The following is a 72,089-nucleotide window of genomic DNA, read 5'->3' on the forward strand; positions in this document are numbered from 1 at the left end:
CATAACACCATGTTCACATCATGAAAATACATCAAATAAAATTCACAGCTTCTATTAGTGGAGAGTGGGCAGTGGAAGGACTTCCTGTCAGGCGTCGTGCTGAGGGTTTTATGTACATTCTCTCACATAATCCTCAGACCAAATCTATGAATTATTATTCTTATTTTTCAGATTCATAAACTAAAGCTTTGAGAGTCTAAGTCGCAGACTCCGAAATGGCTGAGCCAGGATTCAAACCCAGATGTGTCTGACTGCAAAGGTCATTTATTCAAACTGCTATGCTACAACTATGTTGTCTATATAAAATGCAACTTATTCTAAAGAAGGAAGCATTGCCAACACATGGAGAGTAGTTGGAGACCCCAGGAGACAGTGAGATCCCAGGAAACATCCAGGGTAGGGATCATCCCTTATTAGTAATAATAATAATAATAATAATAATAATAGTGAGAGCTACCTTTAACTGAGTGCCTACTAAAGGCCAGGCACTTTGTATTTGTTATTTAATTTAATTACCACAACCATCCTGTGAGGCAGGGATAATTATATACCCATTTTTCAGATGAGGAAACTGAGAATTAGAGAAATTAAATAGCTTTCCCAACTCACACTGTTGGCAAGTGGTAAGATGAGCCTTCTAGGTGAATCTCAGTGATTTGAAACGTCATTCTCCTACTTATTTTAAAATGAGTGCCTGGCCATGGAATCTGTTTAATAGATATCGAATGCATGGCATGCGTAAATGAGCGAAAAGAAAAAATGAATGAATGGGGACTGGAATGGAATATGAACCTGTTATGTAATGCCCAAGTAGGCCTTGGTAAGAATCTCTTAAAAACAAATTAGTAACAAACACATAATGCTTTGTTTTGCTCCAAAAGGTAGAATTGGGACAGATCAGTGGAAATTGCAGACTTCCTGTGGCTTCCCATACAGGAATCTGGCTTCAACATGTTCATTGCCTGGATGATCTTCAATTCTATGACTGAAAGATTCTGGGAGAGTCAGTGTCTTTACAGAGGCATGATAATGAACTTTCCAACACAGAGCTGCGTTGTAAAACAGTGATCTGCCCATCTTTCAAGGTGTTCCATCTATAGGACTACCTGCTGGAAAAGCTGTAGAGGAAATTATTAAATTGGGTGAGGTAGAAGATAGTTTGCAAAGGTAGCTACACTTACTCCCTTCCCTTTACCCATTCCCCCGTAGCAAGATGATGTTGCAGCTCCTCCCACAGAGAGGTAGCATTCCTCCTGACCCCTTGAATCTGGGCTCGCCTTGCGACTCGCTTTACCATAGGGAATGCCACAGAAGCAATATTCTGCCAGTTCTGAGTCTAGGTCTCAAAAGGTCTTGCATAATTTCACTCTCCTAGAAATCTGAGAACCCTACGAGCAAACCCTAGCTAGGCAAGCCTCCTGGAGAACTCAGGGCGATGTGCCAAAGAGAGGTGGTACAGCCAATAGCCAGCCAACCTCTGGAAGCATAACCACCTTGCTGACCACAGATGCATGAAGAAGCTTAGTGGAGGCCAGACAGAAGACCCACCTAGCTAACCTGTAAATTCACGGGCGATGGTAAATGGCTGCTGTGTGGTTCTCAAAAGCAGCTCCTGAGATGGGAAGAGATAGGGGATGCCTGATGTCCTGATCAGAATAGGTCACGCCGCCATCACCTGCCTGTATTCCAGAGGCCTGCAGGTACTCTTGTCAATAGATTTAGTAGCCAATGTTAATTGGATATCTTACTATTGGCCAGGAAATAGTTTTAATGACTTACGTAAATTAATTGTTAAGTCTCACAACCACCAACGAGAAATATATTATTATTGTTGAACTGATTTGACAGATATAGAAGCCATGACAGAGAACTGAAGAAACTTATCCAGGAGACAGAGTTAGTAAGTTTCCAACCCAGGAAGTCTAAAGCTAAAGTGCAAGGGCTTGCTATCCAATGTAGAGCGGGGACTATACTTACCTTCAAGAAACCTGGTGGTTATAAGCTTTCCCCCAAGGCCTTTCACCAGGCTCTCTTTACAAAGCACTGGATGTCACTTAATACCTCATTCACTTCCCAGGTTTCTCCCACCTCAAAGTCTTTTTTTCTTACTTCCTGTTCCTAAGGAATTTCACTGTTACACTTGACGCTTAGAACTGTGATCAGGGGGGCGCCTGCGTGGCTCAGTCGGTTGAGTGTCCGACTTCAGCTCAGGTCACGATCTCACGGTCCGTGAGTTCGAGCCCCGCGTCGGGCTCTGGGCTGATGACTCAGAGCCTGGAGCCTGCTTCCGATTCTGTCTCTCTCTCTCTCTCTCTGCCCCTCCCCCGTTCATGCTCTGTCTCTCTCTGTCTCAAAAATAAATAAACGTTAAAAAAAAAAATTAAAAAAAAAAAGAACTGTGATCAGGAGAAACGGTTAAAAGGGCTCATTACCAAAAGTATGGGAGCAATTAGAAAAAACACTCCTTTCCCCAAACAGAATCAGTTTTCCAGCAGGAGACTTTCCATCCTGCCCAGAAATGGAAATGTGCATAAATTCGGTTTAGAAGAGTATATAAGATGGGCTTATGCAAAAGGTTTCAGCAGGGAATCAAATGCTAAATAAAATGGTAAAAGCAGGTCTAATAATCATGCCTGATGTCCAAGATGTGTCCAGTTTTTTTTCCGCCCTGATATAGTTGCCCTGCAGCTCATGTCAGTTACAAAATGTCTCAACTCACTCTTTTTCTTGTTGACTGCAACCGACTGCCAACACTTCAACCATAGTTAAACTAGTTCAGCAGGAAAAAAGCCAAGGAATGTATCCATTCCAACATTTTCTGCAGTTTGGTAGTATATAGCTCTCTGCTGTAAGGTCTCTTAAATGAGAATTCCAGGTGCCAAACTGGATGAAACAGGACCAAGACCTATATCCTTTTCTAGAAATTTCCTTTACTGTATCTAATTTCTCCCTTAGAGCAGGCAGTATCACGCATTTCCCTACCAGTATTTTTTTTTTTTTTCTGACACCTTTTAGACCTTGGTGCAACACTCTCCCCACCCCCATTCCACAGATACACACAGGTAATTCTTGACTTGATGTGAGACAGTGGGAACCCCCTATCACCCCTCCCCCCTATCCCACTGCTAGGGATTTGACTGCTGCCTCTAGCAGGGTAGTATAAATGCCTGTCTACTACTTATAGACCTTCTTTTTAATTCACCCGCTTGTCTAATTATTTTTTTAAAAATTTTTTAATGTTTATTTTTGGGACAGAGAGAGACAGAACATGAACGGGGGAGGGTCAGAGAGAGAGGGAGACACACAATCTGAAACAGGCTCCAGGCCCTGAGCTGTCAGCACAGAGCCCGACGCGGGGCTCGAACCCACAAACTCTGAGATCATGACCTGAGCCGAAGTTGGACGCTTAACCAACTGAGCCACCCAGGCGCCCCCGCTTGTCTAATTATTTTAAAGCATTCCTGTCATTTCATCTCCTTCTTGCTTGGAGCTTTCCAAAAAATATTTATTTATATATTTTGAGGGTGGGGGGAGGGCCAGAGAGAGAGAGAGAGAGAGAGAGAGAAAGAGAGAATTCCAAGAGGCTCTGTGCTGACACGGGGTTCAATTCCATGAACCATGAGATCATGACCAGAGCCAAAATCAAAAGTCAGACTCTTCATTGACTGAGCCACCCAGGTGCCCCTATACTGTAGCTTTTTAAGGCCCTTAAAGGGACCCCTAACTTCTCCCATCTCTTGAAATTAGCCACCAGGCTCTCAAACCCAAGATGCCAGTCTTGTTCTGGGAAGTTTTCATGGACTCCTTTCTTTTTCTTTTTTAATGAACTTTGTATTTCAGAACAGTTTTAGGTTCACAGCAAAATTGAGTGGGAGGTACAGAGAGCTCCCATATACCCCAGGTTCCTCACAGGCACACAGCCTCCCTCATTATCAGCATCCCACATCAGAGTGGTGCATTTGTTCCAACTGATGAATCTACATTGACACATCATTTTCACCCAGAGTTGATACTTGTTTTTAGGGTTCACTCTTGGAGTTGTATATTCTGTGCGTTTTGACTGATGCAAAATGGCATGGGTCCACAATTATAGTATCATACAAAACAGTTTCACTGTTCTAAACATCCTCTATGCTCTGCCTATTCATCCCCCTCTCCCCTCAATCCCTGGAAACCACTAATCTTTTTTATTGTCTCCACAGTTTTGCCTTTTCCTAAGTATCATATAGTAAGACTCATACTATAATACTCAGCTTCTTCCCACTGGCTTCTTTAGTTAGTAGAATGCTTTTCGGGTTTCTTCATGTCTTTTCATGGCTTGATAGCTCATTTCTTTTTAGTGCTGAATAATAAATATTCCATTGTCTAGATGTACCATAGTTTATTTATCCATTCACCTACTGTCTCGGTCAGCTTGTGGTGCTACAACAAAATACCATAGATTGGGGGCCTTAAGCAAAAAACGTTTATCGCTCACAGGCTGGAGGCTGAGAAGTCTAAAATTAAGCCGTCAGCAGATCTGGTTCTTTGAACTTTGTGAGGGCCTCCTTCTTGGCTTGCAGATGCCCATTTTCTGGCTGTGTCCTCACATGATGGAAAAAGAAAGCTCTGGTGTCTCTTCCCCTTCTAAGGATACTACTTCCATTATCGGGACTCAAACCTCATGACCTCATCAAAACCTAATTACCTCTCAAAGACCCCCAACTCCTAAAACCAACATATGAGTGGTTGGGGTTTCAACATACTAATTTGGGAGCATAAACATTCAGTCCGTAACACCTACTGAAGGATATCTTGGTTGCTTCTAAGTTTTGACCATTATATAAAGTTGCCATAAACATCAGTGAGCGAGTTTCTTCACGGACATAGGTTTTCAACTCATTTGAATAAATACCAAGGAGTATGATCACTAGATCATATGGTAATATGGTAAAAGTATGTTTCGTTTTGTAAGAAATTGTCACATTGCCTTCCACAGTCATTGTACCATTTTGCATTCCCACCAGCAATGAATGAATGTTCCCATTATTCCATGTCCTTGCTAGAGTTCGGTGTTGCCAGTGTGAGACAGGGACCATGGGAACAAGCACCAAGTGAAAAACATTATGTAACTGGGGCACTTTCTGTTGGCTGTTATTTTTAAGCCCCTTCTCTTACAGAGCAGATCCAGGATGTGGCCCAAAACAGAAGACCCAGGATCCAAAAACTACCAATGAGCTGCCTGAATTCCCTGCCAACACTGGCCAATCAGGACAAGGCGCTTCCAGCCAATCAGAATGAGGCATTTTTTCCCTTCCTCTTATTAGCCTATTGGACCTCAGTAAGAGCCTGAGAGGCAACTCTCTCTATATAGGCAGGTCCTCCCCAGTGTTGGTGGAAGCCAGCCTAACTAGTCTTCATTAGTGCTGTGTCTCCCTTCATCTTAAACTGTAGCCCTGATAAAGCCTTGCCTGTGCCTTTGATTTTTGGGTACAGCGTCATCTCTATCCTTGTCCAGCCTATGAACCCAACTTTGGTAGCAAGTATTGTGGATTTTGGCCTTTCTAATAGGTGTCTGGTGGTAAATCGTGGTTTTTACCATTGTGCTTTTATTTAATTTTTGTCTTTTGCTGTTGTACGTAGTTTTGTGAATTTTCCCTTTAATATGTTTTTGTAAGAGTACTGTATACTCAATAAGAGCGCCCTTTGTGCATCAGTCTCTGCCTTAGACTGCTTATCCCAACCAGTCACATGGACCTGATGCTAATAGTTTCTGATACCTCCTTGGAAATCTATCTTTTATATCTCTCCGCTCCATCCTTGACCCCCCACCTCTACCCCGTATGTTGGTTTCACCCAACTCAAGTGTAGACCTGCCAACTGGGTCTTTGTTTTTAGCTAATTGAAATTTATTTAGGAAAACATTCTATACCTTTCATATTTGTCTTATAACTATAATAAGCCCAGAGAACTGCTTTTATAATCGCAGGTGTCTCTGGTTGTTCAACCGCCCATATGGCGTCATTTAGGGTATAAGGGATTTGCTAATCAAATTAAAATGCAAGATTTATTTTACCTGGAGTTTTTACTAAAATGAAAATGTTCTATTCACGAAGTTCCTGTGTAAATCATCCTCTCTTTTTAATAAAATAGTATCCTTAAGGTTATAATCCATTCAATTTGAGCAAAAGTAGAGCCATTTAAATAAAAGATATGTCTTGAAATTAAAATGCAAGTGACCATCCAAAATTATGTTTACAGCCTCTTCCTCTTCCCCTAAGCAGCCTGAGGTGATCTCTGAAAATGGTTCGCTTTTCCCTTGATCCAGAAAACCCGACAAAATCACGCAAATCAAGAGGTTCAAATCGTTGTGTTCACTTTAAGAACACACGTGAAACTGCCCAGGCCACCAAGCGTCTGCATATCTGAAAAGCGAGCAAGTGTCTGAAAGATGTCACGTTGCAGAAGCCATGTGTGCCTTTCTGTTGCTACAATGTTAGAGTTGGTAGGTGTGCGCAGGCCAAAGAGTAGGGCTGGACACAAGGTCGGTGGCCCAAAAAGAGTGCTGAATTTTTACTGCACATGCTTAAAAATGCAGAGACTAATATTGAACTTAAGGGTTTAGATGTAGATTCTCCTGTCATCAAGCACATTCAGGTGAACAAAGCCCCCAAGATACAGCATAGAACTTCCAGGGCTCGGGCACCTGCGTGGCTCAGTCAGTTAGGTGTCTCCGCCTCTTGGTTTCAGCTCAGGTCATGATCTCACGGTTTTGTGGGTTCGAGCCTCAAGTCGGGCTCTGCGCTGACAGTGCAGATCCTGCTTGAGATGCTCTGTCTCCCTCCCTCTCTGCCTCCCCCCCAACTTGTGCTGTCTCTCTCTCAAAATAAATAAATAAACTTAAACAACAACAACAACAACTTACAGGGCTTATGGTCAAATTAACCCACACACGAGCTCTCCCTGCCACACTGAGATGATCCTTAATGAACAAGAACAGATTATTCCTAAACCAGAAGAGGAGGTTGCACAGAAGGAAAAGACAACAAAAGAAGAAGAAAAAGAAACAAAAACTTCTGGTCTGGGAGTAAATTCTGCATAACGTAAATGCGAATAAAGGTCAAAAAAATTATATTTACAAAAAGACCAAAATTGACCCAAATTTGTTTGTTTTGAGGTAAAAGTGGTATATAACATTATATGAATTTGGGGTGTACGATGTTATAATTGTGGCTTTAGTTGTCCATTAGCAGCTTCATTTGGAGGTTGAATCCATCTTCAATGTAGATTCTGCTTTGTAGATACAGCAGAGGGAGAAAAAAATCCAGCACAGGGGAGAAGATAATGAGGAAAACTCCCTGATGAAAGAAATTCCTCATCGTTGATGGAGAAGGTAAAGGACCAGGCCAAGCAATGTGGGAGAAGCATTTCCTCTTCCCAGGAACTCCCTACTCCCATTTCCCCTCTGTCTTTGGCAGGAAGAGCCTCCAGGTGGGAGAAGGGTGGAGGCACAAAGAGTGGAAGGGCTTACTTTGGCTTAAAGATGTCTGCCTGCATACATACTGCCCAGAGTTCAATTTTCCCTTAAATACACACCTACACGCATGCACACATACCTACATACACGTATTAAGTTTTGTTAAAGTTATGCAAACCAAAATTAACTAGTTCTACAAATGTATTATCGGTAAGAACGTAAGTCAGCAGCGTCCCCTTTCACCGTCGCCCCCCTTTCTTAGTGGAAATCAAGTCTCGTAATTGTTAGTAACTGCCTCAAACTCTACCTGAGTCATTCCATTTCCCTGGTCTCCATGGTACTATTTTCCTCCTTTCAGGAGGAATAAAGTCTGATTGTGAGGTTCTTGAAGCTTACACAATTTTAGGGACTCTTTTTTTTCAAAAAGAACATAAGATTTCAAGTACAGAATGAGAGCTTTAGAAAGGTCCCTAAAGCGTAAGCTTCGTTGGCTTCATGGCACATCTCTGCCTCTGCCTTCAAACGAAAACACACATCTATTGTATTAAATGATCCTGTTGCCACTGTCTCCCCAGCCACGTGCTGTGTTTGGAACGCAAAATCTCTTCATAATTTTACAGTCAGGTTGTTCCTCAAAGCCCACTTCCTCTACGGAAGTTTTCTATTGAACTGCAAAAATAGTAATATTTCTTTAATTCCCCTTTCTCTAAAATTTAATTCTGTATCTTCCCTCATCTGTCACCCTGTACCACACACTTATCCCATTGGTTTTTAAGGCAATTAAACAAATACGTATAATCATTAGCGGCCCGTGATGCACAATTGGGTGTGAAGTTGTTTTTGCGTATCAAAGGAAATGAATTTAGTTATTATCTGTATCACTAAGTTTGAGGCAGAGGCCCTTTCCTATATGCTAAAAGCTTTAGAGGAAAGTAAGCATTTCTAATATTTGACTTAATACGACTGCTTTGCTAGAAAAAAAGTAAGATATTAAATATTAAAGATGACCGGATGGAAGCCACCAAAATCAACCGAACGGTAAACTCACAGGCTCAAAGTGTAACCCAAAGCATTAGTGGAGGTGAAGCTGTTTTGCTTGAGCATTATGACTCTTTTTATTTGTAAATGACAATGCCAGAGCTCCAAAGACACAATCTTATACATCAAACTGTCATTTGAATATGCGGCTCTTTCCTGCAGCATCATGTTACTGCTGAAAGTTTTTATTTCCCGGTAATACTGGAGGTGGTAATTAGAAGGTGTATTATTTCTGGCCAACCATAATGGATACAACCACCGCAGAAGGTTAATGGCGATGCTGCAAACACTGCGGCCATTAGCTGTTGGAGCAGGGAGCTCCGTGCGCTCCAAGCGAAAGTTTTTAAATAAAGGCTCTCCTCTACTTGGTGTTCATAGACCCCCCCCCCCCCAAATGAAGTCAGTAAGCCGTCAGATTCACACATGTCACTTGGAGGGATTGCAGCCGTGGGCAGAGCTTTCCAGGGTTGGGCAAACAAGACTTTAGGAGGCAACTTCTGGAGGGAAGGAGCCTTTGGAGCCCAAATTCCTCTTTCCCTGTGTTGCCTTCTCTGTCTGCCTCTGCTCACCCAGACTCCTCCAGCTGGGGTCCTCCTCCTGCTGTTTGCTCCCTCAGCTCCTAAGGCCAGGGCATCAGGTCAAAGGTCATGAGCAGGTCTACCCAAATTACCTGGCCTGCTCCAGGCAAAAGTACCAAGGAGGACACCCTATTATATGTCTACATACTTAAAAGCCATAAATCAAGCTAATAAACTGTTAAATAAAATATATTCTGCCCCCTATCTTTATCATAAAATAATTTTTTTTAATGCATACAGCTATATTTTAATGAGTATAGGCAAATTACTAGAATGAAAAAATTTAACTGTGTGCCTATGCTTAGCCTGGTGATGGGCCAAAGATGTTTAGGTAAGCAATAAAATAAAAACTTAACACAGTTTACAAATGATATATTTACTCCATAAAATTTATTTTCTTCTTTTCATCTTAGCAGAATCACTTAATTTTGTTATTATAATCAAGATTGTATTGTATTGTATTGTATTGTATTTACAATCAGTGTTTTGTTAACAATAATGCTGAATTACATAACTTTCTTGAGTTACTGTAGCTCTTGGAACTTTTTAACACTTATTTATTTTTGAGAGACAGAGAGAGAGACAGGGCACAAGCAGGAGAGGGGCAGAGAGAAAGAGGGAAACAGAATCCGAAGCAGGCTCCAGGCTCTGAGAGCCTGACATGGGACTCGAACCCATGAACCACAAGATCATGACCTAAGTTGAAGTCAGATGCTTAACCGACTGAGCCACCCAGGCACATAGCTCTTGGAACTTTTGAACTTAATTTTACTTCAGAGAAATTTTGTTCTGCTAAAGCAGTAGCAACTGAAATAGTGATCAAATTCTTAAAGCAATACTTATTTCAGAAAATGAAGAATTGGGAGTTTCTGGTCTGGCATGTAAATAACTTAGAAACCATCACTCCATCCTAACAAATAAAAAGCTGAATAAACTGAAAATCAACAACTCTTCTTAGATCTGTCCGAGAATTGAGGACATAAAGCAAACAGCTGCTCCCCAAATTAGAAGACAGGCAGATACAGAGAATAACTTGCCAGAGTAGAAACCCGTGAGCAAAAACCTCCCAGGGTTTTTGTACCTTTCCAGGGTAACGGGTAGGGGATAGGAAAACCTGAACTATAATTGATGAATTGCTGGAGACTGAGTGTGGACAAGTCTGAGAGTTAAACGCGCCACTGGGGCCCAGTCTTTGGGGGACCCCACACTTGTCAGTTTTACTTCCTGAAGCTCTACCAGGTTCTGACAATGACTATTGGGGAAAAATCCCCTTGTGTCTGGCAGGGGAAGGAGGAAAGAAACCATATTGAAATTTGCCTGAACATCCTGTTCATCTTAATAGGATCTAACCTCTTGAGAAATTATTTTGCCAACACCTAACTTATTGAGATTTTATCAGAGCCTAACTGACCTGGGGGAAGAAAAACACCCAACCACACTCAGCCCACTCTGGCAATGTTGTCCCACCTGAGGGGAGTATATATAATCTGATAAGCAACTGTAAAGTTCACAGGCCCCCTAAAAGACTGAGACGTGATCATAGGTCTATACAATGCTTCCCCACTTCACCTCTACCTTATAGCACATCACTAAAGCCTTATTTACTGCAGTTCCTTTTTTCTAGTACATCATGTCTGGCTTTCCACAAAAAGTTACAGGGCATACTATAATGCAAAAAAAACTTAGTCTGAAGAAACAGCAAGCCCCAGAACCAGACTCAGATATACAGAAATGATGGAATTGTCAGACTAGGAATTTAAAATAAGTATGATTAATATGCTAAGGGCTCTAAAGGAATTAGTAGATAGCATGCAAAACCAGATTGGTAATGTAAGCAGATACCAGCATACCTCAGAGATATTATGGGTTTGGTTTCAGACCACTGCAATTAGGCATACGTTGATCTAATGCAAGTCAAATCAATTTTTTTGGCTTCCTCGTGCATATAAAAGTCACATTTATACTATGCTTTAGTCTAGTAAGTGTGCAATAGCATGGTCTGAGGAAACAATGTACATACCCTGATTAAAAAATACTGCTAAAAAATGCTAACCATGGTCTGAACTTTCAGTGAATCATAATCACTGATCACATTTCACTGTAACAAATATTATAATAATAATGAAAAACTTTGAAAGAGTTCAAGAATTACCGAACTATGACACAGAGACATGAAGTGAGCAAATGCTGTTGGAAGAATGGTACCAATAGACATGCTCAACACAAGGACAGGTGCTGGGGTGTGGGGTGAGTTGCCCTGCCCAGTGCTGGAAGCCTGGATAGAGTGTGTGTGTGTGTGTGTGTGTGTGTGTTGGAGGGTACAGTTATTTGTGATTCAGGGCCCACAGCCTTTCTCCTCTAGACATTCTGTTACCCTCCTGGTCCAGCTTTGTTCGTTACGAACAGAAATAGAGAGTCCAGAAATAGCAACTCATTTTTGACAAAGGAGCAAAGACAACACCTGGAGCAAAGATCATCTTTTATTTTTTTATGTTTTATTTATTTATTTTGAGAGAGAGAGAAAGAGAGCATGAGCAGGGGAGGGGCAGAGAGAGATGGGGAGAGACAATCACAAGCAGGCTCCAAGCTGTCAGTGTGAAGCCTGATGCAGGGCTCAATCTTATGAACTGTGAGATCATGACCTGAACCAAAACCAAAAGTTGGATGCTTAACCAGCTGAGCCACCCAGGTGCCCGCAAAGATCACCTTTTCTTTCTTCTTTTTTTTTCAGTATATGAAGTTTATGGTCAGATTGGTTTCCATACAACACCCAGTGCTCATCCCAAAAGGTGCCCTCCTCAATACCCATCACCCACCCTCCCCTCCCTCCCACCCCCCATCAACCCCGGTTTGTTCTCAGTTTTTAAGAGTCAAAGATCACCTTTTCAATGAACAGTGCGGGGGCAACTGGACATCCACCTGGGAAACAATGAATCTGGTCACAAATCTTACACAAAATCTTCACAAAAATTAACACCAAGTGGATATAGACCTAAACGTAAAACACAAAGCTATAAAGCTCCTAGAAGATAACATAGGAGAAAATCTGGAAGCCCTTGGGTTTGGTGATGACTTTTTCTGTACACCAAAGGCACGATCCATGAAAGAAATAATTGATAAGCTGGACTTCATTAAAATCAAAACCTTCTGCTCTGCAAAAGGCGGTGTCTACAGAATTAGAAGATAAGCCACAGACTGGGAGAAAATATTTGCAGAAGATGTATCTGATGAAGGATTGTTATCCAAAATATACAAAGGACTCTTAAAAGCCAACCATAAGAAAACAGACAACTCAATTAAAAAAAAAAACAGGACAAAGACCTGAACAGAAACCTCATCAAAGAAGATACACAGATGACAAACAAGTGCATGAAGAGATGTTCACATCATATGTCATCAGGGAAGTGCAGATCAAGACAACAATGAGATACCACTCTGATCCTATTAGAATGGCCAAGATCTGCAACACTGACAACACCAAATGCTGTGGAGGATATGGAGCAACAGGAACTGTCAAACTTCGCTAGGGGTGATGCAAGATGGAATAGACACTCCGGAAGACAGTTTGGCAGTTTCTTATAAAACTCAACATACTCTTACCTTATGATTCAGCAGTTGGGCTCCTTGGTATTTTCCCACAAGAGTTAAAAACTTAACATTGACACAAAAACCTGAATACAATTGGGGTTTATAGCATCTTTATTCACAATTGCCAAAACTTGGAATCCACCAAGACCTCCTTCCAGTAGGTGAATCGTGGTACGTCCAGACAATGGCAAATTTACTCAGCACTAGTAAGAAATGAGCTATCAAGCCGTGAGAAGAGTTGAAGAATCTTACTAAGTGAAAGAGGCCAATTTGAAAAGGCTACATATTATACAATTCCAACTACATGCCACTCTAGAAAAGGCACAACTATGGAGATGGTAAAAAAACAAAACAAAACAAAACAAAATGACAAACAAACAAAAAACCAAAAACCCAGCTTGTTAGGTCTTCGGAAGAAAGGAGAGATGAAGAAGTGAAGCACATGAGAGTGTGGCATAGTTGGTACTAAAAACTAGGCTGACTTTTTTTTTTTTAATTTTTAACATTTATTTATTTTTGGGACAGAGAGAGACAGAGCATGAACAGGGGAGGGGCAGAGAGAGAGGGAGACACAGAATCCGAAGCAGGCTCCAGGCTCTGAGCTGTCAGCACAGAGCCTGACGCGGGGCTTGAACTCACGGACCGTGAGATCATGACCTGAGCCCAAGTCGGCCGCTCAACCGACTGAGCCACCCAGGTACCCCTAGGCTGACTTTTAAAGTGGTTCAACTTTCTATTACCGTTTTGCGTCAATACAACGGTGGCACCTGCCAAGGCTGAAATCCCATTGCCACCTGTACCTCAGAATGAATAAAAGATTTTTTTTTTTTTAAAGGACAGTTATCCAGGAAGTTACCCACTTTCCAGCTAAGGTCCCTTGGACAATTGACCTTACAGAGCACATCAGTATACTCTGGTTTCTCTTCAGATCGTATACATCTTTCGCCTTTTACAGAGCACATCAGCCCCCTTTGAGAAATCTTGTGTCCTGAAATCCTTAATGCAGTGGGTTCTCGTAAAGGAAGCTTTATTTAGGGGATCACCAAGAGCTACAAAAAACCCTTCTAGGCTGAACCCCTCTGGACCCGAGGAATAGTCGTGTGCTGCGGGTACCGGAACAGGGGGCAAGGTGGAGGGGACTTGCCGGCCGCACAGCGGGACCCGCAGCCCGACACCGGTCACTGGGGCGCCTCCCGGGCCCGCAGGGCAGGCGGGGTCGGGCGGAGGGCCAGGTCCGCCGCCGCCGCCGCCGCCGCCACCACCACCGCGAGCCCAGACCTGCCCGCCCGACCTGACCGCGCAGTCTCGCGGGATCGCTCAGCTCTCGCTCCCGGTGCCGCTCCGGAGGCAGCTGGAGTTCCGGACGCTTCCCGGAGCCGTCTCAGGTCGCGGTGCGCGGACGGTAGGCTGGACGAGGACTGGAGGGAGGGCTGCCTCCGACCGCCGGCCGAGCTGAGGCTCCTCGGGCCGGCCGGACGGGGGGCCGGGGCCGAGTGGGTCCCGGGGAGAGCGAGGCGGGCCTCGGGGGCGCGCGCGGCGGGCTGGGAGCCACAGGTGCGGGGCAGGCGGCGGCGGGACAGGCCGCTCGGGCCAGAGTTTCCGCACGAGTTGGGGCCAGTTCCTGAAGGGCGCCGCCGGGTCCCCGCGCTACCGAGCGGGGCCGGGACGCTGCTGCCCGGCTCTAGGCCTGGGGCAGGTGCAGGGGTGTGGGGCGAGTTAGTCTGCCCGGCGCTGGAAGCCTGGGCACCCGGGGAGGGGGCGGACGGGGGTGTTGGGCTGGGCGTGCGGTTATTCGCGATTCAGGGCCCAGACACTCCGTGGCCCTCCCGGTCCGGCTTGGCTCCTTTTCCCTTTCGCTCGCCCCTGCCCGGGAGAACGAATTTCGCTCCTCCGGGAGGAATCCTAGACGTCTCCCCCTCGTTGGCCTTTTGAAAAACAGAAAAGCATATTCCCCCAGAGACCGCCACAAAAACTGGCTCTTTGGAGTCCTTAAAGAAGTTTAAGAATTCATCAGATCTTAAGAAATTACCCTGGGACAGAATTTTCCTGTGCGTAGTAAGATATCCAACAGGGGCCTTAGATTTCACGATTTTATTAATACGTTTAACTTATTCCCAACCCCAGCATGACTTTTTTTTTCCCTCCATCTCACTCATCCTCTGCCCCCCCCCCCTTTCCCGGGTGTTCTAGACAGCGTAAATGTTCTATCATCAGTTCCCTAGAGATGAGACTTGCTCAACAAATTACATATTCTGTGCCAAAGCAGGTGGAAGGTGTCTCCAAAGGACCGAATTTTCCATCATTTTTCCAGTGTTAGTTATCCAGGGTCAAAATCTTAACTCTGCACTTTAATGTCCCTTTTTGAGTTTATGACAAATGTTGCAGATACACTCCCTCGGTTGTTTTTACAGTAATTGACCCAGAACTCATTTTCAGGAAAAGAACTTCCTTCAAAATGGTAAAATAACGAAAGAGGAATTTGAACATTTTATTTTCGGATGGAAATCAGAGAATGAAAAGAAAGATTAATCCGAGCCATGTGGTAAAACCAGGAATTTGAAGAAAATGGAAATGTTTCCATTTTTGTGGACGTGTATTTTTCTACCCTTCATACGAGGACACAGTCTTTTCACCTGTGAACCAATTACTGTTCCCAGATGTATGAAAATGGCCTACAACATGACATTTTTCCCTAATTTAATGGGTCATTATGACCAGAGTACAGCTGCTGTGAAAATGGAGGTGCGTATTTCTTCGTATGTTTATAGAGAAATAGTTTATGCTCTGCTCTGGAATAAACTATAAATGTTGACTTTTTTTTTTTTTTTTTAAACACCGTAAGGGATTTCTTCAAATTGTGCACAAGTCATATTTTGAATACATCCTTTTGAAAGTTAATTCCTCCTACTAACTTAAATTTTGTGTAGATTTGTGGCCTTTGATAGTGGATTTGCTTAAGATAGGGTTTCTTTTACATGAAATGTAGTTATGATTTTGAAGTACCTTGCACCTGGCAAATATTTTGCTTTCCTGAGTCAATTATGGTAGTTCCTCTAGAAATGTGAATTCTGAATTTTTCCTAATTAATTGAACATATAATCTATATTGCCTGGACTAAAAGTGCCTGAACTACATACATACCTTGTCGTAAGTAGTTGTTAATGTTCACTTGGCACAGTTTTTCTGTGGTAAATCAGTTGCTGGAAGATTTGGGGGCTGTAGATAGTGTTTTGCTGAAAAGTGACCTTTTTTTTTTTTTTTTTTTTTTTTTTCCCAGCAGAACACTTAAGTATTCTTTGTAAGATACCAGTTAAAAGAAACCACAAGTCTGGGGAGAGGCATGTGACACTTACGATTGCCTTAGGTGCCTTAGTTACCTGCCCCTGGTTTAGAGATATGCAGATTGCTAGGGAAGTGTGGGAAGAGAGTTACCTGTAGAGACAGGAACCTGCCCTCCCATACAGATCTGTTAGGTTGATAAGTCTCCTGAAAGAACATCCCTTTAGAGTGTTGCTAAGAAATGAAACCCTTACAGTTTTAATATAGACACTATAAAATCGATTAGTTTTGTTTTTGCACATTCAAGTCTTCCATTGTTGTTTCGTTGAATAGGGTTTCGACTACCTCATTGTAGATTCAGATCTAAAATAACAGAGCTTTTAAAGCTAAGTAGATGTGGGGCGCCTGGGTGGCGCAGTCGGTTAAGCGTCCGACTTCAGCCAGGTCACGATCTCGCGGTCCGTGAGTTCGAGCCCCGCATCGGGCTCTGGGCTGATGGCTCGGAGCCTGGAGCCTGTTTCCGATTCTGTGTCTCCCTCTCTCTCTGCCCCTCCCCTGTTCATGCTCTGTCTCTCTCTGTCCCAAAAATAAATAAAAAAAAAAAAAACGTTGAAAAAAAAAAAATTAAAAAAAAAAAAATAAAGCTAAGTAGATGTACTTTAAAAGGATTTACAAATTACCTTATGGTAATCTTTCAGTGGTTTTTCAAACCAACGCAGAATATCCTTTTGAACACTGAACAGATGATGCAGTGATCGTTTCATTGATTAATCAGAACCATTTTGATAGTTTAATCTGATTAAAATAAAGTATGTAGTAGGAGTACGTTCAAAGAGTAATTATATAATTCATTCATGTTTTCTCTGATGTGTTTTATAGCTCATGCCTTACCAAGTTCTTAAATATTTTTAAAATATTTATTTATTTTTGAGAGAGAGCATAAGCGGGGGAGGGGCAGAGAGAGAGACAGACAGACAGACACACAATCCCAATCAGGCTCCAGGCTCTGAGCTGTTAGCTCAGAGCCCAATGCTGGGCTCCAGCTCAGGAACCACAAGATCATGACCTGAGCCAAAGTCGTTGGCTGCTCAACTGACTAAGCCACCCAGGTGCCCCCACAAAAAATTAAGAAATATATGTAAATAAAATGAGTAACATTACAAAAGAAACCAATTATGGTTAAGAACCCCTGAACCCTGCATCATATAGGTTGAAGAAACTGAAGCTCAGAGAAGTTAGGATTTGTCCAAAGTCTAAGCCTGTAATCTGACAGTCTTCTCTGTCAACATGGACCATAATGTCATCTTTTTTTTTTAATGTTTATTTCATTTTGAGAGATTGACAGAGTGTGAGCCGGGGAAGGGCAGAGAGAGAGGGAGACACAGAATCTGAAGCAGTCTCCAGGCTCGGAGCTGTCAGCACAGAGCCCAACGTGGGGCTCGAACCCACCAACTCTGAGATCATAACCTGAGCTGAAGTTGGATGCTCAACAGACTGAGCCACCCAGCCGCTCCCGTAATGTCATCTTTAATGTTTATTTATTTTTGACAGAAAGAGAGAGAGCGCGAGCGAGCATGAGTGGGGGAGGGGCAGAGAGAGAGGGAGACCCAGAATTGGAAGCAGTCTCCAGGCTCTGAGCCATAATGTCATCTTTAGATGTTTTTTTAGCCTTTGACCTTATTGGATAAAAAAAGACAATATGCCCTAACATTCAGAATGTGATGTATTAATATTAGTCTTTGCTGCTGCTTCGCAAACTTAATTTCTATAAAAATTAAACTGGGAATTTTGGTGTTTTTCTTAAACTGCTATTCAGACCAGACCTACCTCCCTTTCTCCTCCCTATCTGTGCCATGAATACAGAGTCTCAGTTTTCACCAGTCTCTCCCCCTGGTGTCGTCAAAGTGATTTTATTATAAAACACATATCCAGGTGGCTCAGTCAAGTTGAACGTTGGACTTTGGCTCTGGTCGTGATCTCACAGTTTGTGAGTTTGAGCCCTGCCTGGGGCTCTGTGCTGACAGTGTGGAGCCTGTTTGGGATTCTCTCTGTCTCCTTCTCTCTCTGCCTCTGTCCTGCTCACTCTCTGTCTCTCAAAATAAATAAATAAACTTAAACATAAAATAAAACGTATATCCATAGTCCACTTTGGGGTTAAAATTCTTCACCATTTCCTTAAAGCTGGAAGAATAAAGACCTGACTCTAGCGTAGTATGCAAGGCTCTTCATATGTGACCCTGCTCTCCTGTCCAGCTTCCTGTCTTGTCTCTTCTCATATTACATGATCTCCATCAGCCAAACTGACCTGTTTGTAGAACTCACATCCACATTACTCCCTCTCACTTCTCTACCTTTGCACACATTGTATTGGTTGCTTCCCAGGCTCTCTACCTATCCTTCACCTGCTCAGTTTCTGCAGTTCTCAGTTAAAGCAGTAACTCTGTGCTCAGTGAAGCCTTCTTTCATCTTTCTCCCAAGCATATGTAATCTGCTTACTTTCTACACTCTGATAGTACTTAATATACAGTGGTTCTTAAATACTTAACTATGCTGTATTGTAGTTATATGTGTGGTTCTCACTAGATTGCAAGTGTTGAGAGTAGGGATGGTATTTATTCATTTTTTTCCCCTAATGCCTAGTACAGTGCCTCAGAGCATGATAGATACACAGTAAAAGCTGAGTAAGTAAAAAGGTGGTGTTTCCTGCTCTAAAAAATCAACAAAGAGAATTTTACCTACAAATTTTTACCTTCCACCTCTGTCGTCTGCAGTGTCCAGGTGAAAGAAATTCTGAAATTTTTAGGTGGTTTCATATCACCCACTTTGGTTCTACCTGAGCCTAGTTCTGATAAAATGTATCAGTTGACATCCTCTGTTTCCTCTAATATTTCCCATTTTAGCATGACACATGTTTCTTAGGATTCATTTAAAGAATTTTATTGTTAACCATTTATATTTATTTGTATGGAGTGCAAGAATTCATCTTTTGATTGGCCCACTGTATTATAAATCATGTAACAAATTTTTTTCAAACATTGTACTGTAAACAAAACAAAAACACTGTATTACAATTCAGTCAAATACTAAATTATAACTGCATATAGCTCAGCTTTTACTAAAAAAAAGGCATTTTACAGCTTCTTTAAAGAACAGATTGGGTTTTATACCTCCAACACAACTGTCCTCGATTATTGCTCGTCCCTGTTGAATTTCCTGTGTTCCATACGAATTAATGTTAGGATGAGGGGCTGAAGAATTATCAGCTGATTATGGCAACCAGTTGTGTCTTCTTAGCCACCAAGAATTCCTTATGTCAAATGATCTATCGTCTCTTAGTTTTCATTTTGTATGAGGGCTGTCCTGTTTTATAGAATTCGTAGCATCTGCTATCAGTGCTCATCTGTGATTGTATGAGATGGGTTTAGAGCAGTGGTTCTCAAAGTTCACTTCATAGACCAGCAACTTGTGAGCTTGTTAGAAATGCAGTTCATGGACCCCATCTCACCCAGTGAACCATGATCTGTGAAGATGGAGCCCAGGAAACTGTGTTTCTTATGCATGTTAAAATTTGAGACCCATTGGTTTAGAGCAAGGAGTGCAAACTTGTAAAATAGTAAATATTTTTGGCTTTGCAAACCATACAGACTCTGTCACAGCTATTCAACTCTGCAATTGCAGGAAAAAAAAAAGCAGCCATAAACAATATGTAAACAAATGAATGTGGATGTGCTTCAGTGAAACTATTTACAAAAACAGGCAGTGGACTGGTTTTGGCCCACAGCCTGTAGTTTGCTGAACCTGGTTTAAGGTATTTGAAAGTGTTCTTAAGGATTATAAACACAGAGCATGTACTAAGTAAACATTATTATGCATTCTTGTTAATATGTTACCTGAGCTATATGTAATTTACTTTCCGCATAAATTTTTCTTAGGCCAAATTTATCACAGACCACTGACTGGGATATTCTGGTTCTTTGCTTTTGTTTCAGAGATTGCTTGAAATAAGGGACTTAAGTTTTTTTTCCTTATTTTGTTATCTGAAGCTGAAGTCATTTGTATTGCAAAGAGTTAATTTACAATTCTGAATAGTAACTTGGCTTGGTAATGAAAAGGATGTTGTACAGCCTAACTCTCCCCAGTAGAAAAACAAGTGGCTGCTGATTTTCCATTGTGTTCCTTTTTGTTTCATATCTAGAGCATTGTTTCCCAAATTGTGAGGTTGATGTCCCTTGAGAGACTGATTTCATCCAGAAAGAGCTGAGGCTGATCTAGGGAAAATGGAAACAGGAATATTGTATTTTTCTTTTTGAATTGCCTTCATTGAGCTCTAAGCAAAAGCAAAGTCATGTATTGTGTTTGGAACAGCATGTGGTCGTTCCACTTTTGAAAGGTCTAAAGGGAAGTGAGCCAAAAAAACCTCTTTCCTTTTCCACCTGTTAATATGCACTCCTAAAATGTCTCTATTCAATTAAAAATAAAGGGATGAAGAAAACCTGTATAAACAGACTTCTAAGGAAAAAAAAAAAACTATTTCTGTTGGGCAGTGGTTTTTAAACATTTTCACTTTCCTGCTTTTAGAGTCTAGTGGACCCCTTCGTTTCCTCTTTATTCTCTACTCTTCTATCCCCACACACAAGGAAAGAAAATGTTTAGTGTAACTAACTTTTGTTTTCAGGGAAGACTTTCTGAAAATAGCTGTGACGATTCTGAAAGTGAGTTGTTGAGTCATTCAAAATGAAATAGATATTGAAAAGTGTTGCAAGTCAGGTGTGTGTATAGTGGCTACTATTGTGTTTTAAATGTAGAAGTTGCAAGCTTAACCAAGCTTAACTTCCTTTGTGATGTTGTGTTGCAGTAGTAGAAAGTGTTATGACTGTTTCCAAGTCTGCAGAATCAGGATTAGACCTGTAGGTAACCAGAGAACAGTAGTTCTCCCGGGAGGCTCTGCTGATAGGCACCAGGTTCCTGCAGGGCTGTTCCTTGCTATCCCACAGTCTAGGATATTACTGGTTACGCCTTCGGGAGAGCCTATCCATACAGGAACATGGTTCTTTCAGACTCTGGGAAGACTGTTATGTTGTGGTTATTTCCTTTCCTTGAGAATGTGGCATGTAGATAATGAAGCTTTATTACTCTAGTTTGTGTATTTGTCATGTATTCATTCATTAATATTTGTTGAATGTGTACCTGAATGCGTAGTTTCCCTGGAATTAGAATTTTTCCAAGTTACAAGTTTTAAATTAAAAAATTGACTCTTTATTGGACAGATTCTTTTGTAGTGCCAATCAGTTACTATGTATATTTGTCTAATTTCCAAAACAAACACTCTTTTGGAGAAATAATTTAAAATTTATACTGCTGCCTGCTAAGAACTGCCATGAAAATAACAAGTATTCCCATTATGGAAATAATGCAAATTCCTGCTTTTAATTCTTGTATTCCAGGCTCCACTTTGTATTTTTTAAAGAAGCTCACTTTCCTGGCATTGGTCACATTCATGAAAATAATTGAAAAAGTTTGCATCACTTTATTATATAGTAGTCTGTTGACATTCTCAAAGAATTTACTTGAGATCTCTGTAACCACTTTAACAGTACTCTCTGAAATGTAAACTTAATTTAAGGACCTCTGTAGATCTTTAGTGACTCTGTTGTCTAGCCAAGGCCTATCACTTTCTTTAGTTGTTTTTTAGATTTCTTCACTTTCCCTCAATTTTCATTACCATTATTAGAAGTTGGCTTTATTTTGATGCCTTTTCAAGTAAGGAATAAAGGAATAAATAATATTTTAAAATGAATAAATATACTCATAAAATAAAAATAAATAAGTAGGGAATAAATAAGACATTTATCACTCCTTGAGAATTACTTGTGTAAGTCACTGTGGGTAGAAAGCACAGATCCTGAGCTGAGAATCAGATGCCTTGTGGTGCCTGGTCTCATTTAGTAGTAAAGTGGCTTGCTTGCTTGCTTCCATGTGGGATTCATGTTCCAGCAAAGAGACAAATGTTTATGTATCTCTGTCTTTAGTACTAAGGGAGTCAAGGCATAGCTAAGATACTGCCACAGGAGCAGTCTGCTTATATATATATGTATATACATATATATATTTTTTTAATTTTTTTAATGCTGCTTTCTGAGACAGAGAGAGACAGAGAGTGAGTGGGGGAGGGGCAGAGAGAGAGAGGGAGACAGAATCGGAAGCGGCTCCGGGCTCTGAGCTGTCAGCACAGAGCCCGACGTGGGGCTCGAACTCACAAATCACGAGACCATGACCTGAGCCAAAGTCGGTCACTTAACTGACTGAGCCACCCAGGTGCCCCTGCTTATATATTTTTTTAAAAATAAAAATGTTTTTCTTCTTTTGATCCCTCTCTAGTAGAATGCTAACCCAAACTTTCTCTTTGGGTTAGAATGCCACCAACTCCAGGCTTGTGATTCCTTCCATTGCCATGTCATAGCATGGGGAGCTAGCTGGTGTGTTTCAAGGAAAAGATGGTAGCATGGCAGAAGCAGGCATTGTGAGAGTGTAAGCAGTATGTTCATGCTGCTTTCCCATGTCTTTAATATCTGCTCTGCCCAGGCCACTTGAAGATGGAATGCTGTTGGGTATACCTGATGTCATGAGTAGGTGAGTTAGATAGTACCCAATGTATAAGAGGTAACTAGGCATGGTATCTCTAGATGTCCCATAGTCATGTCCAGTTTCTATCAGGAACTATTAGCAAAACCAAGGTGGAAGGTCCTTTTATTTATTTAGGGCTAATATTGGAATCCTCATTGGATGTATATCTATGGCCTTATCAGCTTTTATGTCCTAAATATAATGGGCCAGTGTGATGTCCTAGGAAATAGCAATATGGTTAGAGTCTCTGACAGTGAAATTGAGGCACAGAACTGAAGAGCTGATGTTATTCTAAGGTGGTGCTTCTAAAACTTTGGTGTGCATGAGAATCATCTGAAGGGCTTGGTAAAACACAGATTGCTGCTCCCACCCTCTTCCTGAAACTGTAGGTCCTTGGTGGGGTGGAGAATGTGCATTTCTTTTTTAATTTTTTTTTTTGACATTTATTTAACCTTGAGAGACAGAGACAGAGCATGAGCAGGGGAAGGGCAGAGAAAGGGAGACACAAAATCCAAAGCAAGCTCCAGGCTCTGAGCTGTCAGTGCAGAGCCTGATGCAGGGCTCGAACCCATGAACTGTGAGATCATGACCTGAGCCATAGTCAGCCGCTTAACCCACTGAGCCACCCAGGTGCCCCGAGAATTTGCATTTCTAACAAATGCCTTTGGGATGCTGCTGCTGTTTTTTCAGGGACCACTCTTCGAGAACCACTGCTCTAAGGCAAGTTGGTAAAGATGTGTTGTCATCCTTCCTAGATAAAAGTAAATGGCTTTTGGAGGAAAAAAGCATTGGCCAGGTTAGCATTGGCCTGCATACGAAGTGCCAAGGTGGTACTGATTTGCTGCAGTAAAGAGACCACATCTGGAAAAGCATCTGAGCCCTTTGATTAAGGTTTAAGACAATCTGTTAATAATATATTCAGTTGTACTGGAAAGTTACAATGGACAGGTGCTAAGAATTACATCCCTAAATATGTTTTTGATGATGTTACTAGTCTCTGGAAACCCTCTCTGGCTTGCATTACTGCTTTCGATTTTCTCTCATGGTAGAGGGAGACCTCTCATTTGACCTCTTCTGCCGTAATAATGTTTATCCAAGAAGCCAGTTTTGTGATTGTGCTATTGATAAATACAGCAATTTGAAGTATACATGCGTGGACTTGGGAAATTACAATGGGTTGAGTTTGGGCTCCCACTAAGCTTCTGTCATAAGCCCATTTGTCATCTGACCTTCAGAAGCCTAGTTTATGAAACTAGCACATTGAATCTAGAATGAATACAGCCATATCAGTGTGTCTTAGCACTGTCTGAAATTATGTTCTTTCCTCCTTAATCCAGCACACTCAGAAACCAATGTAAGTGAACAATGTCTTACAAGTAATGTATGCTCCTGTTTTCCAGATTTGCTTTTGACTTGACCCTCCCAGGGCATGCTAGGGTAGAACTCTGCTTATGGGTTGAGACATTGAAGAACAGTAGGGATGGGTATGAAGCTATTTATTTTCCTCTTACAAAGTAAATCTTTCAGGTGAGGAGCATCTGCCTCGACAGACCGGGGATGAGGGTCTGCTTTGAGGTCTTCAGGTTTAGAGCATCGTGTGAATCTCTGAACCTTGTCTTGTATCCCCACTTCAGATCGGGGGCTCCCACGGCTTTCAGATCACAATAACTCTTGATTTCTTGTGTGAAAGGGTAGCAAATTTAACTAATGTAATTTGGCAACATGCAGGATCAAACTGTGCATTTGGTTTTCAACGTCTTAAACCTTAGGTCTTTTTAATCCTTGTATTTCACTCCACACCTCCAGCCAAGAATTTAGGGATGTCAGTTTGTCACTCTTTTCTTTTCCTAAGCTAAACACTGCCATTAGAGGCACTAGAGGCACTCACCTCAGCCCACCATCCTTGAATACTTCGTGCTTTTCATACTATTTTCTGCCTCTCTGGCAGTAGCCACTCAGCCTTAACCTTTACTGGGCATATCATTCTAAGACATTCTGGGAATCCAAGTGATTACAAGGATAATGCAACTAGCTGGTTTTCTGCCATATACCCTGGGTTGCCAGACTTCCATTTCCAAATGCTGGTAGAATGGTTCACTGCTTTTGGCCCCAATTAGGTCAGAAAACCAGTTCTAGAATTCCTCCCATTTCCCTGAGGTCACTTACATCCCATTCCTTACGTAATTGCTGTACCAGTCAGTCTTTTTGGTTGCAAACAATAGAAACCAGCTTTGACTAACTTAAGCAGAAAATGGATGGATATTAGATAGCTTCTTCAATCACAGGGGAGACTGGAGAACCAGGTTCAGAATATAGAGAGGAGCAAAGGGAACCAGGACACAGCTAAGATCATGCCATATGATCTTAGTCTGTCACCAGTGCCAATGCCATTGGACACTTCCTGAGCCATTGCCCCTGGATACTTATTTCGGCACTGTGGGCATTATTAAACCCACTGCAGTTGCCTCAGATGACCTATCAGTTCATTTGTACAGCACTCTCCCCACGAATCACAATACCTGGAATATCCAAATGGTCACATTTAGATTATGTGCCTATGTGTTTATTAGAAGATTGCACCCGTGCATCCCTTCTTAAGTTTCTGTAGCATCTCACCTACTTTGGGACTCCCCAAAATAGGGCTGCTGCGCAGATGGAAATGATAAGCATTCACCCGAGAGCTCAGTGCAAGACAGTATTACTGATCAAGGAGAAAAGGTCATTGTAGTACCTACAGTTGTTTTGAAATTTATGTCCAGCTCTGCTACCCAAGACTTTGTTACCTTCTCCATAAACTTTTTGAGTCATGAAATGTCCTTAGAGATCATCCATCAGTTCATCACTCTCATCTTACTGATGGATGGTCTGAGACTGAACACGGAAAATGATCTGCTGAAGGTGGCACTAGTAGTTAATGGCAAAGCTGGAACCAGAATTAGGATGCTGGCATTATACCAGGCAAAGGATTATATAAACTACTTTGCATATTTTGGTTCTTATTGTCTATTTATCATAGTTAGACTGGTTATATTTCAGAATGGAGGCATCAGTTGCCTTCTTAATTGCCCTCTTCTTCCTCATCTCTGTTAGTACTAATAGTATCTACCACAGGATTTCTGCCAGGGACCATTTCCTTAAAGGAGCCTACCTTTTATTTCTCTGAATGTTAAAACTATAATCAACTGGACTATTTGAGTTACTATTCAATAGTTATTATTGAATTGATATTTTATGTTGTGGTTAGTCACTCGATGAGTTTCTGAGCCTTTGAAAATGAAATATGAAAAAGAGAAATTCATGAGTGAGACCATGAAGGCCCTGAGTTACCTACTGAGAGATTTGAAGGAGGTGTGTCACTAAGGGGGGAAGGAAGAGCAGACCGATCAGACTAGGAAATTTAAATCTTTGCTCAGTTCACATATTTAAATAGCACTTGTCCTGCTGTATATAAATACCAGTTTAATAATATGATGGAATTCTGATTATAAGATTATGGACATAAGAAATGTCATAGTCAAGGGGCATCTGGGTGGCTTGGTTAAGTGTCCAACTTTGGCTCAGGTCATGATCTCATGGTCTGTGATTTTGAGCCCCACGTCAGGCTCTGTGCTGAGAGTTCAGAGCCTGGAGCCTGTTTTGGATTCTGTGTGTGTCTCTCTCTCTGCTCTCTTGCTGCTTATGCTCATGCTCTGTCTCTCAAAAATAAATAAACATTAGAAAATTAAAAAAAAAAAAGAAATGTCATAGTCAAGTTAGTAGTTTTTCCATCTCTGGGGGTTTGGTTTCTGAGAAGCCCAGGACATTTTGTGGAAAACCATAAATGATTCCTATTGAGTTTTTTTTTAGTTCAAAGGATCAGGGAAATACATTCGTTCCACTTATTCTGTTTTCAGTTGATTGGGATGAGTGCAATAATAGGCCGACTACCCATTATTTGAAGTGCTCTTATTTGTTCCATAATGATTTGTTTAAAAAAATTACCTGCATCAGGAGGTACTTGCACCATCTATAATGTGATAAATGTAGTTCGAGGTTTTGTACTCTTTGATTATTTGTCCTGGGAACATTTATTTTTTTCAAACTGAAGACTTTCGTTTCAGATAGAAGGTCACCTGTCCTCTTTTGGTATCTTTTGTTTACCCTTCGTCTTCATTGGTCTTCTTGCCCATCTTGTGAAGGGTAGTTTTCAGTTAGAGCTGGGTAGTAGTGGAGTGTCAGAGTTCGAAGAGGATGCATTCTCGAGTCTTACGGGCCCAGGCTCACATCCTGGTTGCTACTTAGGACACTTGATGAAAGTTGTTCTTAGAGGCTGTTTCATCATCTGCAAGGTAGAGATAAGAACATCTCTCTCATAGGATTGTTGTAAAAAGAATTGGGGTAGGAAAAGCACAGTGCCCAGTTAATGGCAAGTGCTGAATAAATCAAAATTCTAATTTACTATCAGTACCTATAGAATTGGTAAAAGTAGCATTAGATAAGAATATGGGCACTTAAATTCTAATTCAGGCTAGATTTGGGGATTTCAACAACAACTTCAATAAGCATTTGGATTCTGTTTTCTCACTTATAATCTGAGGGTCTGGATCAAGTTACTGGTTTTCAGACTGTGATCTCTGGAAGTGCTTTGAGGTCACTGGCAGGGAAGGGGAGCAGTGAGAGGTATCTCAGAGGGAGGGCTTCCTTTTCAGCCAGAGCAGCTGCGCTTTTATTTATTTAATATATTGGGCTTCTTTGTAATCTCTTAAAGAAAATCTTACTTGGCAAAATACACATGCACACACACACACTTTTTGAAAATAATAGACTTAAAAGTCCACTAAAGTCCCTTCCAAGTTTAAATTCTTTATGTCTATTAGTTTGCAACAACTTGAAAGTGGTCCAAGCTGGATCCGACCCAAAGTGTCTTATTTTGTCCTGTATGGTATTTTAAATATTTATATTAAAGTGACAAAATTTAAAATTTGGAGATTTTAACATAAAAATCTAGATTCTGGCTCTCTTATGAAAAATTGATATATCTGACAATTCTGTGTCCCCATTTTCAAATAACAGTCTGTTAGAGTTGAATGGCAGCTGCTACCAACTACTCCTGCTATCTTCTGCCCCTCCGAATTTACCTGCCTAGCCCCTGCAGGTATTTGAGTTTTCAGCGTCTGATTTATTCTCTGCACATTGCATGCACACAAACTAGTATTATTGGATTAATCAGTGTTGACATTCTAGAAGAATTAAACAAAGGATGCGACTTGTAAGGAAATGACTTGCCCTGTGAGGAAATTATTTTAATACAGCAGAAGTACATGTGTCACTTTTATTCTGCCTGCCCTTAAACTGGATGATAAATAGTTCTTACGTGCTGACCATCAATTTATCCTGGCTGTTGCAGCATGACTCCTGAGTTAGGAGAATTAAACATAGTATATTTTAATTCTTTCCAGTATAGGGTCTGATTAACAGACACTCAAAAATTTTAGGAACCAGGCAATTTGGGAATAAATAAGGAAGTAAGTGTTACCAGTTGCCCATGCTTCTTCTTCCAACTCTGTCCCAGAATGGATACTCAACACAGTCTGGGCATTCTCCCTCTTGGGATACAGAAACTTGAGAAAAGTCCTCTGCTGTTCTCTAACAACTTCCTCTTAGGCAGCAAAGGGTCAATCTCAGCATCATTCATACAAGGGAGATGTGGAACACCACCTGTGGTGGCCCTGTCTTTGCTCAGTCACTTTGCCCCATCAGGACAGGGTGGATTCTCCACTGGTCCAACGTCCTTTAAAGCTCTTGTTCCCTAATTGTTGGGTGTGGGTTCTATATGTGCCCTTTAAATCAGACGTGTTAATTGTAGTGTTGTAATCACATCTCATATTTATTTATTAATTTTTTTGTATGTCCTTTCACTTACTGAGAAATATGCATTGAAATTTCTCATTAAGATCATGGAATTCTCCATTTATCCTTATAGTTTTGTTGCTTTTCACTTTACATATCTTGTGCTATTTTATTAGGTGTATACAGTGCTCAGCAATATATTGTAAACTGTATTTGTTGCATTTTATCCAGAATCTGAATGTTTTGTGGCAGGAGATATTTAGTTGGTCACACTGCCAGAAAGTAGAAGTCCTCATTGTCCTAATTTTTTTTCATTTCTTACATTCCCTCAGTTGCTCAGTATCATGTCACATTTTTATATTATTTGGTTAATTTTAATTCCAGTGTAGTTATCATACAGTGCCATATTCCTGTGTACAATATAGCGATTCAGCAATTCAGTATATTACTCTGTGCTTATCAAAATAAGTATACTCCTGAATCCCCATCACCTGTTTCACCCATCCCCCCAACTGACCTCCCTCTAGTAACTATCTGCTGTTCTCTGTAGTTAAGAATGTGTTTTTTTGGTTTGTCTCTTCTTTTTTCCTTTGTTCCTTTGTTTTGTTTCTTAAATACCATATATGAGTGAAACCATATTTGTGGTTTATGACTGGCTTATTTCATTTAGCATTATACTCTCTAGAGCCATCCACAGTGTTGTAAATAGCAAGATTTCATTTATTTTTATGGCTGAATAATATTCCACCACACATACATACATACATACATACATACATACATACATACATACATACCACATCTTTGTTATCCGTCCATCTACTGATGGACACTCAGGCTCCTTCCATAATTTGGCTATTGTAAATATTGCTGTAGTAAACAAAGGGGTACATATATCCTTTCAAATTAGTGTTTTTGTATTCCTTGGGTAAATACCTACTGGGGCATTTCTGGATCATAGGGTAGTTCTGTTATTTATTTTTTTTCCATACTGTCTTCCATAGTGGCTGTACCAGCTTGCATTCCCACCAACAGTGCAAAAGGGTTCCCCTTTCCCCACATCTTCACCAACAGTTGTTTTCCCTGGAATTTTTTTTTATTTTAGCCATTCTAACAGATATCATTATGGTTTTGATTTGTATTTCCCTGATGATGAATGATGTTGAGCAACTTTTCATGTGTCTGTTGGCCATCTGTATGTCTTCTTTGGAGGAATGTCTGTTCATGTCTTCTGCCCATTTTTCACTTGGATTATTTGGTTTTTTTTGGTGTTGAGTTATATTGGTTCTTTTATATATTTTTGATACTAATCCTTTATTAGATATATCATTTGCAAATATACACTCCAATTCAGTAAGTTGTCTTTTAGTTTTGATAGTTTCCTTTGCTGTGTAGAAGCTTGCTTGCTTGCTTGCTTGCTTGCTTTCTTTCTTTCTTTCTTTCTTTCTTTCTTTCTTTCTTTATAGGAACATATATTTTTTTAATGTTTATTTTTGATAGAGAAAGAGAGCACAAGTGGGGGAGGTGCAGAGAGAGAGGGGGTGACAGAGGATTTGAAGCAGGCTCCTGCTGGCGGCAGAGAGCCCAACGCGGGGCTCAAACTCATGAACAGTGAGATCATGACCTGAGCCGAAGTCAGATGCTTAACTGACTGAGCCACCCAGGTGCCTCATTTTTTATTTTGACGTACTCCCAATAGTTTATTTTTGTTTTTATTTCTTTTACCTTAGGAGATATAGCTAGAAAGATGTTGTTATGGCTGATGTCAGAGAAATTACTGCTTGTGCTCTCTTATAGGATTTTTATGGTTTCAGGTCTCACATTTAGGTCTTTAATCCACTTGAGTTTGTTTGTTTGTTTGTTTATTTATTTATTTATTATTATATGAAATTTATTGTCAAATTAGTCTCCATACAACACCCAGTGCTCATCCCAAAAGATCCCTCTTCAGTGCCCATCACCTACCCTCCCCTCCCTCCGCACCCCCTCCATCAACCCTCAGTTTTTTCTGTTTTTAAGAGTCTCTTATGCTTTGGCTCTCTCTCCCACTCTAACCTCTTTTTTTTCTTTTTTTTTCCTTCCCGTCCCCCATGGGTTTCTGTTAAGTTTCTCAGGATCCACATAAGAGTGAAAACATATGATATCTGTCTTTCTCTGTATGGCTTATTTCACTTAGCATCACACTCTCCAGTTCCATCCACATTGCTACAAAGGGCCATATTTCATTCTTTCTCATTGCCACATAGTACTCCATTGTGTATATAAACCACAATTTCTTTATCCATTCATCACTTGATGGACATTTAGGCTCTTTCCATAATTTGGCTATTGTTGAGAGTGCTGCTAAAAACATTGGGGTACAAGTGTCCCTATGCATCAGTACTCCTGTATCCCTTGGGTAAATTCCTAGCAGTGCTATTGCTGGGTCATAAGGTAGGTCTATTTTTAATTTTTTGAGGAACCTCCACACTGTTTTCCAGAGTGGCTGCACCAGTTTGCATTCCCACCAACAGTGCAAGAGGGTTCCCGTGTCTCCACATCCTCTCCAGCATCTATAGTCTCCTGATTTGTTCATTTTGGCCACTCTGACTGGCGTGAGGTGATAGCTGAGTGTGGTTTTGATTTGTATTTCCCTGATAAGGAGCGACGTTGAGCATCTTTTCATGTGCCTGTTGGCCATCCGGATGTCTTCTTTAGAGAAGTGTCTCTTCATGTTTTCTGCCCATTTCTTCACTGGGTTATTTGTTTTTTGGGTGTGGAGTTTGGTGAGCTCTTTATAGATTTTGGATACCAGCCCGTTGTCCAATATGTCATTTGCAAATATCTTTTCCCATTCCGTTGGTTGCCTTTTAGTTTTGTTGGTTGTTTCCTTTGCTGTGCAGAAGCTTTTTATCTTCATGAGGTCCCAATAGTTCATTTTTGCTTTTAATTCCCTTGCCTTTGGGGATGTGTCAAGTAAGAAATTGCTACGGCTGAGGTCAGAGAGGTCTTTTCCTGCTTTCTCCTCTAGTGTTTTGATGGTTTCCCATCTCACATTCAGGTCCTTTATCCATTTTGAGTTTATTTTTGTGAATGGTGTGAGAAAGTGGTCTAGTTTCAATCTTCTGCATGTTGCTGTCCAGTTCTCCCAGCACCATTTGTTAAAGGGACTGTCTTTTTTCCATTGGATGTTCTTTCCTGCTTTGTCAAAGATGAGTTGGCCATACGTTTGTGGGTCTAGTTCTGGGGTTTCTATTCTATTCCATTGGTCTCCGTGTCTGTTTTTGTGCCAATACCATGCTGTCTTGATGATGACAGCTTTGTAGTAGAGGCTAAAGTCTGCGATTGTGATGCCTCCTGCTTTGGTCGTCTTCTTCAAAATTACTTTGGCTATTCGGGGCCTTTTGTGGTTCCATATGAACTTTAGGATTGCTTGTTCTAGTTTCGAGAAGAATGCTGGTGCAATTTTGATTGGGATTGCATTGAATGTGTAGATAGCTTTGGGTAGTATTGACATTTTGACAGTATTTATTCTTCCAATCCATGAGCACGGAAGGTTTTTCCATTTCTTTTTATCTTCTTCAATTTACTTCATAAGCTTTCTATAGTTTTCAGCGTACAGATCTTTTACATCTTTGGTTAGATTTATTCCTAGATATTTGATGCTTCTTGGTGCAATTGTGAATGGGATCAGTTTCTTTGTTTGTCTTTCAGTTGCTTCATTATTAGTGTATAAGAATGCAACTGATTTCTGTACATTGATTTTGTATCCTGCGACTTTGCTAAATTCATGTATTAGTTCTAGCAGACTTTTGGTGGAGTCTATCGGATTTTCCCTGTAAAATATCATGTCATCTGCAAAAAGTGAAAGCTGGACTTCATCTTTGCCCATTTTGATGCCTTTGATTTCCTTTTGTTGTCTGATTGCTGGTGCTAGCACTTCCAACACTATGTTAAACAACAGTGGTGAGAGTGGACATCCCTGTCGTGTTCCTGATCTCAGGGGGAAAGCTCTCAGTTTTTCCCCATTGAGGATGATGTTAGCTGTGGGCTTTTCATAAATGGGTTTTATGATGTTTAAGTATATTCCTTCTACCCCGACTTTCTCGAGGGTTTTTATTAAGAACGGATGCTGAATTTTGTCAAATGCTTTTTCTGCATCGATTGACAGGATCATATGGTTCTTTTCTTTTATTAATGTGATGTATCACGTTGATTGATTTGTGAATGTTGAACCAGCCTTTCATCCCAGTAATGAATCCCACTTGATCATGGTGAATAATTCTTTTTATAAGCTGTTGAATTCGATTTGCTAGTATCTTATTGATAATTTTTACATCCATATTCATCAGGGTTATTGGCCTGTAGTTCTCTTTTTTTACTGGGTCTCTGTCTGGTTTGGGAATCAAAGTAATACTGGCTTCATAGAATGAGTCTGGAAGTTTTCCTTCCCTTTCTATTTCTTGGAATAGCTTGAGAAGGATAGGTATTATCTCTGCTTTAAACGTCTGGTAGAACTCCCCTGGGAAGCCATCTGGTCCTGGACTCTTATTTGTTGGGAGATTTTTGATGACTGATTCAATTTCTTCACTGGTTATGGGTCTGTTCAAGCTTTCTATTTCCTCCTGATTGAGTTTTGGAAGCATGTGGGTGTTTAGGAATTTGTCTACTTCTTCCATGTTGTCCAGTTTGTTGGCATATAATTTTTCATAGTATATCCTGATAATTGCTTGTATCTCTGAGGGGTTAACAATTCCATTTTCATTCATGATTTTATCTATTTGGGTCATCTCCCTTTTCTTTTTGAGAAGCCTGGCTAGAGGTTTATCAATTTTGTTTATTTTTTCAAAAAACCAACTCTTGGTTTCATTGATCTGCTCTACAGTTTTTTAGATTCTATATTGTTTATTTCTGCTCTGATCTTTATTATTTCTCTTCTTCTGCTGGGTTTATGCTGTCTTTGCTGTTCTGCTTCTATTTCCTTTAGGTGTGCTGTTAGATTTTGTATTTGGGATTTTTCTTGTTTCTTGAGATAGGCCTGGATTGCAATGTATTTTCCTCTCAGGACTGCCTTCGCTGCATCCCACAGCATTTGGATTGTTGTATTTTCATTGTCGTTTGTTTCCATATATTTTTTAATTTCTTTAATTGCCTGGTTGACCCACTCATTCTTTAGTAGGGTGTTCTTTAACCTCCATGCTTTTGGAGGTTTTCCAGACTTTTTCCTGTGGTTGATTTCAAGCTTCATAGCATTGTGGTCTGAAAGTATGCATGGTATAATCTCAATTCTTGTATACTTATGAAGGGCTGTTTTGTGACCCAGTATGTAATCTATCTTGGAGAATGTTCCATGTGCACTTGAGAAGAAAGTATATTCTGTTGCTTTGGGACGCAGAGTCCTAAATATATCTGTCAAGTCCATCTGATCCAATGTATCATTCAGGGCCCTTGTGTCTTTATTGACCGTGTGTCTAGATGACCTATCCCTTGCTGTAAGTGGAGTGTTGAAGTCCCCTGCATTACCACATTCTTATCGATAAGGTTGCTTATGTTTGTGAGTAATTGTTTTATATATTTGGGGGCTCCCGTATTCGGCGCATAGACATTTATAATTGTTAGCTCTTCCTGATGGATAGACCCTGTGATTATTATATAATGCCCTTCTTCATCTCTTGTTACAGCCTTTAATTTAAAGTCTAGTTTGTCTGATATAAGCATGGCTACTCCAGCTTTCTTTTGACTTCCAGTGGCATGATAAATAGTTCTCCATGCCCTCACTTTCAATCTGAAGGTGTCCTCAGGTCTAAAATGAGTCTCTTGTAGACAGCAAATAGATGGGTCTTGTTTTTTTATCCACTCTGATACCCTATGTCTTTTGGTTGGTGCATTTAGTCCATTTACATTCAGTGTTATTATAGAAATATATGGGTTTAGAGTCATTGTGATGTCCGTAGGCTTCATGCTTGTAGCGATGTCTCTGGTACTTTGTCTCACAGGATCCCCCTTAGGATCTCTTGTAGGGCTGGTTTAGTGGTGACGAATTCCTTCAGTTTTTGTTTGTTTGGGAAGACCTTTATCTCTCTATTCTAAATGACAGACTTGCTGGATAAAGGATTCTCGGCTGCATATTTTTTCTGTTCATCACATTGAAGATCTCCTGCTATTCCTTTCTGGCCTGCCAAGTTTAAGTAGAGAGATCAGTCACAAGTCTTATAAGTCTCCCTTTATATGTTAGAGCACGTTTATCCCTTGCTGCTTTCAGAATTTTCTCTTTATCCTTGTATTTTGCCAGTTTCACTATGATATGTCGTGCAGAAGATTGATTCAAGTTATGTCTGAAGGGAGTTCTCTGTGCCTCTTGGATTTCAATGCCTTTTTCCTTCCCCAGATCAAGGAAGTTCTCAGCTATTATTTCTTCAAGTACACCTTCAGCACCTTTCCCTCTCTATTCCTCCTCTGGAATACCAATTATGCGTAGATTATTTCTCTTTAGTGCATCACTTGGTTCTCTAATTTTCCCCTCATACTCCTGGATTTTTTTTGTCTTTTTCTCAGCTTCTTCTTTTTCCATAATTTTATCCTCTAGTTCACCTATTCTCTCCTCTGCCTCTTCAATCTGAGCCGTGGTTGTCTCCATTTTATTTTGCAGCTCATTAATAGCATTTTTTAGCTCCTCCTGGCTGTTCCTTAGTCCCTTGTTCTCTGTAGCAATAGATTCTCTGCTGTCCTTTGTACTGTTTTCAAGCCCAGTGATTAATTTTATGACTATTATTCTAAATTCACTTTCTGTTATATTTAAATCGTTTTTGATCAGTTCTTTAGCTGTCGTTATTTCTTGGAGGTGTTTTTGAGGGGAATTCTTCCGTTTCGTCATTTTGGATAGTCCCTGGATTGGTGCGGAACTGCAGGGCACTTCCCCTGTGCTGTCTTGAATAACTTGTGTTGGTGGGCGGGGCTGCAGTCAGACTGATATCTGCCCCCAGCCCACCGCTGGGGCCACAGTCAGACTGGTGTGTGCCTTCTCTTCCCCTCTCCTAGGAGCGGGATTCACTGTGGAGTGGTGTGGCCCGTCTGTGGCCCCTACTCGTACACTGCTAGGCTTGTGGTGCTGGGGATCTGGTGTATTAGCTGGGGTGGATCGGCATGGTGCACAGGGGCGGGAGGGGCAGGCTCAGCTCGCTTTTCCTTAGGAGGTCCGCTTTGGGAGGGGCCCTGTGGCACCAGGAGGGAGTCAGACCTGCCGGAGGGATGGATCTGCAGAAGCACAGCGTTGGTTTTTGGGTGTTTTCGAGGTGCAAGCAAGGTTCCTGGCAGGAACTGGTTCCCTTTGGGATTTTGGCTGGGGGATGGGCCAGGGAGATGGCGCTGGTGAGCGCCTTGTTCACCGCCAACCTGCGCTCTGTTGTCCGGGGCTCAACAACTCTCCCTCCTGGCTCTCTGAGTAGAGCTGTTAACTTATAACCTTCCTGATTTTAAGTCCCGCTTGCTGTCCGAACACACTCCATCTGGCCCCTCTGCTTTTGCAAGCCAGACTCGGGGGCTCTGCTTTGCCGGCGGGCCGCCCCTCCGCCCCGGCTCCCTCCTGCCAGTCCGTGTAGCACGCACCTCCTCTCCGCCCTTCCTACCCTCTTCCGTGGACCTCTTGTCTACGCTTGGCTCCAGAGAATCCATTCTGCTAGTCTCGCGATTTTCTGGGTTATTTAGGCAGGTGTGAGTGGAATCTAAGTGATCCGCAGGACGCAGTGAGCTCAGCGTCTTCCTATGCCGCCATCTTCCCACTGCTTCTGCTTCTGTGTCTCTCCACTTGAGTTTATTTTTATGTTTGGTGTAAGAAAATGGTCAAGTTTTATTCTTTTGCATGTAGCCGTCCAGTTTTCCCGACACCCATTTGTTGAAGAGACTTTTTCCCCATTTTATATTCTTGCCTCCTTTGTCAAAGATCAATTGACTATATAATTATGGGGTTTTTTTCTGGGCTTTCTGTTCTGTTCCATTGACTTATGTGTCGGTTTTTGTGGCAGTACCATACTATTTTGATTACTATACTTTTGTAATATAACTTGAAGTCTGGAATTGTGATACCTCTAGTTTTTGTTTGTTTTTTTTCAAGATTGCTTTAGCTCTCCAGGGTCTTCTGTGGTTCCATACAAATTTTAGGATTGTTTATTTTAGTTCTGTGAAACATGCTGTTGGTATTTTGATAGAGATTGCATTAAATGTGTAGATTGCTTTAGGTAGTATAGATATTTTAACAATATTTATTCTTCCAATCCATGAACATGGAATGTCGTTTTGTTGTGTCATCTTCGGTGTCTTTCATCAGTGTTTTACAGTTTTCAGAGTACAGTTCTTTGACCTCTTTGGTGAAGTTTATTCCTATGTATTTATTATTTTTGGTGAAATTGTAAATGGAATTGTTTTCTTGATTTCTCTTTCTGCTGTTTCATTAATAGTGTATAGAAATACAACAGGTTTCTGTACATTGATTTTGTATCCTACAACCTTACTGAATTCATTTATCAGTTCTAGTAGTTTCTTAGTGGAGTCTTTAGGATTTTCTATATATAATATCATGTCATCTGCAAATAGTGAAAATTTTACTTCTTCCTTACCAATTTGAATGCCTTTTATTTCCTTGTATTGTCTGATTACTGTGGCTAGGACTTGCAGTTCTATGTTGAATGGAAGTGGTGAGAGTGGACATCCTTGTCTTATTCCTAACCTTAGAGGAAAAGTGCTCAGTTTTTCCTCCTTGAATATGATGTTAGCTTTGAGTTTTTAATATAAGGCCTTTATTGTGTTGAGGTATGTTCCCTCTAACCCTACTTTGTTGAGGGTTTTTATCATGAATGGATGTTGTACTTTGTCAAGTGCTTTTTCTGCATCTATTAAAATGATCATGTAGTTTTTATCCTTTATCTTATTGATGTGATATATCATGTTGATTGATCTGCAAATGTTGAACCACCTTTGCATCCCATGAATAAATCCCAGCATCATGATAAATGATCTTTTTAATGTATTGTTGAATGTGGTTTTCTAATATTTTGTTGAGGACTTTTGCATTTATGTTCAACAGAAATGAACTCTTTTTTTTTTTTTTTTTGTGGTGTCTTTATCTAGTTTTGGCATCAGGGTAATTCTGGCCTCATAGAATGAATTTGAAGGTTTTCCTTCCTTTCTGTTTTTTAGAAAAGTTTGGGAAAAAATAGGTATTAACTCTTCTTTAAATGTTTGGTAGAATTTACCTGTGAAGCTGTCTGGTCCTGGACTTTGGTTTGTTAGGAGTTTTTTGATTACTGATTCAGTTTTATTGCTGGTACTTAGTCTGTTCAAATTTTCTTTTTCTCTTTTTTCTTTTTTTTTTTTTTTTCAAATTTTCTATTTCTTCCCGATTCAGTTTTGGGAGGTTATATGTTTCTGGGAATTGGTCCATTTCTTCTAGGTTGTCCAGGTTGTTGGCATATAATTTTTCATAATATTTTCTTACAGTTCTTTGTATTTCTGTGGTGTTGGTTGTTATTTCTCCTCCCATTTCTGATTTGGTTATTTGAGTCCTCCCTCTCTGTCTTTTTATGAGTCTGGCTAGAGTTTTGTTGATCTTTTCAAAGAACTAGCTCCTGATTCCATCAGTCTATTCTGTTGGTTTTTTAAATTTATCTATTTCTGCTTTAATCTTTATTATTTTCTTCCTTCTGCTTTTGGGTTTTGTTCTTCTTTTTCTAGCTCCTTTAGATGTAAGGTTAAGTTGTTTATTTGAGATTTTTCTTGCTTTTGATGTAGGCCTGTATTACTATAAACTAATCCCCACCCCCACCCCCCTACCGCCACCACCACCAGAACCTCTTTTGCGGCATCTCAAAGATTTTGGGCCATTGTGTTTTCATTTTCACTTCTGTCCATGTAATTTTTTATTTCTTCTTTGATTTCTCGGTTGACCCATTCATTGTTTAGTAGCATATTATTTAACATCAGTGTGTGTGTGTCCTCTCCAGAGTTTCTCTTGTGGTTGATTTCTAGTTCATAGCATTGTGGTCAGAAAAGACACATCTTATGACTTTGATCTTTTTGAATTTGTTGAAATTTGTTTTGATGCCTAATATATGATCTATTCTGGAGAATGTTCCATGTGCACTTGAAAAGAATGTGTATTCTGCTTATTTTAGGAAGGAATGTTCTGAATATATCTGGTAAGTCCATCTGAAACCGTGTGTCATTCAAAACCACTGTCCTTATTGATTTTTCTGTTTGGGTGATCTGTCCATTGATACAAGTGGGATGTTAAAGTTCCCTACCATTATTGTATTGCTATCAATTAGTTCCTTTGTGTTTGTTATTAACTGTTTTATGTATTTGAATGCTTCCATATTGGGTGCATAAATACTTAACAGTTATTACATCTTCTTGTTGGATTGTCCCCCTTATGATGATAAAGTGTCCTTCTTTGTCTCTTGTAACAGTCTTTGTTTTAAAGTCTATTTTGTCCAATATAAGTGTTGTTATACCCCAGCTTTCTTTTCACATCCATTTGCATGGTCAATGCTTTTCCATTCCTTCACTTTCAATCTGCCTGTGTCTTTAGGTCAGAAACGAGTCTCTTATAGGCAGCATATAGATGAGTCTTGGTTTTTTTATCCATACCATTACTCTGTTTCTTTTTAATTTTTTTAATGTCTATTTATTTTTGAGAGAGAGAGAGAGAGAGAGAGAGACAGAGACAGAGACAGCATGAGCAGGGGAGGGGCAGAGAGAGAAGGAGACACAGAATCTGAAGCAGGCTCCAGGCTCTGAGCTGTCAGCATGGAGCCTGATGCAGGGCTTAAACTCATGGACTGTGAGATCATGACCTGAGCCGAAGTCAGATGCTTAACCGACTGAGCCACCCAGGTGCCCCTACTCTGTGTCTTTTAATTGGAGTGTTTAGTCCATTTATATTCAAAGTAATTATTGATAGATACGTTTTTATTGCTATTTTGTTACTTGTGGTTGTTTTTATAGTTCTTCTCAGTTCCTTTCCTTTCTTGCTCTCTTCTGTCATGTTTGCTGGCTTTCTTTAGAAATATACTTGGATTCCTTTTCTTTATTTTTTGTATATCTGTAACTGGTTTTTGACTTATGGTTACCATTAGGTATGTATATAACACCTGGAGATATCAGTTTATATTAAATTGCTGGTCACTTAAGTTTGAACCCATTCTTTACAACTCTTCCCAACTGTGTTTTAGGTATATGGTGTCATACTTTACATTCTTTCAGTTTGTGATTTGACTGATTTTTACAGATATACATAATTTTACTGCTTTCGTGCTTCCTACTTAAGAAATTTTTTTTAATGTTTTTATTTATTTTTGAGAGAGCAAGTGAGCGAGCAGGGGAAGGGGGGGGTGGAGACAGAGAATATGAAGCAGGCTCCACGCTCTGAGCTGTCAGCACAGAGCCCAACGCAGGGCTTGAACTCACAGACTGTGAGATCATGACCTGAGCCAAAGTTGGACACTCACCTGACTGAGCCACCCAGGTGCCCCTTACTTTTCTTACTCTTACATATGGCCTTTCTTTTCCACTCACAGAGTCCCCTTTACTATTTCTTATTGTGTAGTGGTCATGAACTCCCTTCACTTTTGTTGTCTGGGAAACTATCTCTCCTTCTATTCTGAATGATAGACTTGCTGGATAGATTATTCTTGGTTACAGATTTTTTTTTTTCTTTCAGTACTTTGAATATATCATGTCACTGTCTTCTGCCCTGCAAAGTTTCCACTGAAAAGTCTGCTGATAGCCTTATGGGGTTTCCCCTTGTATGTAACTGTGTTCTTTTCTCTTGATGCTTTTAAAATTTTCTCTTTACCACTACTTTTTGCCATTTTAATTACTATGTGTTTTGGTGTGGAGCTCCTAGAGTAGCTTCATTGTGAAATCTCTGTGCTTCCTGGATCTGGATATCTGTTTTTTTCGCCCAGATTAGGGAAGTTTTCAGCTGTTATTTCTTCAAATAAATTTTCTGCCCCCTTTTTTTCTCTTCTTTTCTGGGATCCCTATAATGAGAATGTTAATATGCTTGATGAAGTTGCTGAGTTCCCTAAATGTGTTATCATTTTGTATGATTTTTTTTCCTCTCACCTGCTCAGCTTGGTTACCTTTCATTAATCTGTCCAACACGTTGCTAATTCATTTTTCTGCTTCCTCTAGCCTGCTATTTATTCCATCTAGTGTATTTTTTTTTTAATTTTTTTTTTCAACGTTTATTTATTTTGGGGACAGAGAGAGACAGAGCATGAACAGGGGAGGGGCAGAGAGAGAGGGAGACACAGAATCAGAAACAGGCTCCAGGCTCCGAGCCATCAGCCCAGAGCCTGTCGCGGGGCTCGAACTCACGGACCACGAGATCGTGACCTGGCTGAAGTCGGACGCTTAACCGACTGCACCACCCAGGCGTCCCCATCTAGTGTATTTTTAATTTTATTTACTGTGTTCTTCATCTTTGGTTCTTTTTTTTTTTTTACCTCTTTGTTAAGAGTCTCACTGATGTTCTCCACTCTTTACTCAAATCCAGTGAGTGTCTTTATGATCATTACTTTAAATTCTCTAGCAGACATATTACTCATCTCTGTCACATCTAGGTCTCTTGCTGTGGTTTTGTTCTCTTCTTTTATTTGGTACATATTCCTCTCTCTTCATTCTGTCTAACTTTCTGTGTCTATTTCTGTGTGTTAGGAAAGTCAGCTACCTCTTCTGGTCTTGAAAGTAACGGCCTTATGAAGAAGAGGTCCTATGGTGCCCTGCAGTGCAGTGTCCCCCATTCACCGGAATCTGGTGCTTCGGGGTATCTTCTAGGTGTGTTGTGTGCACCCTGCTGTTGTATGTTGGGCACTTTTGCCTTTAGTCCAGTCTTCTGCGGTGGCTCTCTTTGCCTGTTGTGGGCAGTGTTTGGTCCCTGTGTTGTTAGTGGGCCAGTCTGGGGCCACCGTGAGCTTGAGTTTAGTCAGACCAGGTGTTTGTCCAAGATGCAGTAGCACCAAACTGAAGGATGCTTTCCCTGTGTTGTCCCCAGAGAAGCTTTTATTGGTTGGTGGGGACTGCAGTCAGACCAACTGTCTGCCTCCAGCCCACTCTTGGGACTTTCTGCCTGGTGTGTTTGGTTATCTTGCCCTCACCCAAGGGCAGGAGTCACTTTGGAGTGGTGCTTACACACTGCCAGGTTTGTGGCTCCAGTTTGAATAGGCTGCAAAAAAGAGCTATTGGAGGGGGCAGGGCCCACGTTGTTTACAGGGTTTATGCCGGCAGAGGGTACCTGCTGCCAACGCAGGGTGCAGCTGGTGTGACCACTGGGGTAGGGCCCACGGTTTTGTTCTGCTCTTTGGTGGGGCCCACCACCACCGGCGGATCAAAGCTTTACAAAGTGTGGGGTTGGGAGATAGGTGTTGGCAAAGTGCCACCAGTCTTCTGGGGGAGGGGACCTCCAGTGCTGGGACTGAGGCAGGTGCGGCTGGAAGAGGCAGATCCCCTAAGCAGACAGGTGGCGGTGCAAGCAAGTTAGGTAGTGTGTATCAGGCATCGGGCTGGTTCCTGAAGGTGGGCCATGTGTTTATGCTGGGGGGCAGGAAAGGGAAATGGTGTTTTCCAGCCCCTTTGTTCTTGGGGGAGTCTCCCAGTGATCTCTACCCCTTGAGGACCCACTTTGAAATCAGTAAATAGCCCTCCTGTGTGCCGCAGGCTGCTGCATCTATGTTGTATCTCCACAGACTATTCGTAGTGCTGTCTTTTTAAGGGTGGGGACTCAGCTGGCTCTTCCAGAACCCAGCCTGCTGATTTTTTAAATTCCAGACTTTAAGTCCCACAGGTTGTGAGAACTCGTGAAATTCAGCACCTCTAGTTTTCAAAGCCAAATGTTATGGGGATTCATATTCCCCATGTAGGTTCCCCTGTGTGATAGTCTCTCTCCCCTCTCCATGCCCATGGCTCCCTCCTTCCCAGGGACCACCGGGGTTTGGTTAGCTCTGACCATGTCTCTGCCTGTCCTACCCTCTTCAGTGTGGCCTCTTCTCTTCCTTTCATTGTGGAGTTCTGTTGTGCCAGTCTTTGGGTTGTTTTCTGTGTCATTTACACTGATACGAGCATTATCTGTGGGCTGAGATGAGCTTAGGGTGCTCCTGCTCCACCATCTTCCCAGATACTCATCTCCATTCCTTTCTATCTTTCAGAAATGTCTCCAAATGTCTATAGTTCATTGATAGACCTTTCCCTGCTTTTTTTGTACAGTTAAGTTATAGATTTTCTGTTTTGTCCTTAACCCTTTTTTCCCATTTAAATGGCATTTGGAGAAGAGAATGTTATTATATAAGTTCAGTGCATTTCTCTTAAATCCAAATTTTCATCTTCTCTTACTCTACATGTTCTCTTTGGGTAATTTCATTCACATATTTCAATTACCATTTTTATAATGATGACTTCAAATCTACATCCTTTACCTAAAGTCTCTTACCTGCAAGCTCTATTTATTTAACTGCCTACTAGTAGATATCCACACTCACATGTCCCATGGGCACTTCAAACTGTCCGTGCAAATGAATGGATAAACAAATTATGATGTACCTACACAATGGAATACTACTTAGCAATTAAAAAGAATGAACTATTGGTACACGGAACAACATGGATGAATCTCAAAATAATGATGCCAAGTGAAAGAAGCCAGACCAAAAAAAATATATGCTGTATGATTCTATTTATATAAAATTCTAGAAAATGCCGCTTTATAATGACAGAAAGCATTATCAGTGGTTGCTAGGGGATGTTATTGGCTTAGTGTGGGGGTAGGGAGTGAGAGGGGAGATAGGAGAGGGGAGAGGGGTTACAAAGAGGCAAGAGGAAACTTTTTGTGGTGATGGATATTTCCTTGATTGTGATAATGCTTTCAAAACCTGTCAAAGCACACACTTTATACATGTTCAATTTATCATATATCAATATACCTAAATAAAGCTAGAAGAAAACCCTCAGTGTTAAAGGCTTTTTAACAGAAAAACTGCGGTTCCTGCCCACTCTTTTCTATCCTCATCACAATCCTCCTCCCCAAAGACAGCTAATTTGAGGTCTTTCAGGAACTTTTCTTATACACAAGCCATGTTCTAATATGCTTAGTCTGTTATTTTTTAAAGTTTATTTATTTTGAGAGAGAATGTGTGAGAATGTGTGGGGGAGGGGCAGAGAGAGAGGGAGAATCCCATGCAGTCTCTGTGCTGACAGATGTGGGGCTTGATCTCACAAATAGGGAGATCATGACCTGAGCTGAAATCAAGAGTCGGATGTTCAACTGACTGAGCCGCACATGTGCCCCTCTTCGTCTGTTACTTATTGTACTTATTGATTCATCCCTTTAGAACTTCAGGCAGTATCTGTTTATTCTTTCCTATATGGTAGTTGGTAATATATTTCTCTTACTCTACCATTTTTACTTATCCTCCCTACCTTCTATAATACAATTTTTGGTTAAATCAATCATCAGTTCTAGCATTACTAGGAACATTAAATATTGTACATTACTGAGTCAGATGCTTTGATTGCATCTATTTCTTTAATATCTTCCCTCTTGGTTAATGCAGCAAATGCATTTTTCCCCATTTGCTTTGTTTTCTATGTACCTGTAGCTAATTTTTTTCAGATGTCCCAACAGACTTTTAGACATCTAACAGCAATTTTTTTCAGATGCTCAGTATATCACATAACCCATCATTTCCAGTACCCCATTCCTATTCCTTTGGAGACATTCCTCCTTCAGCTGGCTGTCCATCAATATGCCCCGACTGCTTTCTGAACTAGAATCATAGCTATCATGCTAAGGCTTCCTCTTGCCATTCTCCAATGTTGGATCAACTAATTCTTGAGTCCTATGTCATTTTCCTTTCTGGTTTATATTCCATCCATTGGTTTTAGGAATAGTACATCCTCTAGTTGTTTCCTAAAAGGGGATACTTGAAAGTTAACATTTTTTTTATTTCTTAGAGGGCCAAAAAGGTCATTATTTTACTCTCACCTAAATGTTCCATTGGGTATAGAATTCTAGGTTAAATAATATTGTTTCAGAATATTAAAATTATTTTTGAACTGTCTCCTAGTATCTGAATTATTAGATACTCAGAATTAAATTCTTTTTTATGTGGCCTGTTCTTTTCTATCTGGAAGCTTTTATGATTGCTTTATCTTGATGCTCTGAAATTTTTTATTGACATGCCTTGTTCATTCATTGCTCTGATTGGTTTATTTAACAAATATTGATAGAGAAATAATTACACACACACATACACACTGTTCTAAGCATGAGGGATATAGCCGTGAAAAAAAATAGACCAAAATCCCTTCCCTTCATGAAATTTACATTCTAGTGGTGAAGGCAGAAATTAAGAAATAAACTAATATTTAATGAAATGTCAGATAGTGAAAAGGACTATAAGGAAATACAAAACAATAATGGAACAGAGAATGGCAGGATCATTTTTTACAAAGGGTGGGCAGAGAATGGTGCTCTGAGGTGACAGTTATGCAGAAAATCAAATGAGGACACGAGTCATGGGACTTTGTGGAGGAAGAGTGCTCTATGTGAGGGGAACAGCAAATATAAAGATTCTTAAGCATAAGTATACATGGAATGATGAGAAGCAAAAGGCCAATTTGGTGACAATGGAGTGAATAAGAGAAAGAGTGGTAGGAAATGAGGAAAAGAATGGTAGGAAGGTGGATCTGTAGCCAGGAGTCAGGCTACAAATTTATATTTGCTCTTCTCTTCACCTAGAAGACTCTTCCTCCACAGTGTCCCGTGAAATTTAAGGCCTCACAGGACTTGATAAAGACTCTCGAATTTATTCTGATAGAGTCTTTTGAACAAGGACAAACTTACATTTTAAAAAATCACATGGGTTGGAGTGTGGATCTGAATGGAAATTAACTGTGAGATTTGTAAGAATGTTAAGTAGTGAGACTATTAGGAAAATATTTCAGTAGCTTAGGTGCAAGATACAGTGGTTTAGACATAGTAACTTAGTAATAGTGAGAAATGGTCAGATTTGAAATAGATCTTGTAGGGAGAACCAATAGGATTTGCTGCTGGATTGCATATGGGGTGAGAGAAAGAGAGGAGTAAAGGATGAATCTTTAGATCCTTGGCCAGAGCAACTTGGTGAATGGTGGCACCACCTTACTGAGGCAGGGAAGACTGAGGTGAGGGATTGTTTAGGGTTGAGTTATATTTTGGACATGGTGGGTTTGAGATGCGGATTGACAGCTGAGTGAAATTCTCCAGGAGGCAGATGGCCATCAACTCAAGGGTTCACAGGAGAGATGGCTCTGGAGATAACTGTGGCAGTCCTTCATGCATAGTTGGTAATGAACACCATGGTTCAGGATGAGTTTCCCCTGAGGAGTGAGTATAGATAAGATAGAGGTCTGAGGATTGAGCTCTGGAGCACTTCAGTATTTAGAATTGGGAAATGGAAGATCAGAAAAAGAACAGCAATAAATAGGTAGGAATCCAGGAGAATTCGTATTCTAGAAGCCAGTTGAGAAAAGTATCTCAGGAGGAGGGCAGGATCCACTATGTAAAACTCTCTTGAGAGCTGAGTAGGATGAGGACTCAGAATTGACTATTGGATTTGACAACATGGAGTTTATTGGTGGCCATGACAAGCAGTTTCACTGAAGCATGAGGATGGTTGGAGAGAGGGCTCAAGAGGGAATGGGAAGAGCAGAATTGGAGAAAGTAAAGACAACTATTTTGAGGAGTTTTTCTATAAAGGAGAACAGAAAAATGGAATAATGAGTGGATGGGGATTGGGATGTGGAGTCAAGGAAAGATATTGTTTTGTTGTGTTGTGTTTATGGTGGGAGATAATAGAACAAATTTGTGTGATGGGATAATCACTGAAGCATAGGTTTGGAATTGGGATGTTGAAAGAGAGGAGAATGTGAGAGAGATCTCTGTAAAAGAAAGTTAATTGAAGTTTTGGTCCAGAAATGTTTTAGTAGTGAGATTGCAGTGTGATGCCAGCTTTTTCAGTTTGGGAGCTAGTACCCTTCTGTTCTGAGAAATGGTCTCATATTCTTCATTTGATTATCATCTACACTCCCCCTTTCCCTGTTGTTCTTTCTAGAACTCCTGTGGTAATGTGTTGGACACTTGGACCGATCCTCTGATTGGGAGGATTTTCTCTCCAATTGTCCATCTCTTCCCTCAGCTTAACTTCTAGTCCTTCTGTAGGGTTTTTTTATTTGAGCTGTCTTATTTTAATTTTCCATAGCATGCTATTCTTTTTAAATGGATGCAATAACTTCTCAGTTAAGATACTTAGGTTTTTGTTTTGTAATTTATTTTCCTTTGTTCCCTGCATAATCTCTCTTTCCTCCAAATATTCAATGATCTGCTTGCTTGTTTTGGTCTGTTTTTGATACGGGAGGCTTTCTTCAATTGCCTGATGATCCTTGGCTGCCCAGTTGTACGTGTGTGGGACACTAAAAAGGTCCGTGTGCATGAATGGTGGGCTTCATAGTAGGGTGAGCTCAAAGTTGACTGGCTTCTTGTTATTTTGTAGAGCTCTTCAAAATTGTTGAGTTTTTTCAAAGAATGGGGATGATGGGTATGTGCCTGAACAGAACAGGAACAAGATGACGGCTCCATGTTTCTGTAGATAGTTATTCAGTCCCCCTCTTGTCACCTTGTGCCATATCCCTGCCCGGCTCTGTGTCTGAAACCCCAAGTTAGAACATCTCTAGCTCCATTTCTCCTGGTAGAATGCAGTAGTCATCTGGCTTCTGGGGTAGGGGTTGGAGTTGGGATGGCATGGAGAGAAATTGATTAGTAAACAGTCCTACGATATTGGCCTTTTGTGCTACTTGCTACTTCAAAGAACTGAGACTCTCAGAATCTTCAGGGCACATCCACTCATTGTCATCTGAATCCCTCCACTCCTATTTTGTAGTCCACCCCGAATCCCATTAAATCACTTTTCACTCCTATAATAGCTTTCTGTCTTGGAAGGTTGGAGCTTTCTTTTTTGTTTTGCTTTTATTCTTTGGAAAAGTCAGATCTGCTAGTGTAGTCTCTCCTGTTCATGTACTAATGGGTTAGAACCTCTTATTCTTCATTATAATTTTAGTGAGGAACCATGAGGAGAGAAAGGAGGCAAACATAATGTGGTTAATGTGCAGGTTTATCCAGAACCCATCTGCATTCTTATAAAGTGTAATCTTCACAGTAACTAATGTTTATTGAGTGCTCACTATATGCCAGACACTGTTCGAAATGCTTTATATTTATTAACTCAGTACTCATAACAATCTTACGTGACAGGTACTATTATTATTGCCATTTTACAGGTGAAGAAACTAAGACACAGAAAAGTTACATAATTTGACAAAGTTACACAGCCAGTAAGTGAGGAACTAGCATTCCAACTCAGCTATCAGACTCTAGAGATACTCCCTGCTTAAAACTCTCCGATACGATTTCATTCCTGGATTTGAAAATCCAGGCAATTTAGCAGGCTATTTGTGCTTTCCAGGATCAGGCCCAGTGTACCTCTCCAACCTCACTCTCTACACTTAATGCCACTGTTTTGACCTTATGTTCTAGCCACACTGAGCTTCTTGCCCTGCATGTGCACACTCTAGTGATCCTCATGCCTTTTTCATGCTCCGCCCCAAACATTCCTTCATTTTCTAGAGTGCTCAGTACAGTGTTCAGATATTCAGCATATGCTTATAAATTGAATATTGTAGTTTATTTCACGTAGCAATCAACTCATGCTTTTGATTTGTTTTGACTTAGCATGTCTTCCTGAAAAATGTATAATTGAATAAAGTAATATTCCATTGTATATGAAGGATTCATAAGTCTAACAGACTAACTTGAAATTATCTCCTTAAAATTTGATTATATTGAGGGGTGCCTGGCTAGTTCAGTTGGTTCACTCTTTATCTCGGGTCGTGAATTGGAACCCCATATTGGGCACAAAGATTACTTTAAATAAATAAAAGTGAAAAAAGTTGTACTGTATTGAGAGTGAGGCAAAGATTCTTTTGGAGTATAAGTGAAAAGGTATATACTTTAAATAGTAAATGAATTCCATTCACTGGCTCTTAAAATGTTTTCTAACCTTATCTTGTTGTTTTCCTTAATAGCTTTTTCTTCCTCTTGCAAATTTGGAATGTTCACCAAATGTTGAAACTTTCCTTTGCAAAGCTTTTGTACCAACCTGTACAGAACAAATTCGTGTGGTTCCGCCTTGTCGTAAATCTTGTGAGAAAGTATATTCTGATTGCAAAAAGTTAATTGACACTTTTGGTATCCGATGGCCTGAAGAACTTGAATGTGACAGGTAAGTCATGTTTTCAACTGAAAGCTTCCAATGATATTTTAATGTTGGTGTTAGTTTTCCAGAATGTTTGTGACAGGCTTTCATTATTTATTTCAAAAATGTATATTGCACACTTAATGGGTGATAAGTGTTTTGGACACAATGGTGAGCAAAAACAGACAGTGGGAACTTTGGGGTGGAAGGAACAGATAATCAAATAATTACAGTAATAAGTATAAAATTATAACCATGCTAGATACAATAGAGAAGTACACAGTTGTATGAGAACATGTAATGGTGCCTTTGACCCAAACTGGGAGGGAATGAACTTATTATCAATTCAGTGACCTTTTTACTCATTGACCTTCATTAATTACTTTGGTCTCTTATTCTGTAGACATTGGGGGATCATTAATTTGAAATATTCTATGGATACAATGAGACTTGGCATTATAAAGCTGGGGAGGCAGCTGTGTCTACATTTTTGTTTCTTTATCTGTAGAATAAAGTATAGAACCTTTGTGGAAGTCATATACTTCCAGTAGATGCATAATTGTTTTTAAGAACACTTGATAATACAAAGTTGAGGATGTTCATACCTTACACTGTAGGTGGTCCCCTTCTATAGAAACGTTTACAGAAACAAGGAATCATACACAAGAATATTGATTACCACATTATTCCTAATTTTTTAAAAAATGGAAAAAATGAAAGTCCATTGTAGAAGAATGTGTAATAAATGTAAACTGTGGCATACGTACACATTAAACTACGATACAGTTGACAAAATTAATGGTTGATCCATATCTGTAAACACAGATAAATCTAAAAATTAGTGTTCAGTAAAAAAAAGGATGCTAAGGTAGGATATTTACAGCATGATATCATTTATATAAAATTCAAACCTGCCAAATAATACTATGTAACATTATGGTTAGAAAATAACATAGTAAAAAATTTTTTTTAATTCATAAAGAGAATGAAAACTGAACTTGTGGTGATGAGTATTTCTGGGAAGAAAGAATAGGACCAGAAAGGGGTCCCACCCGATCTCTAATGTTATATTGTTTTATTTTAAAAGATATAAAGCAAAATTGACATAATAAGTTTTGAAATGCTGGTAGATATATGTGTTCTTTTTATGGGCATACATATTATTATTTTCTACTTTTATCTAAAGAGTATTTTAAATGTTTTCTTGTTTAACACTGGCTCAGCCAGTGGAGTGCGCAACTCTTGATCTTGGGGTTGTGAATTCAAGCCCCACGTTGGGTATAGAGATTACTTAAAATCTTTTAAAAAGTAAAGTAAAATAAAATACATAAATTGTTTCCTTGTTAAAAACTCCCACTCATTTTTAAACCATATAGATCCTCCCAATTAATACTGGTGTGTAGATACTCTACTGAGTGATAAAGTGTTACACAAAATAGAAATATACCTGTGTATCACTCTGGTCTGCCCATAAACAAGGGAGGCAAGGAGTACAAACGTCCAGTTAGAAAATAAACATGTCATGGGGATAGAATGTACAGCATGGGGAATATAGTAACATTGTGTTAACTTTATAAGGTGACAGATGGTAACTAGACTTATTGTGGTGACCATTTCTCAATGGATACAAATGTCGAATCACTGGGTTATACATCTGCAACTCATAATATTGTATGTCAGCTATACTTCAATTAAAAAAAAAAAAAAAGCCAGGTGCCTGGGTGGCTCAGCTGGTTAAGCAAGCCCCACATCAGGCTATGTGCTGACAGCTCAGAGCCTAGAGCCTGCTTCAGATTCTGTGTCTCCCTCTGTCTCTCTGCCTGTACCCCACTTGCACTCTGTCTCTCTCTCAAAAATAAACAAACATTAAAAAAACAAAAACAAAAACAGCCAAACTGAAAACAGTGATGTGAGAGAACTCTACCCTGTCAGTCCTGGAAACAGAAGGAGCTCGTTTCAGCCAGTTTTAGCTGCTATCCCCTTAGTTCTATGGCTGATCTACTTTACCTGTAGGCACTAAAAAAAAGTGACTTTCCCCAAGACTTATACTCCAAATGCCGTACACAGACAAGCCAGCACTTTTTTTTTTTAAGGTTATTTGAGAAAGAGAGTACGCACAAGCAGGAAAGGGGCGGAAAGAGAGGGGGAGAGAGAACCCCAAGCAGGCTCCATGCTGTCGGTGCAGAACCTAACATGGGCTCAAACTCACAAATCGTCACATCATGTCCTGAGCCAACGTCCAGAGTTGGACACTTAACCGACTGAGCTACCCAGGTGCCCCAGCACTTTTCTGTCTTGAGGCTGCTAATTAAGATAAATTCCTTGTTTTTAGGATAAATGCTTTCTTAAATATTTAGTCTTAGAAGCAGAAATTACTAAAAAATTACTAGTTAGAGGCACCTGCCTGGCTCAGTTGGTGGAGTATGCAGCTCTTGATCTCAGGTTGTGAGTTCACGCCCAACCTTGGGTGTAGAGCTTCCTTTAAAATAAAGTTTAAAAAATAAAAATTGTTTTTTGAGTAAGGGAATTTTAATGTTCACATGCCTTGTATTAAGTATATGTGAGTGCACTGGGGCCTCACTAACAACCACAAGTTTTTGGTTAACTTCAAAGCTCTAACCTATGATCTGTTCAGGTTGTGTGTCTTCCCATCAATTATGAATGCATGAGGAAATATTTTATAGTTGGAAAGCATACATTAAAATAGTGAATCGGTCAAAATGTTGACTCTATATATTTGATTTTTATAATTTTTACAGATTGCAATACTGTGATGAGACTGTTCCTGTAACTTTTGATCCACACACACAGTTTCTTGGTCCTCAGAAGAAAACAGAGCAAGTCCAAAGAGACATTGGATTTTGGTGTCCCAGGCATCTTAAGACTTCTGGGGGACAAGGCTATAAGTTTCTGGGAATTGACCAGTGTGCACCTCCCTGCCCTAACATGTATTTTAAAAGCGATGAGCTAGAGTTCGCAAAAAGTTTTATCGGAATAGTTTCAATATTTTGTCTTTGTGCAACCCTGTTCACATTCCTTACTTTCTTAATTGATGTTAAAAGATTCAGATACCCAGAGAGACCAATTATCTATTACTCTGTCTGTTACAGCATTGTCTCTCTGATGTACTTTATAGGATTCTTGCTAGGCAATCGCACAGCTTGCAATAAGGCAGATGAGAAGCTAGAACTCGGTGACACAGTAGTTCTAGGATCTCAGAATAAGGCTTGCACTGTTCTCTTTATGTTTTTGTATTTTTTCACAATGGCTGGCACCGTGTGGTGGGTGATACTTACCATTACTTGGTTCTTAGCTGCAGGAAGGAAATGGAGTTGTGAAGCCATTGAACAAAAAGCGGTGTGGTTTCATGCTGTTGCATGGGGAATACCAGGTTTTCTGACTGTTATGCTTCTTGCTATGAACAAAGTTGAAGGAGACAACATTAGTGGCGTTTGCTTTGTCGGCCTATATGACCTGGATGCTTCTCGCTACTTTGTGCTCTTGCCATTGTGCTTTTGTGTGTTTGTTGGGCTGTCTCTTCTTTTAGCTGGCATTATTTCCTTAAATCATGTTCGACAAGTTATACAACATGATGGCCGGAACCAAGAGAAACTAAAGAAATTTATGATTCGAATTGGAGTCTTTAGTGGCCTCTATCTTGTACCATTAGTGACACTTCTCGGATGTTATGTCTATGAGCAAGTGAACAGGATGACCTGGGAGATAACTTGGGTCTCTGACCACTGTCGTCAGTACCACATCCCGTGTCCTTATCAGGTAAGAGAGCATTTGTATTAGTTCACTGTTTAATTTTAACATAGAGAATGTTCCCTGGAAATACACTCGAACTAATCATGAACATGACATTAGATTTCAGATAAGAAAATCCAGTAGACAGAGGGGATGATTCCCTGTGCATCAGTTGAAACTGGGGTCAGTGTCTCAAGAGTTCTTTCCTCAAGTTTAGGCTTTGTTTACAGTAGTAAAATGCCTCCTCTAGCTACTCTTCTAAAAAGTAAATTTGGTTGCAAAGGCAGATTAATAATAATGAGGAACAGAAACAGAAGACCGAGTCTGTCACAGGGAAAAAAGGAGAAATAACTTCTGATTTGGGAGTTGCTTTTCATTCTTCAGTGGTGGGAACCTTATTTGGGTATATTTAATTTGATCATATTATCGTATCATTTTTTGTTTAGTTTACGCTTACAAAAACAGAACTTATTTTACTGTATTATATGGATACTTATTTCACTCCAACCAACCAAATTTTTATAACAAACATCAACAATGCGTACTCTATAATAGTATGTTGTTCCAATGGTTTAAGTATAATTTTTTGGTAGACTATACTAAAAGAAAGTAGATAAATACTTAAAGCCAAATATTTTGACAATTACAAGAGGCTGCTATAGTTAGAGGTGGAAAATGCTGGGAAATCAAACCAAGATTTCGGATATTCTTCCTAAATATATTTAGGTGTTTTTTTCCTTTCTAGCTATATATTTTGATACCCAGATGAAAGTTCTATATTCAGAACTTCAGTGAAGAATGTATTATACTTAAAGTAGCACTATTCATTATATTATGCTATGTCAAATATTCTATACTAAAACAGACCGAAGATTTATATTTTGTTCAAGTTTTACATTGACTATATACACTGCTCTCCACTCTGAATGAATCACTGACATTTTTATTATTCACTTTTTTTGTAGGCCAAAGCAGAAACTCGACCAGAATTGGCTTTATTTATGATAAAATATCTGATGACATTAATTGTTGGCATCTCTGCCGTCTTCTGGGTTGGAAGCAAAAAGACATGCACGGAGTGGGCAGGGTTTTTTAGACGAAATCGCAAGAGAGAGTAAGAACCTATTGAATTATCTGATGTTGTTTTAAGTAGAACAAATACCAAGGGACTATTCAAGTCCTCATCGTACTGGCGTTTCATTATATCAACTGTTGTTTCAAGTTTGGAAATCTTTTTCGTGGAGAGCTCTACTTTATTTTGGCACTCGTTATAATAGTCTTTGGCCTGTAGTATTCTGTTGAAGTATGAAAGATGTGTAAACTGTGCGTTTTCTTTCCCTGGCTTATATTTAATATCATAACTGTTATCACTGGATTATTTTGGGTGCAGCATTTTAAGTAATTTTTTAAAATCAGTGATAAAAGGCTAAGTGGGATCAAATATATGTAAGGAAATCTATAAAGTATGATTCAAATATATGATCATTATTTACTACTTTTAAATTTTATTATACACAGTATTGCCTTAAAATGTCACTCATTTGCCTCAAGATGGTAAAATTTTAAACTTACATAGTATAACAGGATAGTAGACTTACATTTATGAATTCGTTTTAGTTATATACAATGTACACGCTCTCCTGTCAACAATGTACTAGAGAGTTTTTTAAACTGTTCCCCGTTGGTTTGATTAATAAACTTTTTTTGTGGTAAAATTTTCAGAACTATCAATCTTTTCTAAGTTTTGAAGTCTGAAAATTGCATTTAACTGGACTTAATTTTTTTGCACTGTTATGACACATCTATCCTATATTTATATACTCACACTCACTTCATTATAACTTGCTAGCTTTATTGTTAGAAAGCAAATCATTGAATTTAACAATGACCATTAATTATATTCTACATCTTTTCTCCTCTGGTTTACTTTTATATTTGATGTATTTATATGTGATACACGGATAGTCTCCTACTTTATGCTGCTATAAGTTTCCTGGCCCTCATCCTTTGATTTTGCCTAATTCCTTGCCAGTCTATTTATGCTGACAAAGGCAACTAACAATGTATGCACAAAAGAGTTCACTTCATGACAATCTACTTCTATCTCCTAGTATTTATAATCCCAGATTTTACAAGTATAAATCATTTAGAATTCTTAACTTGACCGATTAAGGTTTTTTGGCACAAGATAGGATACGCTTTTTGGTTTCTACTATGTAACACTTAACACTTACCAACTCAACCCTCTCCTTGGTTTCTCTCAGTCCAATCAGTGAAAGTCGAAGAGTACTACAGGAGTCGTGTGAGTTCTTCTTAAAGCACAATTCTAAAGTTAAACACAAAAAGAAGCACTACAAACCAAGTTCACACAAGCTGAAGGTCATTTCCAAATCCATGGGAACGAGCACAGGTGCCACGGCCAATCACGGCACTTCCGCAGTAGCGATCACGGACCACGATTACTTAGGACAAGAAACTTTGACAGAAATACAAACCTCCCCGGAAACATCAGTGAGGGAGGTGAGAGCAGATGGAGCGAGCACCCCCAGATCAAGAGAACAGGACTGTGGGGATCCTGCCTCCCCAGCAGCATCCAGCTCCAAACTCTGTGGAGAACAGGCTGACGGGAAAGGCCGGGCAGGCCACGGGAATGATAAGATCAGTGTATCCGAAAGTACGCGGAGTGAAGGAAGGTGAGCTTTGATTTTGCAATCTTCAATCAGAACTGTTTTGAATACTGCATTATATATGTTTTTATTAAAGCATAGCGCATCTGGAAAGAAGATGGTGCGTCCATACACTTCATCCAAGGAAGTTTGGGTTCGGCCTATAAACGTGCTGTTTGATACTTTAATTCTCAGCTTTGAAAAGAGCCTTCGTGAATGTTGTTCAAGTAGGAATGTTCATTTCTGTGGTAAATTGTTAAGGATCGCATGTATATGTAGGTAAATGTTTACCATCCTTCTGAAATACAGGCTATTAAGTTTTAATTAGTACTGTATGATAGTACTAAAAGGCATTTGTCATTTTATGTGAAGATGATTATAAAAGGTTTTGTATTTTCTGGACATGAAAGCACGTTGACATTATCTTTAATGAATTTTTCCAAACGGTCACTGGTGATCCATACACAGGTAAATATCGAATTAGCCAGAATGCTGACAGCTAAGTACTTTTAGGTCTCCAGGTTTCTTACCTCACCCTCCCAAACTAGACCAAATGTGCCTTCTTTGTGTTCCTGTGACAGCTTTTGCATGCTGGAAATAGACATGTGCCTTTAAAACTCCACTCGATTTGTAAATTCCTCGAAGGCAGAGCTGAGGTCCAGTTCATCTTTGTGTTGGAATTACACAACATCTCACCCATGGTGGGAAATGAGGAAAATATTGCTGAACGGAGAGCAGGATCCTGTCTTATGAGTTGTATTCCCCACGATATGCCATGTCCGGCCCGTGCCCGGGTGGTCCTTAATGCAGTTTCTGAAGTTGGCGAAAATTGTATTTGAAAATGAAGTAGACATGTTTTGAGGTGTTAGAGTGCACACACAGAGTTGTAGTTAACTGTCCTCTGATCAAGGTGGATACTGGTTGCGAATAAAACTCGTGGAAAGTGGGTAGCAGCTGTAAGGACATCTGGCATCACAGTTGTGCTCTGGTCTGTGTGTGTGTCAGCTTTCGTCTTTTTACCTAGGGTGACTCCAAAAAGTGATGTCCCCGAGACCGGCCCGGTGCAGAGCAGCGGCTCGCAGGTCCCAGGTTCTTCGGAGCCAGGCAGCCTGAAAGGCTCCACGTCCCTGCTCGTTCACTCAGCTTCGGGAGGTGGAAAAGAGCAGGCCGCTGGCGGTCACTCCGATACTTGAAAAACAGGCGATCCCATCGCTGAGAAGTGGATTCATGTGACACTGGAGCGGACAGCACGCTGTCTTATCAACACCACTCTTCTGTTCTCTTGCACTGACAGCTGCCTTGCCTACTGTTACACTGGAAACGATGGATTCTGAGAATTAGGGGATTTGTTTCGCACAGAGGTTAACGATGGCAATATACCCAGAAAGCGGAAATGGGCAGGTTAATAATATTTTTTTAAGTTGTGTGGGAGGAGGGAGTTAGAGGAATCTTCTTTTTCTATTTATGAAGATTCTCCTCTTGCTAAACGTATTTTAAGATGTACTATATGCTATTTTACTTTTATGGTATGAAATCAAGATATTTCTTTGCTGAAGTATTTAAAACTTATCTTTGTATCTTTTTTATATATTTGAAAATAAGTTTATATGTATTTGAACTTTTCTTAGAAATCCTGGAACAGCTATTCAAATATTTTTATGTTATTCGATACTTTAACACTGCTTTGGTAGCCTTTACACTGAGTTTCTAAGAAAATTGAAAAATAGTATTCTTTTACAGTATAAAAAATATTTGACACACCAGAAGGTGTTGTCATGGGAATTCGCCTTTCAAAGTCCGCTTATCCCACCTTATCTTCCCTGTGTGAATTTTGTAGAGTCTTGCTCTAGGAATTTCGTAGATCTGCTGTGCCTCTGCAACAAGGTGCTTGACATCCACCGTTGATTGTGTTATGCTGCTCACTGATCCTTCTACAGTTTTAAACATGTTCTAAAGGATTAGATGAAATGTTACTCTTTTAGAATTTAAGCCAAGTGCAATTGATTTTCTTTAAAAAAAAAAAATTTTATGCCCACTCAAGATTGTATATTTATGACCATTTACAGTTGCTTATACTTTTTTTAACTTTTTTTTTAACTTTTAGAATACTAAAGTTTATATAGTATCTTTCTCAGACATTACGTAGATGTCATTTCTGCACTTACATAGGATTTTGCCGAACATTTAAAAGTGTGTTTAGCAATATTAGTGCCAATCAAATGGGGGGAAAAATGTAGTCCTGATAAACAAAATGTATGTTATATTACATACTTTAAAATATTAAATATTTTTCCTAATTTGTTTTCAATTAAGTGTTATACCTTAAGGTTTTCTGATGCTTCTAGGTTTTTTCTATTTAGCATTCTATTAAAGCATAAAAAGATTATCATGTACTGTATGGAAAATGTAAATACTAACTTTTCCACATTTTTGAACTTTGTATACAAAAACATTGTATGTCTTTCCAGCAATAAAATTTTCTTTGTGTGAGAGATTATGGAGTATTGTGTGATTAGTTTTGGTGATCCTGACCCTGAAAGTGGTAGAATTTTTCCGATCAGTGGCCCCATGATTAATAACTTGGAAGCTTTTTTTTTTTTTTAAAACTGGAAGAGAAGACAGGACTATTTTTCATCTGTTACAATTTCTTTCCAGAATATACATTATACAGCCATATTTACCATAACCTTTTAAAGCCAGTGTGAGATCCGAAGGATGGGGTAAAGCAAAGGGAACCCAGGACCCTGCTTTCACTCCTGGCAGTGGGGAATAAAACAGTGTCATGCTTAAAACATTTTAAAAAACGAGTAAGTGAGGAGTCGCCAAGCTAAGATGTGGTAGAAGGAGATTCACAATGCCAACCCCAACCATTGGAGCCTCTTTCACCCAGGGAACATTTACTGATTGGATGGTTATTACCAGCCCCAGCGCGCTGGGGTCCAAGGGAAAGGGTGTCTGCACACCACACTGCATTTAGAACTGTGACTTCAGCGGGCTATTTCCTAGAAGGAAGTGTGAAGGAAAGCAGCCCTGCTTCAAGTTACCTGGGTGGACTAGATGGCCCTGGATTTAGAATAAGTAGTTCCGGATTAGCAGTCCCCTCAGGCACCAGGCAGAAGCACATAGAAACCTTGCCTGGAGGAAGAAACGCCATTCTATGTGCTCTACAAATACTTTTTCAAATACAATATTCATCGTGTCATCAAACATAAGTAGGCATACAACAACAACACATGAGTAAGAATTGGCACGGGCATCAGGCAAGAGAAGAAGACCCAGAGGTACCCCAGAATTACCAGGCATGGATTTGTTAATCTCACATAATTTAAAAATATCAGTAAGGAGGGGAGCTGGGTGCCTCAGTCAGCTGAGCGTCTGACTCTTGATTTCAGCTCAGGTCATGATCTCATGGTTCGCACTGACAGCACAGGGCCTGCTTGTGATTCTCTCTCTCTCTCTGCCCCTCCCCCCTTTCTCTCTAAATTGTATCAGCAAGGAAGAACAAGACCCCATTACACACCTACTAGAATGGTTGGAAAAAATTGACAATATCAATTTTTGGTAAGGATACAGAGCGACGAGGAACTCTCATTCATTGCTACTGGGAATGCAAAATGGTACAGCCACGTTGGAAAACAGTTTCTCCACACAGCCAAACTGGTCTTATATGATCCGGGAATCATGTTCCTAAGTGCTTATCAAACTGATTTATGTAGATACTCCATCCATGGGGTGCCATATAAATCTCCCCTCCTTAAGCCTGGGCAGCATGTAGTGACTTCCTTCCAAAGAACACAGCAGGAAGTGGGGCTGGGGAAGACTAGCTTTCACAGAGAAACTTGACAAAACACCTCAGCCACGTAACAGAAGTCAACATCCGTCGTCGGGCATGTTGAGAGTAGGTACCCTTCATACAACGTGATGGAAATGGCACCTGACCTCTGTGATCTTCCTCCCCTAAACCCGTAACTTCAGTCTCGTGAGAAGAGCAAACAAGTCCCAGCAGATGGACATTTTACAAAATACCTGACCAGCACTCAAAGCTATTGTCAAAAACAAAGTCAGAAACCGTCACGGTCAAGAGATGCCTAAGGAGACATGGTGACTAAATGTAATGTGATATCCAAGAAAAAGGATTTTAGATAAAAACTAAGGGGATCTGAATAAAGCACAGGCTTTAGTTAACACATTCAATTCAGTGAAATGTTCTTTGTGTGTATGGGGGGGCATGTGTGAGAGAGTGTGAGAGTGAGAGTGTGAGAGAGAGAGAGAGAGAGAGAGAGAGAGACAGGGGCAGAGAGAGAGGCAAAGAGAGGCAGAGAGAGGGAGAGAGAATCCCAAGCAGGCTCCATGCTGTCAGCACAGAGCCCAATGGAGGGCTTGATCTCACGAACCGTGAGATCATGACTTGGGCTGAAATCAAGAGTTGGATGCTTAGCCTACTGAGCCATCTGGGTGCCCCTATCTGCTATTTTAAAATAGGACCTTCCTATTTTATGATTGTGTATATTTGCAGATAGAGAATTTAATTTTTAAAGATCATATAAAAACATGAATTTTTAATATTGATTGTGTAATGGGTGACCATTAGTATCTTAGTCACTCTAAAAATTTTGTAGTTGATTTTTCCTGGGTTTTCAATGTAGATGATTTTTCATCTCAACGGTAATTTTATTTCTCATCTATTAGCTTGAACTGGGATCCTGTTATTGTTAATAGCGGTAGCAGCAGGCATCCTTGTCTTATTTTAATGAAAATGTCTACAGTATCTCATCATTAAGAACAGTGTTGGCTGGGGCACCTGGGTGGCTCAGTCGGTTAAGCGTCCGCCTTTTGGTTTCGGTTCAGGTCACGATCTCGCTATCTGGGAGTCTGCGCCCCGTGTCAGACTCTGCGTTGACAGCATGGAGCCTGCTTGGCATTCTCTCTCTGCCCCTCCCCCCGCTGTCTCTCTCTCTCCAAATAAATAAAATTAAAAAACCAATGTTGGCATTTGGGAGAAGTTAGATCTTTTTTAATGAGTTAATAATGAATCCTATTCTGACAATTTTTTCAAATCAGCAGTAGGTGCTGAATTTTATTGAATGCTTTTTGCTGTCGGTGTTAGGCAAGGTAGCCTAACTGCTGTAACAATCCTCAAAATCTTAGTAGCTCAAGAAACTGTTATTCAGGGGCGCCTGGGTGGCTCAGTCACTTAAGTGTCCGACTTCGGCTCAGGTCATGATCTCACAGTTTGTGGGCTCGAACCCCATGTCGGGCTCTGTGCTGACAGCTCAGAGCCTGGAGCCTGCTTCGGATCCTGCATCTCCCTCTCTCTCTGCCCCTCCCCTGCTTGTGCTCTGTCTCTCTCGCTCTCTCTCAAAAATAAATGTTAAAAAAACTTTTTTAAACCGTTATTCATGTGACAGGCACAAATGTTCTTGAGGTAGCCTTCCAACTGATTGTTCAAGGACCGACCACTTCCATCTTGTGACACAGCCATCGGTTAGGGCTGCAGATGCTTTGCAGGACTGTCTGCACCCAGCCAGTAGGTGGAGGAAGAGAGAGTAACTGGTTGCACAAGAAAATTGTCATGGATCAGAGCGGAAAGCGGCACGTATCATTTCCAGCTGCATTCCATTTGCCAGAACTCAGGCACGGATGCACACCGACCTGCAAGGGAGGCTGAGAAAGACAGTCTAAAAAGCGTGAGCCCGGGAGGCGGCAGAAACACCTTTAGTCAGTACCTGGCCAGCAATGTTTCCAGGTACAAAACTACTGTAGTAAAACAAATTTCCTAATATAATTTCATTCTTTGGATAACCCAAAGGGATCATGGTGTAGCATTTAATATACTGCTAGATTTGATTCGCTAGTGATTGAAGATTAAAATGTACAGCTGTACCTACCTACATTCTAAATGACTTCCCAACCATGAACATATTTGTAATCGGTAAGCTTAAACGTTTTAATCATTCTTTTCTAACAGCCAACTTCAAGACCATCATCTAATTCAAAAGAAAACAGCAGTTTCTCTTTTTCATGAGACCCGCCTGTGGCTTCAGAAGCCGTGATATTCGTTTTATACGAACACGAATTACATGGTGTTTTTTGACTGAGAAAATTGACCTAAATTCCATAGTTTACTCGTACTTACAGTTACAATATTGGCACGGGCAATGTGCAGCTAACCTCAACGGCAGAAAAGACACGAGAAAGCAGCATTTCACCTTGACTATCAGCCACCAATCCTCAGTAGGATTTTATGGAATGCTGTCTTTCAGAAAGACAGTGCATCTATTGGGATCCGTCTGCTGGGCTATTTATGGCAGTGAAGGAATCTTTCCTAGACTTTCCTCGAGAAACTAGACCAAAAACAGCTTGTAATTGCCACCTATCATCAAAATCCCAGTTTTAGTGCTTCCTTACTTCTCAGAAATATGCCGCTAGTGGGCTCTTCCAGGTACTGCTGGAAAGTTCTAATGTTGCCAAGGCAGGCACTGACGGGTACTCTCAAGAAAGGAAAGATAGAATTTTTAACAACCCCCAGATGCCTTGCTGTTACTTATGGAAAGCATAATCTTTAAAACCTCACTGCCCCCAGCAGGAGTCAAAGACTTAAAGTTGCAGATGCTCAAGGTTTTTAACAGTGGCCCCTGTGATCGGTATGTGCAGAAGAATCAGCCTTTCATTAACTCCTAGTAGCCTCGCGTCAATGCAGAGAGCAGACGAGAAAAGATGGAAAGGTTGATCCAAACTTCTCCAAAGACATTGGCACCCGTGACTCAGCAGTAGGGGGAAGTGGCCTAGGAGTCTTGTGGACACCGCAAGGGGCAGGGGAGCAAGAGGGGGCCGTAGGAAAGGAAGTAGGATGAGAGGGAAAGGAGAAAGGACCGGGAGTGGTAAATACTAGTTAGAAATGAGAATATGATGCTAAGATGCATACATTTTAGCAGCCAAATCTGAGACTTTTATTTCCCATCCCTAAAAGGAGAAGAGAGACCACCAGAAAACACTTCTAAGAACGGGTTTTTCTAATTGTCCGCCAGAGAAGGAGGGGTGAGGGAGAGAGAATCTACTTAAGTTTTTGACAGAAACACCTCAAAGGAAGTTTTTCAGGTACATCATTTACTCCACACTCGTGCCGTGGTTCGTCTTCACTTACGTTATCATTATCACAAATACTCCCCACTTACTTGGTTCACTTATACTAGGTTTTGACATTAAGTGCCAAGAGTCCATTAAACTGGACAGTTAATACCTATGTGTATAAATTTACGTATGAATTACACTTAGAATATGTTGAGAGAAGAGGCACAAAATCAACAGATTCAGAAAAGTTCCTAAACCCAAAAGAAAATAATAGATCTTAGTATTTTCTTCATCTTATTTTCCAAGGTGCTAACTAAGGTAAAACTGGCTAGTTTGTGGGTTTATTTTCTTGGGGGCCTATTCTAAGATCTAATTCGTTTCACTGCCAGGAAATATGGAAATTTGAATACATAGATTTTAGACGTTATCTGGAGAACTTCAGCAGTAAAGTACAAGCTCCCCTAGCGGTTTCATTCCTTCCAAATGGCCAGTTCAGTGGTCCCCGTGAAGACTTTCATAAACCAGAAACCTCCAGAGGTGGTAAACAAAGTTGACCACTGGCAAAAACCCTTGCTGGCACTTGCAGCCCTGTTCAGGCACCTCTTTTAGCACAGGCTCCAAGTGGAGGAGAATGGACCGCTGTGTTTCTAGAGCTGACCTTGCTGGCAGGCTGCGGGCAAATAAAAACTACAGTAAAACAAAACAGGAGGACTGTGTTTCCTCGACTGACAGTCATCACTGCCTCTTTGTCACTGGTCCTCAGACTCTGGGCAAGGCTCTCCAGGCCCGCCGTGCAGACCCTGAGAGGTCCAACTGCCTTCTTGATGAAGCAAAGACCAGGAAATGGGTGCGGGACACATCCAAAACTGGGAGGAGGGAGCCTTGGGGACTTGGGCGGCAGGGCAGAGTCTGGCTACCCTGGAAGGACACCTTGAAGACAGCTGGAAAACATAAAAACCTGTTCTTAAGGGCACCTGGGTGGCTCGGTCAGTTAAGCATCCATCCAGCTCTTGATTTCAGCTCAGGTCGTGATCTCACAGTAGTGACGTTGAACCCTGCACTGGGCTTCGTGCTGAGCATGGTGTCTCCTCGGGATTCCCGCTCTTCCTCTCTCTGCCCCTCCCCTGCTTGCCTGTGTGCCCTCTCTCTCAAAACGAAACAAAACCTGTTCTCGCTACTGAGCAAGTGTAAAGAGTGATGGAGGAGGGGCGCCTGGGTGGCTCAGTCGGTTAAGCGTCCGACTTCAGCTCAGGTCATGATCTTGAGGTCTATGAGTTCGAGCCCCACGTCGGGCTCTGTGCTGACAGCTCAGAGCCTGGAGCCTGTTTCGGATTCTGTGTCTCCCTCTCTCTCTGACCTCCCCCATTCATGCTGTCTCTCCCTGTCTCAAAAATAAATAAACGTTAAAAAAAAAATTTAAAAAAAAGAGTGATGGAGGAGAATCAATCTATGTGGAAGAGAATGAATCCGCGTGTGTAAGAGGCAAGAACACGTTAAGAATTAGCAGTTAAAAGGAATGAAATCCAAACACCTGGACATGGAAGCCTTTAAAGGCATTGTTATGCCCAAAAAGGATGTCTCAGAACTATACTTACAGAATAATACCATATATGTAAACATCCCAGACCCCACAGGACAGTCCTATGTTTTCTACTGCTACATATACATGTATCTAAATGCATAACGATACCATGCGTGTAAACAACCCCACCACACAGAAAAACCCTATAAATGCTACATATACACATATATGTAAATACATCAGAGAAGACTCCAGAAAATGCTGTAAAGGAGTCAGCTCTAGGAAAGGGATCAGCATTGCAGGTGATGATCAGAGCAGACTTGAGCCTGGTCTGTAATGTTTATATTTTTATAAAGAGAATCTATTAATACATCATGTCGTATAATTACAAACTAATTTTTTTTTTTCAGGAAAATTTACTGAGGGCACCTGGGTGGCTCTGTTGGTTAAGCGCCCGATTCTTGATTTCAGCTGGGGTCATGATCCCCTGGTTTGTGAGGTCGAGCACTGAGCCTGCTTGGGATGGTCTCTCTCTCTGCCCCTCCCCCAGCTCTCTCTCTTTTTTTTTTAAGTCTTTATTTTTATTAATTTTTGAGAGAGAGAGAGAGAGAGAGAGAGAGAGACAGAGCATAGCGAGCAATGGAGGAATAGAGAGAGAGAGAGAATCCCCAGCAGGCTTTGCACTGTCAGCGTAGAACCCGACACAGGGCTCGAACCCATGAAACCGTGAGACCAAGACTCGAGCCGAAATCAAGAGTCGGACACTCAACTGAGCACCCCAGGTGCCCCCAGTCTCTCTTTCTAAAAATAAACTTTTTTTTAATTAAAAAAACATTTACTGAGCACAAATCTAGCTAATGGTGATGCAGTAGGTCCAGCCAATCTGCCTGAAGGGGTCGGAGCCCGAAGGCAGTCAGGGCCTCACTAATGTGAGCTGCACACCCACAGTCCAGGGAGGGGCAGCCTGCTCCGGTGAGACCCACGAAGGCCGCCAGTTCGTCTACTTCAAACTTCCTTTGGTTCCTCCCTGCTGGGCTTCTCTGTATCCCCTAAACCACTTTCTCCTCAGCGGGCAGTCCCCCGTGTGTTTTGAGAACCTGTGTGCCTACTTTTTGGCCTGAGTCCCTTCCCCAGGTTCTACTCTACTCCCACGAATAAAGCCTCAGCCTGCTTACTTGATCCCAGCACTGGGAGATGGAAGAGGCCAGAGGACTACCCACCCCCCAGATGTGATATTGGGGGGCACAAGGGAAGGCCAAAGTCAGCAGAATAACCACCACAGCAAATTCTTGCCACCCACCACTCCTCCGCCTCCCCCAGCCCAAATAGACGGCTACCATTTTAAGTGCCCCCGGTGGTGGATAATTCATCACTACAGTTTGCTTCTGTACTCACCAACTTCAAAAGTGATTGCAAGAGTCTGAGGTCTGACGGTCAGGGATAGTCCGGGGCGCTGGCGGCTTTCAGCAGAAAGTAGACCTTGTCCTTCTCTAGAGACGCCCCCCGGTGTGTTCACCCACACCCCTGAGAGCAAGGCAGTTGGCCCAGGCTCCTCCTGAGTTCTGGACTGAGGGATGGGAGAGGGATGTTGGCTGTTTGTAATTGTCTCCGTTCTTGCAGCCACGATGAGGTAGTCTGTGGAACAACCCAGTTTGGATCAGCAGCTCCTTCCTGGCTGGGTAGTTCCAAACTTAGGCTGATCTGTGAAGGGAATACGTCTCTTGTCTGTACCTGCCTGCTGCCTAAACTACTAAAAGATTAGGTCTTGAGTTTAGGAAGTGCCCTAGTCCTTTCTCTCCAGAGCACGAGTCAACTTTTCCTCTTACTGTGTTTGCCCAGAGCAAAACTAAAGTTGCTACCCACGTGACACTTAAGCCAGAGATTTGTTATTTTTAATCAAGAGGGCATCAGCCAAAGATAAGGCCCAGCTGTATCCTGGGAGATGACGGAAACTTTCCGAGCGATTCCTTTCTCGCTACCGAATCTACCACTAGATCTACCACTTCTAGAATACAGCCAAGAACATGTGAGCTGTATTTTGACAAGATTACACACACACTATAGATCCTGAACTCAGTGACTCCCGAGAGCTATTTTATTTCTGTATTTTGGGTAGTTTTACAGTTTCTGCAGAACAAGAAGCTGGTGTCCATATTGAATTGTGTTCCTCTTATGAGTTGAAGTATGTGTTGCCGTCCCCCGCCCCCTCCCCGCCATCATTTCCTGTGGGATGCAGGCTGATAAAGTCAGCTGTTTGTACTTCAGGCTGCAGGCAAGGTCCTCATGGGGTGGAACTCGAGATATAACAACAAGTTAAAATCATGTGTCTCGTATAAAGAACAAGGGCCCATGACAATACAACCTTAAACTTATTTTCACATTTTACTGAGATGCCTATTCCATATTGCTCTGGATTTGGAAACAGGGACATTTTCTGGTTCTAGGTTTTATTTTAATTTTTAAATATTTTTAAAATTTATTTGAGAGTGAGAGTGAATGGGGGAGGGGCAGAGAGTGAAGGAGAGAGAGAATCCCAAGCAGGCTCCCCACTGTCAGCACAAAGCCTGATGTGGGGCTTGAACCCACGAACCATGAGATCATGACCTGAGCTGAAACTAAGAGTTGGTTGCTCAACCGACTAAGTAACCTGGGTGCCCCAGCATTCTAGGTTTTAAAATCAATATCAAATGTGCGTGTTTGGGAGGGTAGTAGGTGTAAGCTGTTTTCCCTTAGGTGGTCTGTTTTAAGGTCTAAACTCGGTAGGGTTAGAAGGCCAGGAGCCCAAGCAAGCCCATTTGACTCATAATAAGGCACTAGGTGCAAGCTTAACATGAACAAAAGTAGGGTTGTTGTTTTCACCTGCCTGACTCTTGTCAACTTCTCAATTGCTTTTAAACAAGGTATCATTTATTCAGGACCCTCAAACACAAAATTTGACATACAGTCTCAAAACTTAGGGGAGGTAAAACTCAATGAGGAACAACCCAGAGAAGCCATAGAGATTTTTTTGGTAAATCTATTGATAAATCAAATGGAAAAGGATAGGTTATGCTTTCTTCTCAGTTCTGTGTTTCTAATCACAGTTGGTTGGGAAAGAAATAAAGATTGAAAAAACTCACTCCAACAAATGCTGGAACAACTGGACATTTACATGCAAAAAAAAAAAAAAAAGAGTCTACACAAGACCTTAGACCCTTCACAAAAAGTAACTCAAAATGGATCCTAGACCTAAATATAAAACACAAAACTACAAAACTCCTAGGAGTTTTAACATTGGAGAAAACCTGGATGACCGTGGGTTTGGTGATGACTTTTTAGATACAAGCCCAAAGGCACGATCCATCAAAGAAACAATTGATGAGCTGGACTTCATTAAAATTAAAAACTTCTGTTCTGTGAAAAACACTATCAAGAGTATTAAAAAACAAGCCACAGTCTGGGAAACAATATTTGCAAAAATACTTCTGATAAAGGATTGTTATTCAAAATCTACAAAGAGCTCATAAAACTCAACAACAAAAAGACAGACAACCCAAGCTAAAAAATGGGCAAAAAACCTTAACAGACACCTCACCAAAGAAGATATACAGATGGGTGGTGAATTAGCTATCAGATCCTACCAAGAGCAAAGGGGTCAAGGGTTATGAGTGATCGAATGTGTCCTTGCTCCCCACCGACCTCATACAGTCAGATAAGTTGCCAAGAGGAAAGGAGCCTCTTGGCAGTGGAATTTCTGAGATCTGAATGGGTTCCTAATTTTCAAACTGTGAATATTTCAAGATTTTAGAGAAACAGAATCTCCACAAGGGCACTGCGTAGGTGGGAAGGAGTTGTTACTGGCTAAGCCAGGCAACTAGGTAGGGAGACGGCCAGAAGTGGCCACCTTATTTCTGGGTTGCCCTCGGATCATGGAAAGGATCTAGAAATATCAATATGCTCCCAGTGATAACAACAACTGATATTATCTGTCAGGTACTGTCCCAGGTGCTAAGGATATAATTGGGAACAAGGGACAAGGCATTCACAGAGCTTGTATTCCTGGGGTGGTCAGACAATGAGCAAGGAACTCAATATTCAAATAAGATAAATTCAGATAGGAATTACCATTGAGCCTATTTTTCAATGATATTAATTGAAGCATCATTTCAAACTGAAACTTAAGTCTCTATAAATATGCAACTAGTTATAAAATTTATTCCATTCATTAGAATGCTATGAAAATATTATAAAGCATAATGAGGGACTATAAATGTTCAGAGGGAAAGATGTCCAGGAAGTATCATTAGTGAAAAAAGCAGGTTGTAATATGATGTGTTCCACTGTATGTGTGCTTTTTCAACACCATCCAGCATTTCACACAGTTCTGACACCACCTGCCTAGAGATCCCACTGTAAGGATTCAGTCCTAGAAGACTGCTCCCACCTCAGATACTTGTCACCTGGGCTTCCGACCCACTGCTACAGTTGGAGGTTTCCACAACTACCTCCATAGTTTCCATTAATTTGCTAAACCACTTACAGAACTCAGAGAAACACTTCCCTGTGTTTACCAGTCCATGACCAAGAGTAGTATAAAGGATACAGATGAACTGCCAGATGAAGAGGTACATAGGGCAAGGCTTGGGGGAAATGGGCATAAAGCTTCCATGCTCTCTGAGGGACACTCAGCACCTCCATGAGCTCACCAACTGGGAACCTCTCCAGACCCCATCTTTTGGGGTTTTTATTGAGGCTTAATTACATAGGCATGCTTGATTAAATCACTGGCCATTGGTGACCAATTCAACTTCCAGACCCTCTTCTCTCCTTGGAGGGCAGGGGGTAGGACTGAAAGGTACAACCCTCTAATCAGTGGTCGCTTCCCTGGCAACCAGTATCCATCTTTAGGTGCTTTCCAAAAGTCATCTCCTACGGGAGGGAGAATTGTTGAGCCCCGGATGACAGAGCGCAACTTGGCGGGGAACAAAGGCACTGGCCAGTGCCATCTCCCTCGCCCATCCCCCAGCCAAAATCCCAAAGGGAACCAGTTCCCGACAGGGAACTTGCTTGCACCTCGCAAACACCCAACACTGTGCTTCTGCGGATCCATCCCTCTGGCGGGTCTGACTCCCTCCTGGTGCCACAGGGTCCCTCCTGAAGCGGACCTCCCAAGGAAAAGCAAGCTGAGCCTGCCCCTCCTGCCCCTGTGCACCTTGCCAATCCACCCCAGCTAATACGCCAGATCCCCAGCACCACAAGTGTGGCAGCGTGCAAGTAGCCCAGATGGGCCACGCCACCCCACAGTGAATCCCGCCCCTAAGAGAGGGGAAGAGAAAGCACACACCAGTCTGACTGTGGCCCCAGCGGTGGGCTGGGGGCAGACATCAGGTCTGACTGCGGCCCCGCCCACCAACGCAAGTTATTCAAGACAGCACAGGGGAAGTGCCCTGCAGTTCTATCCAAAATGATGAAATGGAAGAATTCCCCTCAAAAGAATCTCCAGGAAATAACAACAGCTAATGAACTGATCAAAAACGATTTAAACAATATAACAGAAAGTGAATTTACAATAATAGTCATATAATTAATCGCTGGGCTTGAAAACAGTATAAAGGACAGCAGAGAATCTATTGCTACAGAGATCAAGGGACTAAGGAACAGCCAGGAGGAGCTAAAAAATGGTATTAATGAGCTGCAAAATAAAATGGAGACAACCACGGCTCGGATTGAAGAGGCAGAGGAGAGAATAGGTGAACTAGAAGATAAAATTATGGAAAAAGAAGAAGCTGAGAAAAAGAGAGATAAAAAAATCCGGAAGTATGAGGGGAAAATTAGAGAACTAAGTGATGCACTAAAGAGAAATAATCTACGCATAATTGGTATTCCAGAGGAGGAAGAGAGAGGGAAAGGTGCTGAAGGGGTACTTGAAGAAATAATAGCTGAGAACTTCCTTGATCTGGGGAAGGAAAAAGGCACTGAAATCCAAGAGGCACAGAGAACTCCCTTCAGACGTAACTTGAATTGATCTTCTGCACGATATATCATAGTGAAACTGGCAAAATACAAGGATAAAGAGAAAATTCTGAAAGCAGCAAGGGATAAACGTGCTCTAACATATAAAGGGAGACCTATAAGACTCGTGACCGATCTCTCTTCTGAAACTTGGCAGGCCAGAAAGGAATGGCAGGAGATCTTCAATGTGATGAACAGAAAAAATATGCAGCCGAGAATCCTTTATCCAGCAAGTCTGTCATTTAGAATAGAAGGAGAGATAAAGGTCTTCCCAAACAAACAAAAACTGAAGGAATTCGTCACCACTAAACCAGCCCTATAAGAGATCCTAAGGGGGATCCTGTGAGACAAAATACCAGAGACATCGCTACAAGCATGAAACCTACGGACATCACAATGACTCTAAACCCATATGTCTCTATAATAACACTGAATGTAAATGGATTAAATGCGCCAACCAAAAGACATAGGGTATCAGAATGGATAAAAAAACAAGACCCATCTATTTGCGGTCTACAAGAGACTCATTTTAGACCTGAGGACACCTTCAGATTGAAAGTGAGGGCATGGAGAACTATTTATCATGCCACTGGAAGTCAAAAGAAAGCTGGAGTAGCCATGCTTATATCAGACAAACTAGACTTTAAATTAAAGGCTGTAACAAGAGATGAAGAAGGGCATTATATAATAATCACAGGGTCTATCCATCAGGAAGGTCTAACAATTATAAATGTCTATGCGCTGAATACGGGAGCCCCCAAATATATAAAACAATTACTCACAAACATAAGCAACCTTATCGATAAGAATGTGATACTTGCAGGGGACTTCAACACTCCACTTACAGCAATGGATAGATCATCTAGACACACGGTCAATAAAGAAACAAGGGCCCTGAATGATACATTGGATCAGATGGACTTGACAGATATATTTAGGACTCTGCATCCCAAAGCAACAGAATATACTTTCTTCTCAAGTGCACATGGAACATTCTCCAAGATAGATCACATACTGGGTCACAAAACAGCCCTTCATAAGTGTACAAGAATTGAAATCATACCGTGCATACTTTCAGACCACAAAGCTATGAAGCTTGAAATCAACCACAGGAAAAAGTCTGGAAAACCTCCAAAAGCATGGAGGTTAAAGAACACCCTACTAAAGAATGAGTGGGTCAACCAGGCAATTACAGAAGAAATTTAAAAATATATGGAAACAAACGACAATGAAAATACAACAATCCAAACGCTTTGGGATGCAGCGAAGGCAGTCCTGAAGGGAAAATACATTGCAATCCAGGCCTATCTCAAGAAACAAGAAAAATCCCAAATACAAAATCTAACAGCACACCTAAAGGAAATAGAAGCAGAACAGCAAAGACAGCATAAACCCAGCAGAAGAAGAGTAATAATAAAGATCAGAGCAGAAATAAACAATATAGAATCTAAAAAAACTAGAGCAGATCAATAAAACCAAGAGTTGGTTTTTTGAAAAAATAAACAAAATTGATAAACTTCTAGCCAGGCTTCTCAAAAAGAAAAGGGAGAGGACCCAAATAGATAAAATCATGAATGAAAATGGAATTGTTACAACCAATCCCTCAGAGATACAAGTAATTATCAGGGAATATTATGAAAAATTATATGCCAACAAACTGGACAACACGGAAGAAATGGACAAATTCCTAAACACCCACAAGCTTCCAAAACTCAATCAGGAGGAAATAGAAAGTTTGAACAGACCCATAACCAGTGAAGAAATTGAATCAGTCATCAAAAATCTCCCAACAAATAAGAGTCCAGGACCAGATGGCTTCCCAGGGGAGTTCTACCAGACGTTTAAAGCAGAGATAATACCTATCCTTCTCAAGCTATTCCAAAAAATAGAAAGGGAAGGAAAACTTCCAGACTCATTCTATGAAGCCAGTATTACTTTGATTCCCAAACCAGACAGAGACCCAGTAAAAAAAGAGAACTACAGGCCAATATCCCTGATGAATATGGATGCAAAAATTCTCAATAAGATACTAGGAAATCGAATTCAACAGCATATAAAAAGAATTAGTCACAATGATCAAATGGAATTCATTCCTGGGATGCAGGGCTGGTTCAATATTCGCAAATCAATCAACATGATACATCACATTAATAAAAGAAAAGAACCATATGATCCTGTCAATCGATGCAGAAAAGGCATTTGACAAAATTCAGCATCCGTTCTTAATAAAAACCCTCGAGAAAGTCGGGGTAGAAGGAACATACTTAAACATCATAAAACCCATTTATGAAAAGCCCACAGCTAACATCATCCTCAATGGGGAAAAACTGAGAGCTTTTTCTCTGAGATCAGGAACACGACAGGGATGTCCACTCTCAC

General features: G+C 40.7%; 1 protein-coding gene and 1 pseudogene across 1 annotated transcript; both read left to right on the top strand.

The window, feature by feature from the left end:
* The first annotated feature begins 6,282 nt into the window (after positions 1-6,282).
* On the top strand, positions 6,283-7,070 carry LOC125156471 (60S ribosomal protein L17-like; annotated as a pseudogene).
* A 6,869-nt stretch (positions 7,071-13,939) lies between these two features.
* On the top strand, positions 13,940-57,434 carry FZD6 (frizzled class receptor 6). Its single transcript, XM_047842791.1, has 7 exons — positions 13,940-14,062; positions 15,097-15,402; positions 48,541-48,737; positions 51,470-52,487; positions 53,426-53,574; positions 54,725-55,153; positions 56,151-57,434. The coding sequence occupies exons 2-7, from the start codon at positions 15,226-15,228 to the stop codon at positions 56,317-56,319; spliced, it is 2,139 nt and encodes a 712-aa protein (XP_047698747.1). The 5' UTR covers positions 13,940-14,062; positions 15,097-15,225; the 3' UTR covers positions 56,320-57,434.
* Positions 57,435-72,089: the final 14,655 nt, after the last annotated feature.

This window comes from Prionailurus viverrinus, chromosome F2, assembly GCF_022837055.1.
Source record: "Prionailurus viverrinus isolate Anna chromosome F2, UM_Priviv_1.0, whole genome shotgun sequence".
Classification (NCBI taxonomy): Eukaryota; Metazoa; Chordata; class Mammalia; order Carnivora; family Felidae; genus Prionailurus; species Prionailurus viverrinus.

What these genes read in the sequence shown, in the direction of transcription:
- FZD6 (XM_047842791.1), top strand. Translation starts at nt 15,226, where the DNA reads ATGGAAATGTTTCCATTTTTGTGGACGTGTATTTTTCTACCCTTCATA. An exon ending in ACATCCCGTGTCCTTATCAG is followed by an intron (nt 52,488 to 53,425) that starts GTAAGAGAGCAT and finishes CTTTTTTTGTAG; the next exon opens with GCCAAAGCAGAAACTCGACC. An exon ending in AGACGAAATCGCAAGAGAGA is followed by an intron (nt 53,575 to 54,724) that starts GTAAGAACCTAT and finishes GGTTTCTCTCAG; the next exon opens with TCCAATCAGTGAAAGTCGAA.